This window comes from Vitis vinifera, chromosome 1, assembly GCF_030704535.1.
Source record: "Vitis vinifera cultivar Pinot Noir 40024 chromosome 1, ASM3070453v1".
In the NCBI taxonomy this organism is placed as follows: domain Eukaryota; kingdom Viridiplantae; phylum Streptophyta; class Magnoliopsida; order Vitales; family Vitaceae; genus Vitis; species Vitis vinifera.
In genome coordinates, this window is record NC_081805.1 from 18,932,208 (window position 1) to 19,004,296 (window position 72,089).

Below are 72,089 nucleotides of genomic sequence, written 5' to 3' on the forward strand. Positions count from 1 at the left end.
CTCCATCTGTCTAATGTCAAGCTCCAATGCAGTCTCTAAACCCAAGATGCAAGCCTCATACTCAACTATGTTATTCGTGATAGGATGTCGATCATGGAATGCCAAACGAACAGATCTCGGAATATGATCGCCCTGAGGGGACACCAACAAAACACTTATCCCATACCCTGACTGATTGGCTGAACCATCAAAGTACATGCACCATCCTGATAAGCTGGTCATAGCAACAAACTCCTCATCTGGAAAATCATCATCAACTGGTCTATCCTCAGATGTCGATAGTGAGGCTAGGTGATCGACGACAATACTTCCCTTAATAGACTTCTGAGAAACATACTGGATATCAAACTCCGTCAAAAGTACGAGCCATCTCATCAGTCTACCAGTCAATGCAGGTCTATCAAATAAGTATCTCAATGGATCTAGGCAGGATATCAAATGCACTGAGTACTCTGTCATGTAATGCCTCAATCTCCTGGTTACCCAAACTAGTGCTAAGCATAGGCGCTCAATCATAACATATTTCACTTCATACTCCAGCATCCTCTTACTCAAGTAGTAAATAGCCCGTTCCTTTCCTAAGTCATCAATCTGAGCTAACATACATCCTACGGCCATGTCTGAAACTGACAAATATAGAAGAAGTGGACGTCCTGGCGTAGGAGACACTAAAACAGGAGGAGAAAGCAAATACTCATTGATCTTCTCAAATGCAAACTGACAGTCATCATTCCAAACTGTTGGTTGGTTCTTCCTCAAAAGACGAAAGATAGGCTCCCATATGTCCGTCAATCTGGCTATGAAATGACTGATGTACTGCAATCTACCTAGAAAACTCCTGATCTCTTTCTCAGTCTTCGGCGCAGGCATGTCAAGTATGGCTTTAATTTTATCTGGGTTGACCTCTATGCCCCGATCACTGACCATATGCCCCAACAGTTTCCCAGAAGTCACTCCAAAGGTGCACTTCTTGGGGTTTAGCCTCAGTCTGAATTTCTGAATCCTCTCAAAGAATCTCTCTAGGGCCGCTAGGTGATCTGCTCTACCTTAGGATTTCACAATCATATCATCCACATAAACTTCCACATCCTTATGCATCATGTCATGAAACAAAGTGGTAGCGGCTCTCTGATAAGTGGCTCCTGCATTCTTCAACCCAAATGGCATAACCCTGTAACAGTAGGTACCCCACTCAGTAATAAAGGCTGTCTTCTCCATATCCTCTGGAGCCATCAAAATCTGATTATACCCTGAAAACCCATCCATGAAAGACAACATCGAATGGCCTGCGGTGCCATCAACCAACAAATCAATGTGTGGAAGGGGAAAGTCATCTTTAGGGCTGGCTTTATTAAGATCTCTGAAGTCAACACAAACCCTAACTTTGCCATCCTTTTTAGGAATAGGGACGACATTAGCCAACCACTCTGGATACTCAACTACTGATATGAACCCAACACTAAGTTGTTTCTAAATCTCCTCTTTCACCTGTAGACTCCAACGTGGATGCAACCGTCTCAATTTCTGCTTAACTAGTCTGGCATGTGGTAGGGTAGGTAAATGGTGCTGGACTATAGAGGGATCGAGACCTGGCATGTCCTCATAAGACCATGCAAAGACATCCAAGTATGACCTGAGTAAATGAAGGAGTCTATCTCTCTCATCTGCAGATAGGGGTGAACCAATCTTCAATTCTCTAGACTGATCCTCTGTGCCAAAATTAATAGTTTCAATGTCCCCTGTAGCAGGTGAAACTCTCACATCTATGGGATCAGAGTCATGGTCAAAAGAGTTCCTATCTAAACCGGGCTGTGCAATCTCATCATCTATATCAAATATCTATGAGATGAGTGAGTGGGGTGCAGATATAGAGATACTATCACAAGAGACAGGCAAATACTCAAAAATGCTCAAATCCATAAATGAAGCAATAGAAACATCGTCAGAGCGGGAGACAAATCCCGATAAAACATCAAAAGAAAGAGGTGGGTCCACAAGGTCGGACGCTCCCTCAACTGGGCTAACAATGCCCTCAAACAAACTACTATCATCCTCTAGAAGCTCTGGAACAGGAATAATCTGGGTCCCCTCGAGAACCTCAATGGTAGACACCCCAAACATGTCAAATGGTGAAACAGGCTGAAGCTGAACAATGCTGGTAATCTGGCTCATGGTCGTCATGTCCATCTCATCTTGGTACTCATCATGGGAAACAACTCCATCAATCATCTTAGTAGAATCAACCATCACCCCATCACCAGTGATCTCCTCTGGAAAGCATAGAGACAACATGCTAGCTCGACCTGGAGACGTGGGAGTAATCGTCAAAGGGAAAGAAGAGTCGGGAGCCCCATCACTCAACTGTAGCTGATGAAATAGATGCTGAAGATCGGTCTCTCTATCTGTATGAACCACACTATCAATCTCCTCTAGACGAGGTCGAGTCTCTGATCCTCTGACAAAGTAGTCAGCCAAACTCATCCTATAGGGTCGAATAGGATAATCAAATGGTGTGTGGGATAAACGAGCTCTCACCCTCTCCTTGCGCAGCCGCACCATGTGATGGTAATCGGCCTCAGTAGGGATGAATCCAAGTCCAAATGTCGTATCATGGTCAATGGCAGCTATGAACTCGCTTGGTCCCTGCTGACGTCGTCCTAACCCCATGCCAGGTAGAAAGGTCATACCCCTCATCATATCAAGGACCATTGTGCTACTGTGCTGATCAAATGACATAGCCACAAAGTCTCTACAAAAATCCTCAATCTCGAGAGTCTGTATCTCATCAAAAGTAAACCCAGTCAGAAGTAGGTCGTCCTCACTGTGACTAATCTGAAGTACTGGCTCAGAAGCGGCAAATATATCCCTGGTAGAGCGCACTGTGATGACCTGCCCATCATGAATAAACTTCACATTCTGATGAAGGGAAGAAGGAATAGCTCCAGCTACATGAATCCATGGTCGGCCTAGTAGTAGGTTAAAGAATGTAGGAATCCTCAAAACCTGGAACAAAGTGGAAAATGTGGCTGGACCAATCTGCAAATCAATCATCAAGGTACCCATAACCTCCCTCTTGGTGTTATCATACGCCCTGACTGTCTGAGGAGAAGGACCAAAATCTGAAGGCGTGAAACCAAGGGCTATAGCAGTGGCTAAAGGGCAAACATTCAGGGCTGAGCCGTTGTCCAGTAGGACAGACGGGACTCTACGGCCTGAACATCCAACTGTGATGTATAGAGGGCGCACGTGGTCTAAACCATCAGGTGGCAAGTCATCATCTGAAAATACAATGCAAGTGGCCCTACCAGCCGTCATCATATGAATCAATCCCTCTGGAGTGGTGGTAGTCTCTACTCTGATCTGACTCAAGGCTCGAATCAAAGCATCTCTATGAGTACTGGATGATGCTAATAAACTCCATATGGAAATGCGAGCCTGAGTGCTCTGTAGCTGTCTCAAAACCTCATCATCCTCTCTCCTAACCTCCTCATGAGAGGTTGTACCCTCAAATGGTCTGACTGCTGGTGGTGGTGGCTGAGCTATCCTCCCACTACGAGTCATAATCTGTATCTCTCTCCCTGCTGAATCATCATCCTCTGGCCATAAAGTGAATGGGATAAAAGCATCCTGACATCCGATAACTAAGAGTGTAGGATGAGTCAACTGGAATGGTGCCTCATCCGGGATCAAACTGAATGGTGCAGGAGTTTGAGGGACCACTGAAACCCCATCAACCTCATAACTGTCATGCAAAACAATCGGCTCGGGTAATCCATCATCCCAACTCAACATGTGTATATTGTCATCCTCTATAAGGTCCATGTGATGAATATCTCCTGAAGATGGATGCACTGCGTGTGTAGAATGAGCAGGAAGAGGGTTAGTGGTCACACTTGGCTGCCCCAATTTGACCAAACCCTGATCTATCAAATCCTGAATAGCATGTCTCAAAGCAGTGCAATGGTCCGTGTCATGCCCTGGCCCCTGATGGTAGGAACAATGTAAGTCCATCCTGAAGCGAGGTGGTATGGGTTGGGGTAAAGGCCTGGATGCTAATGGAATCAGTAATCCACCCTCTGTGAGCTTCTGAAAAGCTTGACTCAAAGGCATACCTAACTGAGCAAACTGACGTGGTGGCCTCTACACATAAGTAGTGGTCTGTGGAGCTCGGGGTCGAGTATATGGGGCAGGAGGCCTCTCTGCGACGTGTGCAGCAAAAACAGGCTATGAGTCCGGATGCAGATAAGTAGGAATCATAGGTCTGGAAGGAGTAGGTGGTCTGTAATGCGCATGAGGTGAAGGTGGATAGTAGTACCTAGGAGTCTGCCTAACTGTCTGATAGCATCTAGAAGGTCTCATCCCTGCTGAACTGATAGGACCAACATCTCCTGATCTCTGTCCTCCTGAAGGCCTCTTCCCCTTAGAATCAGTAGGGGAAGACTCAAACCATAATCCTCTAGCAATGCCCTCCTCTATACCATACAAAGCCTGTACCAAAGATCCAAAATCCGTATGGGGAAATCCCATCAATTGTCTAGCAAATCTAGGCAGCAAGCTCCTCGTAATCATGCTAATCTGATCTCTCTCTCTGAAGGACGGTCTATAATCTATGAAATCTTCTCCCTCCAGCGGGAGATAAATGAAGTGACTGACTCCTCCGGACTCTGTCTCAAAGCCTCCAACGCTCTCCTCGAAACATCAATGACAGTGTTAAATGCAAACTGTCTCAAAAACTCCTGGGCTAAGTCATCCAAGTCCTACGGCGTGATACCTCCAATGAAGTGAACCAATGCTGTGCAGCACCACTCAATGACATAGGGAAGAGCATAACCATCTGGGCATCATCCAGTCCATGGGCCCTCATAACAGTACTATAGAGTCTCAAATGGATGCGAGGGCATCCTATGCCTATGTATCTCTCAATCTCAGGCATCCTGAACTTGGCCGGTAGACTGGCCACGGGTGCTCCATCAAAATCCTCCCAAGTAATAGCTCCCTCTGAAGTCCTCATCTGTCTCAACTTCTGCTCAAGTTTATCCATACGAGCATGTGGGTCCTCTGAGATCGGAGTAGGCACTATGGGAGGCAGGAGGTGGTGCAACCTCAGTCTGACTATGTAGAGTAAAAGGTATAGTCTGTGGTACTGGCTGACTGTGCGGAGGTGGTGGTGGTACTGTGGTATCAAACTGGGTATCCTCCTGAACTGGGACCTGTTGGGCCTGCTGCCCATCTATCCTCTGGCCAAGGCTAGCTATAGCCTCCTGGATCGAAGCCATGGCCGCAGCAAACTGGTCAACGGTAACTATCTGAGAATCCATATCCCCCTAATCTGATCTCTGGTCTAACTGGTCTGATGCTCTGGTCAATCTGCCTCCAACTCTAATCCACGAAGGCGAATCCAGACTGGTCACGATAAACTCTCCTACAAATATGGAAATACTGGATAAGGTGCGGTACAAAAGCGACTCTGTATGAATCAAGTGCGTAGAAGCAAAGCCCAAATATACTCAATCCGATACCCTCCTCTGATTACACCAAAAGGAGACTAAGGAAGGGATAACCAAATCCAATCGTGACCAAGGCAGCTCTGAAGGTCCACAGATGCACCCACGTGTAGGAATGAAATCTTAATTGGGTCTAGGCTAACCTACAAGGTTAAGGCGGCTCTATAAGATAAAATGGGTGGGTCAAAGGATCCCTAGCAGAAGCGATCGTACCCTCCGGCGGTACGCAACCCTCTGCATGCCTCCAAGGAGACGGGGTGCTTCCATGCAAGGTGGTCATTACCTCCACACATGCACTTCCTCGCGTTCCCAGGGGGTTTCTTAAAGGTGAAGGCTCTCCCATCTCTCAACACTCAGGGATAATCTAAAGTGCACAATGAAGGATGTGGGTGCATCCGAAAAAAACCTTAGATCTAAAGTGAGATAGTGAACGAAGACAAGCAATCATACGAACATGCAAGAGAAAAGGTTGTCATGCAACAAGCAGTCATGCGAAGCAGATAAATATCAAACAATCAAAGTCCTATCTAACATATGTGAGAGTGAATCATGCTAAGAGCAAAACAATCAAGTGATCATCCAAGGCAATCAAACATGTTAAGATAGCAAAGCAATCAAGCAAGCTAACCAAATCACCTTGCCTAAAAAGGGTACCCTCTAATAGACCAATTAAACGCCACATTTTCCTTAACTAGTGTTCAAGCTTGATCCTCAAGATCCCCAGTGGAGTCGCCAATTTGTGGACCAGCATTTTTCACATGCGCCCCTACTCGATCGGCGAGACTCGCTTTCTATTTGTGAAAAAATAATTTTTGAAAAAAAGTTGGAGTCGCCACTTATTTTATTTTTATTTTTAAAGGGAAAATAAAACAAGAAATAAAACCCTAAAAAATGACTCCATAATTTTTGGAAAAGCGTGTCTTTGAAAAACCCGAGTCTAAGTCCGGGGATCAGCTTACCTATTGGGAAGGTACCTTTGAAAGATAGCACCCCTCTAAGCCCTATAAAGGTCTCTACTGACAAAGTTAAGGGAAGTGTGGCTATTAATCAGTTTAATTATGGATACCTAAGTAGGCTAGGTGATTTCAAATATATAGCATGCCAAACAAGATTTAATCATAATAAAGGAGGGTTAGGATGCGTACCCGGATCACTTCTCGAGCACTAACACAAGACATCAAAGATTAGTTTGGAAATATGACACATAGTATGTATTTTCATCAAGGACGATCAAACAAGCATCAAGGCAATCAATTATGGCATCAAACATGGTCATGTCTCATGAGAACATACGCATTCATAGAATTTTAGGGTTGTGGGGTAGAAAGGGCGTACCTGATTTGCAAGCATCCACATCTCTATGGGAAGCAAGGATATCTCAACAATAAATGCGAAACAAATTCATTTATATCATCAAGAATAATAAAAAATCAACATGTCAAGCAAACAATATTGAAGAGAGTATCATGAATGTCAGGCCCCCACCAAAGCCCTAATTGATTTCGCATGAGTTGGTTCTATGAATTCCATTGTTTGGAATCATGAAGTTTGTTCATGCTTGAGAAAATTGAGAAAAATCAAGAAAATCGATTGAAAATCAAATAAAATAGTGAAAATGCATGCCGGAAGGAAAATGGCAGCAAGAGTGTGTTAGAATATGGATTTTATACCTAGCAAAGACCTAAGATGAATTTTTCAAAGTCGGGAATGTTTAGTTGAACAATGGTTCAAAAATTCTATTTAAAACAGTAAGTCCCCAATCAAAGAAGCGAATATAGGATAAAGTGTGTATAGCAAGGTTGCCATGAAGTGAAGCCGGGAGATTCTGGATAGAAGGGACCAATTCACTACAAAAGTGTTCAACTGTCAAATGCTTCAACTTAAGAGACATCTTGATTTGTAAGCTCGACTGGATTCTCCTCAACATAAGCCAAATACTGAATAGAAGGTTCAGAATTCCAGTTTTCTCCATTGAGAGGTTTTCTGTATTCTGCTAGTTTTCAATTGATTAAGCCTTTCAACTTTTACCTCAATCCGCCATAATAGAGTTCGATTCATGTGGCCTGTGGTCAAATAAACTATTTTCTGCATACTTAAACTTCCTATGTGAAGACTTCATTACTTGGAGAGACATCCTGACTACTTCGAATACATGATTCAAATTATGTTGTTTGCTGAGGAATTCCAATAGAGAGCAAGAATGTTCAGATACCGTTCTTAACTTCTGTCACACACGGAGACTATTTTCTTTCTGTCTTAAACAATCTGCACTGAACTTGGTTTTCATCTTTAATGATGGTGTTTGATCTGTATTTCTATTAAAAGCTCTACCAATTCCATAACAGTTCCAGAATTCTGTATCAATTGGTCTCTTAGCTGGACAAACGAATAAAGTCTGTATGTGCTTCCTATTTATTCATCAAAAGCAAACTAAGGATACCCTTGATGTGATAGGCAGCTAGATCAGTTTCAATCTCCACAAGTACAGAGTCCTTTTGCTGTCCTGAACCCCATTGCTTTAAGGTCAATATGCTTGATAGCATTTGATTTGGCTATAACTCGATTTTCAATTTCTTAGTTTTCTTTTGCTGAAGCCAAAATTCATCTGCTTCTCAAGTATCTCTAGAAATTAATCATGCAATCTTGAAGCTCCAGTTTGTCGTGTGTCTTGCTCTGCCCATTCACGAAGATTTAAAAAAAAAAAAAACAATCTGAGCTACTCAAAGAGTCTGATATCTGTCAAAGTATGTCGAGTTAAAAGTCATGGAAACAAGCCAATTCCCTCCCCCTTCTTCTTACTCTGTTTCTGCCACAAATCAGTCGTAAGTGAAGTATGTCCAGTTCTTCACAATACTAATGACTGGTGGGGCAGGCTGATGTTGAGTGAAGCCTTCTATGGACTAAGGTATTATGTAGAACAATAGACATTACTTCAGAAGACTGGGTGAGATTAAATCATGGCAGTAGCCTGAGTGGAACTTCAATCCCTGATTTTTCCACAATTAATCAGCAAGCTTCAGAATTTTCCTTGTTCTATGAACCGGGATCATCACATAAAAGGCTCAAAGTTGGACGATCAAATGGACTTGGAGACATCAAGTGCTGCAAAAGGGGTGTTTGTTCAGGAAATTCAACAACCCAAGAAGAAGGGAGTTCTCCCTCCTATTTCAGATCATTAAGAACGATGCTTCTCTCCATTGTTGTTCCAATCGAGTGCCATAGTTCAAAGAATACAACTCCTAAGCTATACATGTCAGCCTTCTCATCAATCTTTGACCACCGAACAGTATTCCATCTGTATATATGAATATGTTGATTCAAGCTTAGTCTCATGCACATTTATATCTGCCAAGTTTGCACATTTGTTGCAAATTGACATATCCTGCAGAAACAACTGGCTATTGTCATCTGTATTTGAGCATGGAACAGCAGCGTGTGATTGACCAACTGGAACAATTTCAGATAGGAACTCTCGAGAGGGAGCTTGCTTCTATCCAAACCATTCCCCTTTTGTTTATTATGTGAAACATCATTAGCCGAATCTTAACCAACACTGTCACGTGTTATTGGTGAGCTTGTTGGCATCTTGTTTTGGGCAGAATAATGAGATCCCTCAGTTAATTAGAGATCCATATCAACTAAAACACCAGAATAATGGATTTCCCATGTTTTCTGCTGGACAACGATTGTCAATTCTTTCTCTTGTTCACTTCTAGTGGCAGTGGCTTGACTCTCCAACAAAACCCTTGATGCACCCTGTAGCTTCTCATTTAATTCTGGATTCTTATCAGCATCGCTTTCCGTCATTGATGAGCTTCTAGGATGCTTGTTTTTGACAGGATTCTCTGACTGCTCATAATGAGTTACAAATTCCCCACAATAGAATATTATGATCGTCGGCCTTACAATACTGTTCTTTTAAAATTTTCTGCTCACTGGATAGTCATAGTTCAAACCATCTATATCAAAAGGCTTTCCCAGGCACTCATCTTCGAAACCTTAGATCCAGCAAGTCTACAACCGTCTGAGCATATTCTTCAAAAATCCGATCTCTCAGCATGGCATATGACACTGATAGGATTGAATTTTCAAATTTCCGACTTAAAGGTCTTGGGCGTTAGCTGGAAGTTATGAGGTGGCATACATGAACGGATAATGGACGAAATAATGCTTGAATTTCTTTGAACATTCCATTTCAATAGTTGAAGAGAAACATGTCTTCGAATAACTCTTTTGCACTAAAGATCAACTTGACCAATATTCAGTAAAGTTGAACATTTATCAATAACTGCATCGGACACCTCTCAACACTCTACTGCATTATGGAACAAACTAGTTACCCCGGTTCTTGTCATTGACCATATCCAATCATTAAGGCTCCCCGAATCACTATGCATAGGAGAGCCAGCATGTGCTGAGGACAGCTTCGCATACTCAATAATAAAATTCCTTGCATTCAGATTCATGCATCCCTCTATAGGACTTGTAGAACTATTATTGAAAGTGAACGGCCCAGGTTGCTTTTAGATGATGTTAAGAGAACCTCTTCTCATAGATCCTGTGGAAATATTGTAATCACTGAGACAATATCCATTTCAGTTGGTTGACTTTCTAGTTCCTGTGATTGATGCAGCCTTTGTGCTTGAAGAGCTTGACTGCGATGTTGTCTCTCATAAGGTCCATTTTTTACTGCCCAAAACCCAGATCAGACATGTGATGATGTCGCAACTGTTCAAGAAGCAATTGTTGAATGTGAGTCATGCTGTAACTGTTGTTGTTGCTGCTGCAATTTCATTTGGTGGTGATGAAGCTGCTATTCATGAAGCGCAAACTCTCACTACTATTGTAAGCTTTCCTAGCAAGATACATGCGCAAGTCTTTTTTTTTTTTGGATCGTCTGACATGCAGCTTCCTTCCTTTTCTTTTTTTTTAACGATGGCCTGCAACTTGAACTCGACATGAGGCTTGAATTTGTATGGCAAATTGCCGCAACAAGGCAAAGCTTTTACGAGTTAGATATGAACGAACTTTTCTCTGGATAATGCTAGCAGATCTTCCTAAAACCTCATTCCTACGAGCATCTAGTTCTGTCATCTGACCAGCTTTAAGAAACACTTTTGTTTTACCAATTTGATACCCTTTAAGGTCCACCTTCTCCAAAATCCTCTTAGAAGCAGTAACCTCATCATGGCTCCCCTTCGAGACATCAGGTGCAAGGATGCCAAAACGAAACTCAACAAACGTTCTTCTTGTGGGATATCTAGCACAACTGATCCTAATTGCTTTCAAGACACCCCCACATTATGCATATCTCAAAATCATTGCATTCCACACAACAGGGTCCTTGTGGGGCATTTTATCAAACAGCTTCCGAGCAAAAGCGAAATCTCCCGTCTTGGCACATGCACTGACCATTGCAGTTTGACACATCAAACCTAGCTCACGAATTGATGAAAACATCCATTAGCAAGCAGCCAAACCACCCAATTCCTGCATACATTTAAACTGAACCACTTTGAACAGGTGAGTCATACTCAAACCCACTTTTTCAGAACGGCACCCCGTACAAACGAACTGATCCCATGCACCAATAGCTGAGCAGAGGTACAAACCAAGGAGGTGAAAGTGTAATTATTAGAGACCAAATAACCAACGGAAAGAAGAATTCTGCTATAAAAGTGAAAGCTTCAATGAGGTGCTGAACTTTTGGAATGGGCTCTGATCAAATAGTTGAAGGTGAGGGAGGTTGGGTTCTGAGAGTTGTGACAGGTTGCTGCACTCTTCATCCCTCATACCAGCACTTTTGTCATCCTCCCAAATCATGCCTAAATATATTAAGACTCAAACACTAAACAGTCTTGGCTATGATCACTCTTTCCTCTATCGTCCACTTCCAAAATCCGTGAAAACCTCGGTTCGACTTTCTTCTTTCGAAAAGTTTATCATTGCAAACTGGAAAAATCAGATTCCTTCTCATTGGTATTTTCTTCAAACAAATCTCACGCTCCCCAATCTGTCCTTGATCTACATATCCTTAACAAGTGAACAAACAGCCGACCAGATAGAATTTTGAAGTGTTTGATCTCTTTGCTGAATCTCATGACTATATTCCCAAGCCTTGGAGTCACCCCCATATCAAGAATTGATGGCTATGTGACGGGTAGGAAGAAAGGCAAAACAGATATGGTAGAGAGTAGAGGAAACGATGGGAAAACAGACATGGGAGATTAAAAGAAAATAAAACCACATCTCATGATTTTTCAATAGGCTCAGGTTAGTGGGAACATGCATGGAGTTATATGCTTCCGAAGACATTAATGACATCCAAAATCAAAACAAAGCAAACAGGCAAGTAACCAATCTCAACAAAGCAAATTGTGGCCCTTTTCGTCCACACAAAACTCAACAAAACAATTAAATATTCAGGAATCGAACACACGAAAAAATCAAATATAGGTAAGAATTCCAAAAGCAACGAGGTGCATACCTGGACAGCTTTGGTTGCAATGGCTCGGCTTCTGGCTATCTTTCCTCTTCCTTCTGAAGACAATTCCTAAATAAAAATCCTCTTTTTGCTTGTTCTTTCTTCCTCTTCCTCCCTCTCTAGACTCCAATACCTGCTTCTCACCAAAAAAGAATCTCTTCCCACAATAAAAAAAGCTTCCTCCCCTTTTTTTTCTTCCTCTCTCACGTATATATCTCCGCCTTTCCCTAAAACCTAAATCTCCCTAAAAAAAGGCGAAATCTCCTATTTTCTTTCTTCTTTTCTCCTTATCCTTTTTTAAATCTTCCAATTCAAAAGCAATCTTCCCAACTTCAAATTCCCTTCCAAAACCTTCCAAGGAGAGTCCCACTTTCCTTAAACTCCAATGGTAAGTTTCCTTGCAAAAGCATGAAATTTTAGAAGTTAAACAATTGCATGAATAGATAAATAAGTAAATAAATTAGAAAATGGTAAAAATAATAAATAAATAAATAAGTTAAGGAAAATAATATAAAGAGGAAGATAACCAATAAAAAGTGACTGATAATCATAAAACTAAAACTAAAAATAAAAAAATAATAATAAAAATAAAATAAAATAAAATAAAAATAAACAAATTAACAAAAAATGGGCCCCACGAGCCATGCAAACACGCAAGTCATATAAGTCACGCTAAAAAAAGTCTTAATAGACCCAGTATATCTAAACGGGCCTAAGGTGAGACTAAGTGGGCCTAAGGTGGTGCCTGATGGGCCAAGTGTATCTAAAAGCTATCCTAAAAAAAGCAAGAAAAGCCTAAATCTAAATCAAAACTGCCAAGGATCACAATAAAGGGTCAGATAATCCCTTAACCAAAGTCTCCGAGGTGACTCAGAAAAAGGTAAGTTGTACGAGTAGTAATGGGCCACCAAGGAACTACTGTGGAGCACTGAAAACGAACTTAAAGACATGTGCTAACGGGACAAAATTGAGGGTCTACAAGTATGACTGTGTGTCACAAATCCATATGCATTTTATTTAATTGTTGAATTGTTATAATTATAAAAATTAAAATATGTGGGTTGATCAATTCTGGTGGAATGTTTCTTTTGTGTTCATGTAGACCCTCAATTTTGTCCCTTTAACACATGTCTTTAAAATTCGTTTTCAATGCTCCACAATAGTTCCTTGGTGGCCCATGGCTACTCATACCACTTACCTTTTTCTGAGTCACCTCGGAGATTTTGGTTGAGAGATTATTTGATCCCTTATTGTGACCCTTGGCAGCCCTAACTTAGACTTAGGCTTTTCTTGTTTTTTTTTTAGGATAACTTTTAGATACACTTGGCCCATTAGGCACCTCCCTAGGCCCACTTAGTCTCATCATAGGCCGTTTAGGCACACTTGGCCCATTTGGACATTTTTAGTGTGACTTGTATGACTTGCATGGTTACATGGCTTTTGGGCTCGACTTTTGTTTATTGGTTTATTTTTATTTTATTTTATTTTATTTTATTATTCTATTTTATTTTATTTTATTTTTTTTAGTTTTAGTTTTATGATTATCATTCACTTTTTATTGGTTATTTTCCTCTTTATATTATTTTCCTTAACTTATTTATTTATTTATTTATTATTTTTGTTTATTTATTTATTTATTTTTACCGTTTCCTAATTTATTTACTTGCTTATCTATTCATTCAATTATTTAACTTCAAAAATTTCATGTTTTTGCAAGGAAACTTACTATTGTAGTTTAAGGAAGGTGGGACTCTCCTTGGAAGGTTTTGGAGAGGAATTTGAATTGGGAAGATTGCTTTTGAATTGGAAGATTTAAAAAAGGATAAGGAGAAAAGAAGAGATAAAATAGGAGATTTCGCCTTTTTTAGGGAGATTTAGGCTTTAGGGAAAGGCGGATAGAGAGGAAGGAAAGAAAGAAAGCTTTTTTTTTATTGAGGGAGGATTTTTCTTGGGGACAGAGCATGCATTGGAGTTGGAGGTAAGGGAGAAGAAGAAAGATAGCAAAAAGGGGATTTTTTTTAAGAAGACTTTTAGCACGCTGAGGAGAGGGAAGGAGAAAGGTGATTCATCAACCTGCAGCTGCCTAGAGGTAAGTCCTTCATTGCAAAATATCTACTCCTTTCCAGATTTCTTTTGTTTGATATTACTAAGATTCGTTGGATGCTTTTGGTTTAGTCATCAGAGACGTATTTGCTAGTCTTAGGTTTGTTTAGGCAAGGCCATAGCGTGTTCATGTTTCACTTTTATTGATCTTTGTCAAGATTAGTTTGATACTGCTTTAGTCTTTCCGTGGGATGTCTTCGGTTATGTTTTGATTTCTATTTGAGATATGTTTGATTCCTATTCGAAATACGTTTGATTTCACCCACCTATTTAAACTTGTTGATTCAAAACATGAAACATCGCTTTTATTGGTTTCTTTCGTTTATTTTCTATGTGCCCTATTTTTGGATACCTTCCCCTGTTTCTGGTGTTGTTTATATGTGGTGACTCTACTGGACATCGCTGGAGCATGGTTTTTCTGGACCTGGCCCGTGTGCAGAACCACCAATACATAACACATTGGGACCTTCCCACTGAGTGCTTGCAACAAGAGATCAGTTCACGGCTCTTGCTCTTAGTAGGATCTGGAGGTTCTCTTATTTGGTGATCAGATATTTACAGTGATGTGGATGCTCGCACAGGAACCAATTTCTTTAAGGAATATTTGTTGTGTCTCTTGGGTTTGAAAGCAGTAATTTATGTTACACATCAAGTAGAGTTCTTACCTGTTCCTGATTTCATGCTGGTCATAAAAGATGTAATCTTTTGTTCAGAGCAAGAACCCATGTCATCCATGCTTTCTTCCTCACAGAATTTATACCCTGGTCAGATGGATAAGTTGCTCCAACATCAATATTTCCTAATACTTTGAGCACAACGTCTACTATAACATTTCAAGCACCATCTGTTGCCATTGTCAACCTCTGCTCAACAGTCTCTGAAGTCTACTATGTAGTTCACTGAAGAATTCAGTTTCATAGCGAATGAATGAAGGAAACGAGTCAACGGGTGGACTCAAATTTTCGGCCTCATGTCTTTTATAGTGATGACAGAGTTACACAGATTCAAGTTAAGGGATTGGGATTAAAGGGACCTCTCTCTCAGAATTTCAATCAGATTTCAATGTTCTGCAATTTAGGGTTTCAGAGGAACCATTTCAATGGAAAATTGCCTTCTTCTCGTAGATTGCCTGAATTGTAATTAGCCTTCTTGGATTACAATGAAGTCGACACCATCCCTGCTGATTTCTTCGATGGCCTTACAAGTATTCGGATCCTTGCTTTGAACGACAATCTGTTCAATGTAACTACTGGTTTACATTATTTGAAGGGACAATTAGAAGGTTGTCAGTCACCAAAACAGAAACGTCATAATGGGATCTCACTGGCTAGAACATTGTTGGTAGTTAGTTTAGTTTCTCCTACGATGGCTCCAGAAGGGACAGCACAGACTACTGCTAAAGAACTTCTTGATTCAATTTTGGACATTGTCGTTTGGATATTTGAGAACCATGATACTCACTTGTTATTCTTATAATTTACTTGGCATTAAATCTCTACAAACTAGTGGGTTAGCTGGGTTGCATGACTCGTGAACCGAATGCTAACAACCTCTATTACTATTTCTAAACTGGTCCTTTGTATGAAATGACCAACCTAGATACGAGGCTTATTATTGATTACTACTCAAAAAGTGCTATTTCATAGCTTGTAATTAACTCTTTTAAACACTTTTGAGTAGTAGTTATTACCTTTTAACCCAATTAACATGTTAAGGACCCTTTCAATCACTTTTAATCAATTTGTGTTAAGTTTTGGTGTTTTGATAGCTTTTTGATCACCAAAGCAATATGAGATTGAGGAGAGTTATTTGGAATCCATGGCAAAGCAATGGAAAGCTCATAAACATGAAGAACCAAAGCTTTGAAGTCCTTTGCCATAAGCAAAATCCGGAATGCAAGGAGGGGAAGCAAAGAGAAATCTGCCATGAAGCATTTTTTATGACAGTCATGTCAGCCACTTTTGGAGCACTTCCTGAAGTCCAATTTATGCATGCTATATTTCATTTCAAAGCTCAGGAATTCAAAAATCCAATGCTTCAAACGGTGCACGATTCGGAGTTGAAACGAAGGAGTTATAGCCATTGCAAGCAGATCACTCCAAGCTGAAGGAAGAATTTTGCACAGCGCTGCGAAATCACCCTTTTGTTGCAAAATGATTTCGCAGCCTTTTTGTACAGTGTTGTAGATTTCCCCCTGAAGTTTCCCGTCATGTTGGAAGCTGAACACCGCAAGCTGAAAGACCACTTCGTAGCGTTGCGAAATCAGCCGTTTGTTGCGAAGTTATTTCGTAGCCCTTTTTGTGCATCTGCGAAATCTCGCAGACCTCGTTTTCACCTGCGAAATGGTCCTTAGTGCTTCCCGATATTTGTGTACCGACTCTTTTAGATCTTTTCTTCAGATATTTTTGTATAAATTTCCATTTTCTCCTTGTATTCAGCCACTTATGTAATTCCTTAGCTAGGAAGTATCCAAGGAAGGGTAAATTACCTTCCTATATAAACTCTCTTGTAAACACTAAAAAAGGGACTCTCGGGGAGTTTTAATCATGTAATCCAACGGGATATAGAAAATCATGTAAATAGATAGATATATAAATATATAGAATTTACAGAGCCTTGCTCTATTTTTTTTCCTTCTCTTTCATTTTCATTTTCTTGCTAGCCAAACAAACTCTGAGGATTTTTCCTCAGAGGATGAGAGGCTAGGCTCTTTGTCTCTTGGAGTGAGGAAAGCCGGGTAAGTTTCCACATGCATAATTTGGAAGTTTTGTTGTTTTAGTTTTTAATGAAGAGAAAGTGTGACCCGTTAATGGTTTTTATCTTTTTAGTTAACTTAAAATGCCTTTAAATCACCTGGGCCAACACTTGGTAAGGCAAGTGACCTCCGTCCATGGAGATTCACTAGTTTATTTCTTGCGAGCCTTTGGGAGGTGACTTGAAGGTAGGATTTTCTAGAATAACCAACACTTGGTAAGCTTTTGGACTCCAAGGAGATATCCATTAGTTATCTCTTGCGAGCTTTTGACGGGTAATCCAAGGTTAAAGATCACCTTGAATGGCAAATGCTAGGTGAGAGGTATGAGCCATTGCAAGGTGCATCAGTGAGAGGGATTTAGTGTTTGAACCCATTAATGGGAAGCATCTGTACAACACCGGTTAGAGAATTAACTATATGTTAATTCTCTAATGCGAGGAAAAGAAACAAGTGACCGGAACTCCCTTTTTGTATGAGGAATCTAAGCCTAGTGATCTGAAACTCCAAGAAACACTTTTCTTTGTAAGTAAAATCAGTTACTATTTTTGGTTAGTTTAAATCTAAACATTTTTCATTCAAACATCTTTATGTTTTCTTTTAAAGCTAACCTTGAAATGAAAAGACACCAATTCAGCTTTGAATTAATATCATTTGCAAAGTGAAAACCCATCCCAGTGAACGATCCTAGAGCCACTATGCTATAATAGCTTTGTCTTTGCTACCCTAGTATATGGTGTAATAGGTTATAAATTTTGTTGATTACTCCCTCAATCAAGGAGCACCAGCTGGACATGAATCAGCTGGCACACCGACTGGGCACGAATCAATTATCAGATTGATTTGGTCATGAAAGATGAAGTGCTGCACTCATTAGCTTGGTTTATTGGCACCAATGCTGGCGAGTTTTGAAGCACTCCTTTCAACTTTAAAGAGCCTATGAAACGGTATATTGTAGATGGAGACTTGGAGTCAGTTCTTCATGCATGAAACAATGATGGCAATATTATGCAGCAGTGGCTCAGGACCCAGAACTTGTTCCTATGCTGTGTTTAATGGGTATAAAATTTAACTTACGGGCCAAAATATGCAAAGACAAGAAGGCTACTTGGTTCGAAGACCAGAAAGTAGTCCATAGGTTAAGTAGTGGAAATGTGAAGCATGTCGAGAAGCAGCTGGGTTGTGTTTATACTATTGTTCTCACGAGTTTCTCATGAATCAGTTCTCGTGACCCGTGACAAAGGATCTTCACTCATTAACAGGTTGCAAGTGTGGACGCTGTTGCTTGCCTTTTGAAGAACGATATATTAACTTTAGAGGCACTTGTCAGAGAGATGGGGATGTATTTGCCCACTACAGATAATATAATCCGTGCAAGAGATGGACTGACAGATTGGAGAGCTTTGTGAGGTACACTCATTGGTTGCCTGGCATTAATGAAGGAGAGCAGAGCTGCTTGGAAGACTGTACAGTCGTTGTTTATCCTTGAATCTGGAGAGCGGAAATGCCATCATAATCTATAGGTAGAAAAGATGAAATCAGAGATGCTCAACCTATAATTCCAGCTTCAGAGTATGAGCACCAATTCGAACCGTGGTAAAACTTCTCCCAGGAATGAAAATCTAGAAGAGGCAGAATCTAGACAAGGGGATGGAAATTCTGAGAGGGGTGATCTGGGAAGAGTAATGAAGAGAAAGCTGACATGGATTTAGAGGCACCAAGGAAAGATGTCTTGAGATCTAGAAATTTTGACTTCACTAGTGATCATGTGCTCAATACAGAATTTGTGACACAACTAAAGGATGACTTGCAGGCTGCAGATTTAAGAAACAACGGCACCAGAACTCTAATAGCAGTAATATTCACAATAACCTTGCACCTGTAAATGGCTTACCTCCCAATGATACTTCTGAGATGGAGATATTGTTGGCTGACTCATCTATGGACGGGAAACTCATCAATGATCAATCCAAAACTCAATTGCCTCAGCAATATTCTTCATCCATCCAGAAAACCCAAGCCAACCTTTACCATAATGTTGAGGATCACTTGTGAGTGGAGGTGGACCACTGGAACTTGCTAACATGAAGGTGTCGGATTTGAGCTACATTCAACTATCTGGAAAGTTACCTGGATTCAATTTTCTGTACGCTCTCGAAATCCTCAAGCCCAGCAACAACAGATTTGCTGAGTCTATCCCCAATAACCTGCTGAAAGGAGATCATTTGGTTCTAATTGAATTGGATTTGAGTCAACAATCTTTCAGGGCTGATAAACATGATCGCATCTACAACTTTGAACATCCTTAATCTCTCCTCAAATGGGCTCTCAGGAGAGCTTCCACTACTGACTGGCAGCTGCGCTGTACTGGAACTGTCAAGTAATGAATTTGAGAGAAACTTAACTAAATTGTTGAAATGGGGAAATCTTGAGGAAATGCTCAAAGAGCATGAGAAACAAATCCAACATGTTGTCCACAAGGCTCGTCTTGACAAAAGTGAAGACTAAGATAACATACAATGACAACGGACAAACTAAATCGTTACTTCCCCATGGGAGAAACAGCAAGTAACCCTTGAGTGGTGATTATTGAGCTTCTTGATACGCTGGTCAATTGTTTGGTTGCTGAAAAGGGTGAGCTGAGGGGAGTCAATTGCTGGAAAATATGTTTTGTACAGCTGAAAACTGGTTTCCTCATTCAATTCTGAAGGACAAGGAGCAAGTGAATTGCTTGAAGGGTTCAAATAAGATGCCCATTGTTTAGAGAAGTCATCAGAATCAATTTCCTCAAGATCTCTAAAAGCTGTTAAAGAAAACAAAAACCTGTACCAGATTCTAAGTTGAAGGTAACAACAAGCAGCATTGAGGTTGGATCAGTGGAAACTGCACAGGAGGTGAATGTTTCTGTCAGTTATTGCATAGAAATTGTTAGGACAGTTGAAAATTCAGTGGCACCTACTCCCACACACCTAGGAAATCTCTACATAAGCAGTGCCAATGAAGAGCTCATGATAAGATAAGCAATAAGTTTGAAAGACATCAGGATCTTCACCCCATACTGTAATTGGTGCACGCATGGGCAGCAGGCTTGAGGTTATCACTGGTCTTTAATAAAAAAGAAAAAGGATGTTAGATGGGCAGCAGCTCAAGAAAAAAAAATGAGTTCCTATAAGCTCTAGAAAATTAGAAACTGATTTTCATGATGGTACAACGACAAAAAAGGGAGTTCAACATGAAACTTATAATGGATATGACAGCAGAAGTCAGGGCACAAATCAAATGAGAGTGGGAAACGAAGGAGTTAGGATCGGGAATTTACCTGGTTTTCAAAATTGCAATTCTGAAATGAGGAGGACCAATGCTTCTAGAAGTATTAGGCTTGATATTGAAAAGGACCATCACAACTTGAAATCTGAAAATGTACTTGGAGAAAGCTTTATGAAATACGCTTATGCAAAGAAACACATCCCGATGGTAGCATCTGTATCTGAGCATTGGCCAAGAGCTTGGTCACCATTCATGTTTGACCTTCATATCTTACTTTTCTTATTCCCTACGGGTCTATATTTCTGCTTCAAGCGGTTATCTGGTGCCAGAATATTCATAGTTGTGTATGGTCTCACAAGCATGTATTTTGTTGGTGCCATAGTTCGGCTGATTCTAGTTACTACACCTGTAGCGTGATTTATCAGTGCCATTGCAGTTTCTACCACCATAAAGAATTTGATTCAATTAACAAGTATAAAAGATCAAGGTTGCTCATAATGGTTCTACCAAAGGTACCGCTGGTGTCTTCTAAAGCTTCCAGATACATTCAGTCAACTTGTTTCTGAAACGAAGAACAGACGATATGATGCAAAGACATTTGCTTCCATGTTACGGGCAATGATGGAGAAACTGGAAAGGGATATCAGGGATACAGCGAGTGCCATTCCAAAAGTTTGACAGGTTAGTAAGGGAGAATGTTCCCATACTCGAAGCTGTAGAGAGCCATAATGGAATCTGGAGTTACCTCCCTGGGGATCATGTTGCAGCGGCCAATCTTAGTGAGACTAATCTACAAAGATTTGCTTCAAAATTGCGAGAATAGATCCTGAAAACCGTACTAATCTCAGTATCGCTTTTGTTGATCAAGGAGAAAATTGCAGCAAGCATTTGGGGACTAATACTTGCAGCCAGAAAGTATCTATTGCTCATAGAGGGCAGACTGAAGAGTGCTCAGAAACAACAGTATCAAGAGTGGAGCAAAGGTATAACTAGGCCTCATTTGATCATGGCTCCAAAGGCTGTGTTGCCAAATTGGTAAACAAATTCTCAACATGGGCTCCTAGCATTGCGGCCGTCCCAACTGACAATGTCTTTGATATCAAATACCCACTAAAATCCCCATTCAATAACTGCTTCCAATCAGCAGTAAAGTGAAGAGCTGTGACTAGATTTGCTCCAGAAATTCTCCTCATCAGGGCAGAGAATCACTTTTCATACCAATCAATCCTACTCTGGTGACCTATTATGTATCAATTTGAGTTTATGGATCCAACAGAGACACGGATGGGGAAAGCTAATTACACCAGGGTTCTTACTTCTCAAGAGCTACCCAAGTTTGTTGGAACTCTTTATCCCTTACCGGAAGTCACCAAAACTTTGAACAATAGAGAGCCCTAGAAAGTGCCAAGAGAGAGAGCAGAATGTATTTGGGGATTCAACACCAGCAAGACAGTCTCAAATCTCATTCACAAGCTCCACTCCATCATAGCAACCTTGCTACAAGCATCTTCTCCCCTACTTGCCTCTTTGATTGGGAATTTACTGTTTTAAATTGAATTTCAAAACCATTATTCAACTAAACATTCTCAACTTTGAAAAATTCATCTTTAGACCTTCTCTAGTCACTAAAATCCAGATTTTTAACATACTATTTGCTGCCATTTTCCCTTCCGGCATGCATTTTCACCATTTTCAACTATTTTTCATGGTTTTCTTGATTTTTCAAAAAGCATGAACAAACTCCATAATTCCAAGTCATGGAATTTATGGAATCAACTCATGCGAAATTAATTAGGGCTTTGGTGGGGGCCCGACATTCATGATACCTTCTTCAATATTGTTTGCTTGATATGTTGATTTTTTATTCTTCTTGATGATATACATGAATTCGTTTCGTATTTATTGTTGAGATGCTTTTGATTCCCATAGAGGAGTACTAGCTTGCTATCCAGGTACGCTCTCTTCTCATTTATTTTTTTAGAACTCTATAGACTTGTATGTCATTGATGACCATATCCATATTTGACGTGATTCTTGGATGTCTTAATATATGCCTAATTTGCTTGAATAAAACAAATGTTGTATGATGTATCTCCAAACTAATCTCTTATGTTTTATGATAGCGCTTGGGAAGCCGTCCAGGTACGCATTTTTAACTCTCCTTAATTGTGATTTGACCTAGTTTGATATGCTATGTTTTTGGAATCACCTAGCCTACTTAGGTATCCATGATCAACCATTTAATTGTCACGATTCCCTTAACTTAGTCAGTAGAGACCTCTTTAGGACTTAGAGGGGTGCTACCTCCTAGAGGTACCTTCCCAATAAGTAACCTGATCCCCGGACCTAGACTAAGGTTTCTCAAAGACATGCTTTTTCCAAAACTATGGAGTCACTTTTTAGGGTTTTTCTTTCTTGTTTTATTTTCCCTTTAAAATAAAAATAAAATAGGTGGCGACTCTAACTTTTTCAAAAAAAATCAATTTTTCACAAATAAAAAGCGAGTCTCTCCGATCGAGTGGGGACGCACGTGAAAAATGCGGGTCCACAGTTCACTTGAAACTTAATAATCCCAATTAACCCCTTAGGTGTAAGGCAACCTACTGAGCAATGTGGAATGCTCACTCATTCCTTCTTATATCTTTTTAGATGCAGATGTGACTTCTAAGGATCCATAGATGGGGCATGGAGGGCTTTAGAATGCCCCAAGAGATTTTGGAGCAGCCTAGTGGATTGTAGTGTATTTGTTATGTTGGTTTATTTTGGAATTTGTATTAGCAAACTTTGAAACTATATATTTGTAATGAGACTTTATTCTTATTAATTTGTTCAACTGTGAACTCCTATTTCTAGACTTTAATGATAATTATTATATATTGTTGTTCTTGAGTAGCGGTTGGTATATTGATAAATTGGATTGTTAGTTGGAGGGAGCTCTAGTGTGATTTATGTGTAGAAAAAAAAAATTCAGAGCATTTTGGTTGACTGCTAACGTGAATTAGGAGGAACCCTTAGGGTTAAACTTTTTACCTAAGGTCATGGGCCAATTCCGTGTCGCCCGAAATTTGGTTCATGACAAGTCAAGGGGATGGATTTTTGTGGGGATGAAGGGTGAAGAGATGGGTAGTGAGCATGGTATGAGTTTGGTGAATGGGTTGAAGGTAATGGGTATGGAGATTGGGGAAATAATGGATTTACAAGACCAACTGTTAGTGGTGGGTATGATAGATAGGGATATGAGCGGTGGAGGAGAGGTAGGTGGTGAATATGAATAAGGGAAGATGTTGAAGGTAGTGGGCAAATGGGAAGTGGGCAGTGACGTGAATATAGAGGAAGCTTAGCAGCAAACTGGAAAGGGGTTTGCCACACCCATGCATGGTGATCACATGCGCGTGGGGTCCATGGGTAAGTAGGAATCTGAGATGTGGATGGAAGCTTTGGGGGGGATTTTGGATGAATTGTCTAAAAACTTTCTGTGGCTATACATGTATAGTTCTCATGCACATGGATAGGAAGGGTGGCCAATCACGAGTACATTATGTACAAAACTAGGAGGCGACATTAGCAGGCGATTTTCTAGGTTGTTGAGGATATCCAGCTGCCAAAGGTAAAGCCATTCTTTGTGTTGAAGAATGGGTTTCTAGTTTATAGAACTCCTAAAAATTGTGCTTGGTGATGTTATCAGCTTGAGAGTGAAAAAGGCAAAGTCAATTCATTTAGTGTTGTTTTTGGACAGCCTCAGGTTCAGACTGAGCTGAATAAGTCACAAGAGCAAAGCAAAAGAACATCTAATATCATGTGGACTCTTGAAATCTAGAAGGCTATGCATGAGAACTTACGCTTCATCCAACTTGGCTTTGGACATTAGACATCACCTTCACATAGTAACAAGTCATTCATGACTTTCAGCATATCAGCAGGCATTGCATGGCATGTTCATAGTCTTTGGCACATTCAAACTCCAATTCCTTGAAAATTGAGCCAATTGCAAATCCTCCCAACTATTTAAATATCAAGTAGTAGCCTCAAAACTTAGTGGTCATACAAGTTGATATTTCGTGCATGTGGAAAGGAGGTGGAGGGGGGCGACTTGACAAGATTAGGAATGAGCCTCATCCTTCCTTTTGCTGTTACCTGCTCCATCACAATATGAATCCAACTCGACAAGATTAGGAATGAGCCCCATCACTCCTTCTGTTGTTATTTGCTCCATGATAGTATGAAGAAGCTTGCTGAATGGGTGAGTTGAGAGTTTGAAACCACTTATTGCTTACTCTTCCTAGTGTTTGGGTGGTGGCCAAAACCTCCATGAACAGGGAAAGAGAAACACAAACGAAAAATAGAGTATATCCCAAGAAGAGTAAACAAACCAATAAGCCATTGAACTAGATCCAATTTCATGTTTTAATCAAAAGATCCGAAACAGGTGGAAGAAATAAGGATTAGTAACATGGTTAATCAAATATCAAGCTCAAAGACAAATCCATATATCAGTTACTTATTGGAGAAATCTAAGAATCAGAAAAGAGCCAAAACAAAGCAAGCACGAAATAAACTCAAATTCAACAAAACTTAATACGCAACAAAACAGTTTAACAATACTCAAGTAGCAGGCTGAGATGATGAAGAACGGTGATAATGAGGAGGAATGAATAAGAAATGAGTAATGTAACCATACCTGAAGTGCTCCTTTGCTCCCTAAAGATCAGTAAACTTTCCGCTACTCTTCTTGCTACTCATAGCTCGCCTCCTGTAGGTCTTTTCTTTGCTCCCTTTCGCTGCTCAAATCAAAATACCTAGCTCACCCTTGGGTGCTCCTCAATGGTGATAGGAAAAGCTAAAATAAAATCTCTTAAATTGCAATAAAATAATAGTAATAAAAAAGACAAATGTTCATTGGTCCAAAAAGAGAGGTCGACATTATCCTACAATTTTGGTTCCTAAATAGTCCATGTTGAGAATCCAAATGGATGCAAAGCCTTAACACCCAAAACACAATCTTTCATTTTTTATATAACTGATGAAAATTAAACATGATTTATATTATCATTGGATCACTCATAAAAGTTTATCAAAACACGCCCTATAGAATTAATATTAATATCAACGAATTTCCATTTGTTAAAAAAAAAAAAATCGATGAACTATTGTATTTCAATAAATAAATAAATAAATAAATAAGTATTGACATATTTTCAATTTTTTGTTTTTAAAAATAGAAAATAGTATTAATTTATATATAAATTATAATAATTTTTATACAAACAGTATGAATTTTTTTATATTCTTAAAAATTATTTTAAAAATTTTTCTAGTATTTTTATAAAAATAAAGTTATTTGGTAAGTTATTTTAAAAAATAAAAAAACAAAAAACTTATTTGGATCAATTGTTTTTAAAAATATATATATATTTTGTTTTGATTTTGTAAAAACATTGCAACTTCAATTTATATAATTTAATTTATATTATAATATAAATTAAATTAAATTCAAGCCTTATTAAAAATGAAAATAGTTTTGTAAATATAAATAAATTTAAAATAAATAGTTTTTGGCAAAACATGAATAATAACATTATAATAAAATCATAAATTATATTTTTTATATATAAAAAACTATTTTAGTCTATGTTATAAATATAAGGATATTAACATCTTCCTTTTTTTTTTTTTTTGCTTAAAAATGAATAATGATAATTTAAAATAATAATTTTGAACAATATTTTATTTAAAATGAATAATGAATAAAAGTTTAACTTTTTTGAACATGTAAATTAGCTAAGTTTTTCATTTCATATACACATTTAGTATGAAATTAGGAACATAATATTTAGAATATTTTGATTTAATATGCAATTAATTAGATCGGTTTTTTATTTCAAAATTATTGTTAAAAATTTAAAAATTAATTAAAGAATTTAAATTATTAATTATATCTTACTTAATTTATAATTTATTTTCTTAAAATTTTAAAAATATATTTGTGTGTATAAGAAAAACAATAAAGTTATGACTCATAATATATCAATTTTGATATATTATTTTTTTGTTAATGATTAAATCTATTTTTTAAGTTCCAAATTATTTTTAAAAATTGTTAAAACCCATTAATAAATTCAATACAAGTGTCACTTGATTAATTTGAAGTTCATTTTTATAGTGAGAAAGTTTATAAAAATATAATTATGTGTAAAAAAAAATAATAGAGCCATTATGAAACCATTTTTGTTAATAAATTTTTGGTATTAATAAGTTTATTATTTTGAGCTTCAATTTTTTTTATTTAAATTATTGAACTTATTAATGAATCAAATATATTAAGTTTTGTCCATCTAGTTAAAAGAAATAGAAAATAATGATTTTATGTAAAAGAGAAACAATATAATAATTTTAAACCAATTTTTTTTCATAAAATTTTAGTATTTATTAGGTCATTATTTGAGTTTTAAGTTATTTTTAAAAATTACTAAACTTGTTAATGAATCCAACGCATTAAGTTTTTGTTTAATGTGAAATTCATTTGCCTAGTGATAAAAATCGGAAAATAAGGAATCTATCTAAAAGAGAAACAATAAAGTCGTTTTAAACAAAATTTTGTTCAAAAATTTTTGGTATTAATTTCTTCATTGTTTGAGTTTTAAATTGTTTTTCAAAACAATTATACTCGTTAATGAATCTAACAAATTAACTTTTGTTTAATTTGAAATTCATTTTCCTAGTGAAAAAAACTGAAGAACAAGGATTTTATGTAAAATAGAAACAATATAGTCATTCAAGATCAATTTTGTCCATAAATTTATGGTATTAATCAGTTTACTCTTTGAGTTTTAAATTATTTTTAAAAATTATTAAACTCGTTAATGAATTCGACTGATTAAATTTTACTTAATTTGAAATTTATATATATATATATCTTACTAATGTTATTGAATTCTGTGACTTTTATATATCAAGTATAGTTTGATTTTAAATTTATTTACTTAATAAAATTTTTTAGAGAAGTTAAAAAAAATTCAAAAAAATATATGTAGTTTAAAAGAAAATCGTATTTTAAGATTTCCGGTGTCAATAGTAGTTTATGGAGAGAGAAAGAATAATATCATATTCAGTTTTTTTTGTTTTTCTTTTGTTTTTTAAAATGAGTGAAAATAACCTCTATTTGTTTTCTAAAAACTTTTCTCTATTTCATTTTGTTTTTAAAAATATAAAACCATCTTTAAGTCGCATGGTTAAATAGAATCTTAGTTTTTTTAAGACTGTTTAGAATCTTAATTTTTTTTAATACCGTTTTAAAAAATTATCATGATTTCAAAATATGCGTGAAAAAGAGTAGCAGTTACTATTATTTTATTTCATTTTATTTTTAAACAGAAAATAATTGTGCACAAGTGTATCCACCCGAATCCTTTAGAAGTTGTGCGGGAGTACCAAAATTCCTGGATTCCAAACACAAAGATCAGGGGCTAGAGAAATACATCCAGAAGCCTGGAGAAGCTGCGGTGGTTTGAGGTGGGTTTTTAGTTATATTATAAAGCGCTGTTCTCAGCCTCCAAGGACTAAGCATCTGAGAAAGCCAGAAAGCTCGAAAAATGGATGATGGCATCTCCCGCAACAACAACAACAGCAACCAAATTCTTTGCCCAATCAAACCGATTCGGTGCATCGTTAAGCTTGGTCTGTTTAATCTCACGCGCCCTCCTTCAATTAGTCACTCCTATTTCTCTGTATATAATTTCATCAGATTTCAGTCAATCTGCATCCTATGCTTAGATTTTTTTATTTTTATTTTATCATTACTTCCATATTGCTGATCAAACTCTAACTGAACATCTAGCACTTTCCATGTTTTCCCTTCAACTAGCCGGAAACACTTCTTGATTGGTTTTACGTAGTAGGGCACAAGAATTGTGAGCTCAGTGAGTTTGTATTTTAGTTTCTTAATTGACCCCTTTGGCTTTTTTTTTTTCCTTTGAAGTATGAATTGCCTTTATCAATCATAGAAAGGATAGCTTCGGTTTTAGGTTTTTATAATTAAGTTTATCCGTACATTATATTAATTACAAACCATAAAAGTTATACCCAGGTTTTAATTTTGTTTGTTTGGTGAGAATCTCGATGGAGTTGATGCAGCATGAGTCAACAGATTCTGATATTAAAGTTGAAACGAATTGATTGTAATTTTGCAATTTGCTATCCGGATGTGCGTAGTATGGTTGCAGAGAAAAAGAAGGAAGCAAAAGTTAAACTTAAATCTTTAGTTTTAGTTGTTGGGAAATCAAGGGAGCTTAAACTTCCACTCAATGGCGACTTAATTAAGTCAAGTTTGTCACTTTTCTAAAAACTGAGACAACTTTTTTTAAGGTCCAAAAGGAGGGTAGATGGTTTTGAGCATGATTTTTTAACTGGAATAATTATATAACCTGGAAAAGAGATGAAAAAGTAAATGTAAAAAAATTTCTTGATATATGCAGATTAGTTATACAAGCCTTTTTTTCTGTAGTCCAGGAGGTGCAGCAATTACCTGCAAAAATGAAATAGAGAAGATGAATGAAGAAAGTATTGAGAAAGTTTCATCACAGCTGAGACAGGCAATGATTTCAGGGCTTTCTTCTCTGAAGATTTGTGGGATGGATTGGAGCAAGCGACCTGGAAACTCTGAAGCTTCACCTACTGTGGATGATTTTAGTGATCAATCATTGTTGGACTCTGACAGATTTATTGTTGTTCATGGAGCAGGTCAGTTAGTTTTGGTATGAGCTAGAAAGTCTCTTTTGATCAATAACATTGGAGATGTTGAATTTGAATTTGGGCTATTGGCTTGTGGTTTTTCTTTTCCTCTTTGTATGAGTTAGGACTGATGACTTAACTAATTTTTTAGAAAACATGAACATTGGCATTTTCTATGTGAGATGTTTGCCTTCTATTGGTGCTTTTTGTGTTCCTAAGAAAACAATGGGAGCAATGTAAGCTATTAGCCTCTCTCTGATTTAAGAGCTAATAATCAAGTGATTCTCATGGTTCTTTTTCTTCCTCCTCTTCCCCCCCTGTTTTTCAAATGTCTAATGATTCAATTTATACTTCTGTTACTGGTTCAGGTTCTTTTGGGCACTTTCAGGCTAGCAAATCTGGAGTTCATAAAGGAGGATTGAACCAACCTCTTGTCAAGGCTGGGTTTGTTGCTACACGCATTTCTGTAAGATTTTCTGCTTTGTCCTTTTGTTCTTCCTGACGTTCTTTTCTTTATTTTTTAGGAATATACCAAAATTTTATGCTCCTGTAGATGTTTGGATGTTTCATGGTTTAGGAGAAAAGAATGGGATAAACTAATGGTGATGTTAGAAAGTGGGTCAAATATGGAATTTTGTTTTCATTTATTGGACTCTGAATTCTGGAAAGCAGACACCTGAGTGTATTATTCTACTGGCATTATTTCATCCAGTCAAGGTCTTAGGTTAATTTATTTCAGATGCTATTATTCTTCATCAATCAAGTTTTAGTCTTTTTTCATTTTCTCCAGCCTGTCACGTGGTTCTTACATATAACTGTTGGAATTGGGATCTTATTCTGGCCCATATTCATCTTTTTATTTGTTTCTGCTATTTCAGGTTACAACACTCAATCTTGAAATTGTTAGAGCACTGGCTAGAGGTATTAATCTAGATATTAAATGAAACTATTATTAAAACATTATGTTATATGATTGTACATTGTAGCACTTCTTCCCTGGGCAAGTATGCTTAACAGGGCAAGTTGATCCCTGTCTCTGACAAAGTGCTAGAAATGCTATAAGTTTGGTTTTATTCCTCAAACTACCACTGCCAAATTAATCTAGCTATTAAAGATCAAGATCGACTTGCACAATAAATTGGGAAAATAAACTTGAGGTTCGAACACATGATCTTCCAATATTAAAGATCAAAATCAACTTGCTCAAAAAACATAAGCTTCAAACACCCTCCGACTAAACTTAGCTTTGACACCATGTTGGATAACCAATTTTTCTAAAAGCTTAAGCTATTAGGATTTGAACCCACAATGTATATTATGCTCTCCAACAGTCTAGACATTAAAATACAACTTTTTTTTTTTTTTTTTTTTTTTGATGAATAAAAATTTAGGTATTCTTGCTTTTGAAGATTTTGAACTAACATACCACACGATTTTATGCTCTTTCATGTACAAATTTTTGGAGTGGGTGAGGGTATATATAGAGTCTATTTCTTTGTCCCTTTTAGATTTCATAGATTGGATGGGCTATAAGTGAAGCGGGGGTGTTGGTTTTTAGTCTATCCCTCCTTTTTTTGGCCTTGTATACATTGTGTATGTTTAGGTGTTTTTTTTGATAGATAAAAAGAAAGTCATTAAAAAGGGCCGCCAAAATAGTAGCCCAAGGTATACAAGATGTACACAACTACCACCAACCACCCCCACAAAAAACCAAAGTTACAAAAAAAAAGAAAAAAAGAAGAGAGGAACAAAACCAACCCACCCTCACCAAGGACCCAACCAATCTAGAAAGCTCACAAGAGTTAGAGGAACATCATCTATACACCCCTTTGCTTCCAACGAAAGACAATAAATAAAAGAACTTTTTAGCCTTTGGATTGAGAGCACTTCCCCCTCAAAGGCAATTTTATTTTTTGCCTTCCAAACTATCCAAAACAAGCATAATGGTCCTGCTTTCCACACCTTCCTGTGCTTCTTGTACACAAATGACACATGCTACCCCAATAGGGTTTCTTTAATCGACGATGGTAGGACCCAAGACACCCTAAAAAGGGCAAATAGTAACTCCCACATGACTCTTGTCTTTACACAATGGACAAGGAGATGGTTTATGGATTCTTCCTTTACATGACATAAAAAACATCTATTCGCTAAAGACCACCCCCTTTTCTGGACTTGATCCAAAGCCAAGGTTTTTCCCCAAGTTGCCTCCCAAGTGAAGAAACTGACTCTAGGATGCACCCACACCTTCCATATGTTGCTCCAAGGAAAAGAAATTGAAGTCCTCGGCTCCAAGGCCATATAGAGCGACTTCACAATATTTCCCATTCTTAGTCTCTCCAAAGCACCCTATCTTCCTTGTCTCTATGTACCCTCATCCTATTCAAGCATGAAAGAAACCTCTTCACACTTCCCACTTCCCAATTCCCAATCATTGAGGGGTCTAGAGAAAGACGGGCTCCAACCCCCCTTCCTAGGGACAGAAGAATCCCACACATGCTCCACCCTCACATCCTTAGAACTTGCTAAGACAAATAATGACAGAAAAGAGTCACACAACGGACCATTCCCACATCACTTGTCCTCCCAAAATTTAACCCTTTGTCCATTGCTCTACCACTCACAAGCTCCCACTTCTTCCTTATAGCTTTCCAAACACCGACACCAAACCCCTCCCTCACCTTCCTAGCTGGATTTTTTTTTATTCACGTGTTCTTTTACCAGTCTTCATTGCTGCTGGTTTTTTTTTTTTGTTTCGCGATCTGCCTTATTTCCCAAGAGATCAGTTTTTTTTTTTTGTGGAATATGTCGGAGGTTGCAGAGACGACTACTACAACACAATCGGAGGAGATTGTTTAATCTCAACAACTCGGGGAATTGCAAAACATTTAGGCTACGTATAGGTTGGATGGAAAAAATTACCTTAAATGGTCTGAACTTGTTCGCACTGTGCTGAAAGGGAAAGGGAAGATCAACCATCTTATGGGTTCAGGACCAAAACCAGGAGATCCCCGTTTTGAAGCATGGGATGAAGAAGATTCTATGATTATGGCGTGGCTATGGAATTCTACGACTCCTGAGATTAGCGACACATGTATGTTCTTGGCTACGACTAAGGATATTTGGGACGCAATCTAACAGACGTATTCAAAAGCTAGAGATGCGGCTCAAGTATATGAGGTTAAGGTGAAGGCGATTGCTGCAAAATAGGGAAGTAAAATAGTTACTGAATATGCCAATCAATTGAAAGCTTTGTGGCAAGAACTTGATCATTACTGGGTGATAAAAACCAAATGTCCTGAGGATGCCGCTGTTCTAAAGGATTTCATTGAACAAGATAGAGTCTATGATTTTCTTGTTGGGCTTAACCCAGAATTTGATCAAGTGAGAATCCAGATTCTTGGCAAGCAGGAGGTTCCATGCTTTAATGAGGTGGTGGCACTGATTCGAGGCGAGGAAAGCCGAAGGAGTGTTATGCTTGAACCACAAACCTTGGATGGATCAATCCTAGTTGCAAAAACAGAATATTCAGAGCAAGGAAAGAATGATCTGCCTAAACACTTAGGTAGAGACAATCAGTGGAAGGAGAACATGGACAATCTTTGGTGCACCTGTTGCAAGAAACCAAGACACACAAAAGAGAAGTGTTGGAAGTTGAATGGTAAACCACCAAGTTGTGAATGGGGAAACCGTGGAGGACAGCAAAGGCCTCAAGCACACATGGCAAAGCAGCCCAAAAAACTGAGGAAAATTCAGCAACAGGCGGGTTCAATAATGAAGAAATGGAGAAGCTGAGAAGCTTGTTGGGATCCCTTGATAAACCTACTGGAACTTGTATTTTGGCACACCTTCACTCTTTTTTTTGCATAAATGCCTCACATAGGGTTTATGATGACTCTTGGATAATAGACTCCAGTGCCACAGACCATATGACCTCCAAATCTCAACTTTTCCATACCTATACCCCAAGCCTAAGTAACAAGAAAATTGCAGTGGCCAATGGCTCTTTAGCTACCGTTGCAGGTTTCGGAGACATATACATCACACCTACCCTTATTCTTAAAAATGTCCTCCATGTACCAAAATAGTCGGCCAACCTTGTTTCCATCCAAAAGCTTACCCATGATCTTAAATGTTATGCTATTTTTTTCCCTTCTTATTGTGTTTTTCAGGAACAAGGCTCAGGGAGGAGGATTGGACTTGCTAAGGAAAGGAGCGGTTTTTACCACCTTGAATCATCTCAGAAAACTAGTAATAATTTGTTGTTGTCTTTTCTCAGTTCCTCAAATAAAGATACCATTTGGTTATATCACCTACGTTTAGGTCATCTATCTTTTAGGGTTTTAAAGGTCATGTTTTCTCATTTGTTCCAAGGATTAGATATTTCTGAGTTTCATTGCGAAACTTGTGAATTGGCAAAATATACTCGTGTATCTTTTCTTATTAGCAATAAAAGAAGTTCTCATCCTTTTCATTTGATTCATAGTGACATATGGGGTCTTTCGACTATACCTAATGTTTCTGGGGCTCGTTGGTTTGTATCCTTAATTGATGATTGCACTCGGGTTGCATGGATCTTTCTTCTTAAACAAAAATCTGATGTTAGCATTGTTATACCTAATTTCCACTCAATGGTTCAAAATCAATTTGGGGTTAAAATAAAAAGCTTTAGGACAAACAATGCTAGAGATTATTTCAACTAGATTTTGTCACCCTATTTTCAATCACAGGGCATTCTCCATGACTCATCATGTGTTAACACACCCTAACAAAATAGGGTAGCTAAGAGGAAAAATGGGCATTTACTCAACAAAACCCAAGCCTTACTCTTTCAAGGGAATGTTCCTAAGTCCTATTGGGGGGAATCTGTTTTTACTGTCACATACATGATAAATAGAATTCACTCACGAGTGTTAGACAACAAAAGCCCCGTAGAGATACTTAAGAGTTTCTTTCCACACTTCAGAACCTCAAATGGGCTCTCTCCTAGGGTATTTGGGTGCACTGCATTTGTTCATGTCCACAGCCAACATAGAGACAAGCTAGACCCTTGAGCCATAAAATGTGTCTTCCTTGGTTACTCATCCACTCAAAAAGGATACAAGTGTTACAATCCCTCAGCCATAAAATTTTGCACCTCTACAGATGTCACCTTCATAGAAAATAAACATTTTTTTCCCCAAGTCCTCTCTTTAGAGGGAGATTTCAATGATGGAAGATAGTCCTTGTGAGTCCTTTGAACCTCTTGATCTTCCTCGTGTTTTAACCCATGGTGATGAAGAACCTAAGTCATCTGAGTCAATCACACCTAAGTCACCCAATTTTGCCATTGAATCCGTGTCATCCCTTGTTCTAGCCAGTGTCACTCGCAATTTTCCACAGTTTCCTAAGGTGTATTTAAGGGAAAAGGCAATTCCAGATCAAAAACATGTCCAAGAATCCAACTTAGACCTTGGGAATGAAATCACGGTAAGATCAAACCCACCTTTGCATACACAACCTGGTGAAACTTCCATTGACTCAACAGACAACCTAGACCTAAACCTTCACATTGCTGTTAGAAAAGGCACCAGAGAATGCACTAACCGACCACTCTATCCACTATCACACTATGTGTCTCTTAAGCACCTATCACTAGCCCACAAGAATTTTATTGTGAGTCTAAATACCACTATCATCCCTAACATTGTTTCTAAGACATTGACAAAAAGGGAATGAAAGGATGCTATGAGAGAGGAGATGAGTGCATTAGAAAAGAATAAAACATGGGATATTGTTGAAAGATCGAAAGGGAAAAATATTGTTGATTGCAAGTGGATTTTCACACTGAAATATAAGATTGATGGATCTCTTGAGAGACATAAAGCAAGATTGGTAGCCAAATGGTACACTCAAACTTATGGAGTTGATTATCAGGAGACTTTTGCTCCAGTTGCAAAAATGAATACTGTAAGAATCCTGCTGTCACTGGCTGGCCACTACAATTGGCAACTCCTACAGTATGATGTTAAGAATGCATTTCTTCATGGTGATTTAGATGAAGAGATTTACATGAACATCCCACCGAGATTTGAGGGAAACATAGGTAACAAGGTGTGCAAGCTGAAAAAGGCCCTTTATGGGCTAAAACAATCTCCTACGGCTTAGTTTGGGATATTTGCAAAAGTCATGAAAGAGTCTGGGTACAAAAAAAGCGAAGGTGACCACACTCTCTTCATTATGCACTCGGTTGTAGGGGGAGTAACTGCTCTTCTAGTCCATGTTGACGACATCATAGTGACTGGAAATGATAAGAGATAAAAGCTTGAAGTGAAGCAGAGATTAGCAACACAATTTGAGATAAAGGAACTAGGGAAACTGAAGTACTTCCTCGGTATTGAGGTGGTATATTCTACACCAGGGATCTTCATCTCTCAACAAAAGTATGTGACTGATTTATTGGCAGAAACAGGGAAGATTGGGTGTTAACTAGTCTCTACCCCAATGGATCCAAACCACAAGTTGGGAGAAGTTAAAAAAGAACCAGTGGTGGATAAAAGAATGTACCAGAGGCTGGTTGTTAAGCTCATATACCTTGCTCACAATCGGCCAGACATCGCCTACTCGGTGAGTGTGATCAATCAATTCATGTATGATCCAAGAGAACCTCATCTTCAAGCTGCTTACAGGATGCTGCATTACTTGAAAGGCAACCCCGAGAAAGGAATTTTGTTCAAAAAGAACAATACTCTTACTTTAGAAGCATACACCGACGCTGACTATGCAGGTTCCCTAGTGGATTGAGGATCAACTACAGGGTATTGTACTTTTCTTAGAGGTAATCTGTTAACATGGAGAACTAAAAAACAGAATGTGGTAGCAAGGTCGTTTACAAAATTAGAGTTTAGGGCCATTGCTCAAGGGTTGTGTGAACTACTTTGGCTAAAGATTATTCTAGATGATTTGAGAATCAAGTGGGATGGTCTTATGAAGCTCTATTGTGACAAGAAGTCAGCTATCAATATCGCTCATAACCGTATACAACACGATAGGACAAAACATATTGAGATTGATAGACATTTCATCAAAGAAAAATTGAAGGAATGAGTAGTGTGTACGTTCTATGTTTCATTAGAACATCAATTAGCTGATATTCTAACAAAAGGGTTGAACAGTTCAATGTTTCACGATCTTGTATTCAAGTTGGGAATGGAAGACATCTATTCCTCAGCTTGAGGGAGAGTGTTGAGCTGTAAATAGAATAGGAGAATGATTTTCCTATTATGTTAGTTTTTTTTTTTTGTAAATAGATAGTTTTATTAGTTTCCTATTTCTGTAAATAAATAGTTTTATGATTTAGGAATAAGTTAGTTTCCTATTATGTTTCTTGTTTCCTATTTTTTCTCTTGTAATCTCCTATATAAATTGTGTGTATAGTCAATCTAATAGACATAACTTATTATTTTTCATCCCATATTTCGTATTAGTATTGTCTTTTCCACATGGTCAATTTTCTTTGAAACCTTTCTTCCTCACCATCCCAAACTGCTATAGACTTAGATGGGGCACCCAATGGGAGACCTAGATAAGAGGAAGGAAGCTCACCCACCTTACAACCTAGCTTAGGAACCAACTCCTCAATATTGTTCACCTCTCCCACTAGAATTAGCTCACTTTTATCCAAATTTATTTTCAACCTTGATATGACCTCAGACCACATTAACAACAGGCTTAGATATGTCATCTGCTCCTCAGAGGCTTCACAAAAGACTAAGGTGTCATCTGCAAACAACAAATGAGAAATATTCACCCTTTCTCCACCCTTACCCCTCCCTCGCTTGTTAGCCCTTTAAGAAGTCCCCATTGATTGCTCTTTTTATCAAACAGCTGAGTGCCTCCATAGCCACAACAAATAAGTAAGGTGAGAGGAGATCCCCTTGTCTTAAGCCTCTAGGGCTCTGAAAGAAACTAGTTGGGTTGACCAAAACAGAGAAGCTTGTTGTAGAGATGCACCTTTTCATTCACCCAATCCACCTTTCACTAAAGCCCATCTTATGCAAAACCGAAAGCAAAAAAAGTCCAATCCACATGATCATAATCTTTCTCTATATCAAGCTTGCATAAAATGCCACAACAATTATATTTCAAAATGGAGTCAATGACCTTATTAGCAATAAGTGAAGCATCCAAAATTTGCCTTCCCTCCATAAAAGCATTTTGAGCTTCTCAGATCACTTTTCCAACCACCTTTTTGAGCTTATTGGTTAACACCTTGGCCAACCATTTATACAAATTGCCCACCAAGTTGATTGGTCTAAAATCAATCGAATTATTGATTGTGTCAAAAAGACCCTTATGTCCACGCCCCAATCGTCCTCTCGGAGGAATATGCGCTTCTAAAAGATCTTTCATACTATGCCCAATCCTAAAGTTAGTTCTATACATATGACCAGCAACAAGAAAAATAAATGCAATAGCTAAATGATGATGAGCAATATTAGTCAGCCATAAACTTTGCGTTTGTGGATGGAATCCCCCGAGAAGGGTTAGAATGGTAGTTCTTGCTCCTTGAGAGTCATTAGGATTTGTTTTTAATAGAATCTCCTGTATTCACAGGTTTTCGTCGTTCCCATCACTTCTCAATTAATGGTTAGGTTTGAATTATACAATGGAGCTCCTGTTCTTGAGTTAATCTTCTTAGAACTGCCATTCAAAAACTAAGAGGTTACTCATTGTTATAGTTGGATGTCAAAGACATCTAGTTATTGTTCAAAACAAATTGTTACTATTCATTATCGATCTATTAAAGGCGCTTTAGATGCACGTGGTTCCAAGTTAATGCTAGATAAAAAGGATTTCAGTTTTAGTTTTCCTTGCGATGGTCCCGGACGAGGCGGTACGTGTGATATTTCGGCATACTATAAGTAATGATTATATCATTTGTGATAAATATAAATAAAAAGTAAGGCCATTCCACTCTGCAAGAACTCCGAATCATTCTCTTGAAGCTCATCCTCTTCATCATAAATGATCTGCTTGCCCTGAAAAGACCTGGCCCAATAGGGAAATCCCAATTCATTGGTCCTTTCGATACAATCAAATAGGTGGAGCCACTACGAAGAAGTTTTAGAAGTTACGAAGGAAGCTTCGAGCTCATATTGATCATGGGTTGAGAACGGGAATTGAACTCTATGAGATCTAATCTCCCGTTGTTCCTCAGTAGCTCAGTGGTAGAGCGGTCGACTGTTAATTGACTGGTCGTAGGTTCGAGTATTTTTGATTTTCTAATGGATTTACATCTTTCATTAATGGAAATTTTTTGATGTAGTGAGTAATAGACTCTAGTTGTTCGTTGTTCAAGAATTCTTGTTTAGGCAGTTAATACTTTTTTGTGATTCTAATCTTTTAACATTATAATTAGCTTTGTTAGGGCTAATATTTATCTTTGGAGTTAGAAAGAGTTTTTTCTTGTCTTTTATAATTTTTTTCTATTTTTTTTTTTTCTGATTGTGCTTGTTCCATAAGTCAAATCTTTCACTTTTTTTTTTTGTCAGTGAATAATTTGTTCAATTCATAAATCGAATTTGAAGAAAAGAATAGAAGAAACATCTAACTCCTTCATGCATGCTCCACTTGGCTTAGGGGATATAGTTTAGTTGGTAGAGCTCTGCTCTTGTGATTGGGTCGTTGCGATTACAGGTTGGATGTCTAATTGTCCAGGTAGTAATGATAGTATCTTGTACCTGAACCGGTGGCTCACTTTTTCTAAGTAATGGGGAAGAGGATTGAAACATGCCACTGAAAGATTCTACTGAGACAAAGATGAGCTGTCAAGAACATAGAGGAGGTAGGATGGGTAGTTGGTCAAATCTAGTATGGTAAGCACATTAATAGTTGCATTAATGATTACATTTTAAGTGGTAGTAACAATTATAGTGACAATTACATTTATAGTTACATTTGTGGTCAAAGTAGAACTAGGAGTGAACACGGGAGTTCCAGTAAACAAACTAGCACGAAGGGTAATGATTTAAAAAGTTCTAATGTTCTATATGTAGCTAAAAAATACAGGCATTTGTGGATTCAATGCGAAAATTGTTATGGATTAAATTATAAAAAAAATTTAAAGTAAAAAATGAATATTTGCGAACAATGCGGATATCATTTGAAAATGAGTAGTTCAGATAGAATCAAACTTTTGATTGATCCGGGTACGTGGGATCCTGTGGATGAAGACATGGTCTCTTTGAAGCGAAGAATTCAAAGAAAAGAATGGTTTGGAACAAAGAAATGGGGAAGAACTAAAGTAGTATTTTCATGTATGTGAATACGACTCTATCTTCATTTTTATCTGCAATCAATCTTATCATTTATGATCAACATCTTATGGAGCCCTTCTTGGGTGAATATTTTTCTATGGAAAAATAGAGCATTTTGTCGAAGTCTTTGCTAATGATTTTTATATAATCTTATGGTTGTTCAAGAATCCTTTCATGCATTATGTTAGGTATCAAGGAAAATCCATTCTGGCTTCAAAAGGGGCGCCTCTTCTGATGAATAAATGGAAATATTACTTTGTCAATTTCTGGCAATGTCATTTTTACGTGTGGGCTCAACTAGTAAAGATCCATATAAACCAATTATCCAAGCCCCCCCCCCCCCCCCCCCCTTCCTCTTTTCTTTAGGATTAAAACCAAAAAAGTTGCATTCAAGCTCTTCACAAAACTTCCATGTTTGTGGAGCTCCTTAAAGAAACTCATAACTTCAATCTTTACAAAATCCCATGAAAACTGCCAAAAGGCCATTGGGAAACCATTCGGTCCTAGAGCTTTCTCACCACTAAGGTCCATTAAAGCCATAAACACCTCCTCCTCTAAAAAAGGCTCCTCTAACCTTGTTGACTCCCGCACCCCTAACCTCTCAAACTACAACCCATCTAAATTGGGCCTCCAATTCCCCAAATTAGAGAGCAACAGTTGGAAGGCTTGGATCACCCCATTCTTGATATCAACATCTTGTGTGATCTAAGACCCATTTATCTTGATTCTGGTCAGCGAATTCCTTTTCTTGTGGGCGTTAGCCATCCTATGAAAGAACCTAGTATTTCTGTCCCTTTCTTTCAACCACACTTCCCTTGATTTTTGTCTCCTAAAGATTTCTTCCAACAAGACCCATTTTTTAAACTCCTCCCTAACTTCATTTCTGGCATTCATCTCCTCCAAAGATAAGAGTACAAGACCTGTCCTTAGAATCCTAAAAGGCCATTTGTTCCATAGCCATTGCCTTTTTGAATTGAATTTTTCCAAACACCTCTCTATTCCAGTTTTTCAGGTCCAATTTCAAAGCTTTCAACTTTGCTCCAAATGAAGCTTGCAGACGCACTAAACTTGTACCCCTCCCACCAGCTTTTTAGCAAGTCCTTGTAGCCTTCTTCTTTCAACCACATAAGCTTGAATCTAAAAGAAGACAGACCCCTCCTCACCCTACCCCCATATAGAGGAATAAGGGCATGATTAGATACTGGTTTGGGGAGAGCACATTGCACAACCCCATTGAAATGACACTCCCAACCCTCGGACACAATGAAGTGATCTAGTCTTGACTTAGCTTGATTATTCAACCTCCGCTCCAAGTAAAGGGCCTCCAAGCAATGATAAATCTTTGAACTCTACCTTAATTACCTTAGAGAACCTTCTCATGGTTGCTGATATTTACCCCCTCTGCCACGCTCACTTGAAAATTGGATCATATTAAAGTCGCCAACCACACCCAGGGACCATCTTCTAGAACTTGGAGAGACTAGGATGACCTAGATGACTCTGAATGAGAAGAGGATCATCGATGGAAATGCAAGCTGCAGGAGATGAAGGTGATGTGAGGTGATAGTTTGGGAACCATTAGCTAAAGTAAGAGTAGGTAAGGTAGAGGTAGTAGTAGTAATAGAGGAGAAAATGTGTTTATTACCAGAGATATGATCAGATGCTCCAGAATCTAGATCCATGGGCCAAGAGAAGGAGATTGAGTAAAGCATATAGAGACATTACTGGTCTGGGCAACAGAAGCAACAGAAGCTGATGTGGTTGCTTGATATCAGAGATAGGCATCATAATCACTACCAGTAAGGGTGATACTCTGAGATGTGGAGCTCGTAGCGGAGCCAAGTTGAGATAGCAGAAGATCAGATGACTGAGCAATGTGGGCAGTGCGAGGAGGCCATCCATGTAACTGATAGCAACGATCTCGAGTGTGACCAAGCTTATTACAATAGGTGCACTGAGGACATTGTCCTCGACCTCGATTGCCACTACGTCCTTCTTGAGAGTTAGTCTGAGAGGCTAACATAGATGAATCTGAAGGACCATCAGTTGATAAGGTCTGAGTAGAGGAGAGGCGTAAGAGACGAGCGAACACATCATCCAATGATGGTACTGATGGACTAGCAAGAATTTGATCTCGAACAGATTCAAGATCTGGACGGAGGCTAATGAGGGTTAACACCATAAAGAATTTGTCAGTCTGTATTTGTTGAGCTTCAGCACCATTAGTGAAGGGCATCAAAGTTAAGAACTCCTTCTTAAGAGACGCAATCCGACCAATATAAGCAGACAGATCCATGTCCTGCTGTCTCACATGAACAGTATCAGAAACCACCTTATAAAATCGTTGAATATCATTAGTGTATAATCCTTTAGCCTGAGTCCAAAATTTAAAGCAGGTTTTGTAGGCACGAAGATGATGTAAAATTTTGGGATCAATAGATTGCCATAATATGCTGCATAATTGTGCATCGATTTTCTTCCATTGCACTTTGTCAACATCAAGTATAGCATCCTCAGGTGTAACAAGATGATCCTCATAATCTTGTCCCAGAAACTAGAGTTCCACGGACGCTGACCAGGAGAGATAATTCTCACTACCAATCAATTTTTCCGATGTGATAGTAGGAGATCTAGAGATGATGGATGTAAAAATAGGATTTTTAGTCACCATATCCACTTCACCTGAGATTGAATCACATTTGGATTGAAGAGAGCCCTAAAGGGAGGTCGGATTACAACTGTGGAAGAAGAACCTGGTATGTCGGGACCCAAACAAAGGAGAAAAGTGACTGGAGATGAAGAAGAGGCCTTCCCAAGGCACACATAGGTCTTAGCCAAGGAAGGGAGCTGCCGTCGGAGGCTGAAATGCCAAAAAAATGGTGAAGCAGGGTTCGGAGAGGATTGACGGAGGCTTAGAAGTACAAGACGGCGCCGGACGAGCTTGCTGGTAGAAGCTTGGCACCAGAAAGTGGGCCACGCGTTCTCACGCGCCGACACGTGGGATTCAGGTTGCCGGAGAAAAACGGCGCGTGGATTGGTTTTTTAGCTCCGATGCTTTGAGAAAAGTTGCAGATCTCCTCTTTGCGCTCTTGATGATGTGGTCGGTGTCGGAAAATATTGCCAGAAACAAAAGTTGTTGGAAAAGTCTCAGGAAAATATCGTCGGAAAAATGTTGACGGTGATGAGGGTTTTCTGACCACGATATGGTTGACTGGAAAGCTTTGGGAGATGGAAAAGGTGACCGGAATGAAACACGGTCACTGGACGGATTCCCAGAATTAATTACACGGGTAAACCAGAAAGAATCAAGTTTTCTCCCTTGACTTTGATACCACTTGTAGGACTTTAGACGCTACCAACTCTCTTAAAAGCAATTGCTGTTAGGAAAGGCACATACCTTAGCCTTATAGTGCATTAACCCAAGCGCCCACGGCAAACACAAGGGGAGTTGATGGACGCGGCCAACCCTCCGATCTGCCAACAATCTCCCCTCCAGCGACACCCCTGGGGTTCAAACCCGTGACCTCGGCTCTGATACCATGTTGAAAGAGAGAGAGAGAAGACCTTAATTTGTTGAAAGAGAGAGAGAGAAAACCTTAATTCTCATTCATATGATTAACTTCTTACAATAGAGAAATATATATACAAGGCCAGGTTGAACTAACTACTATATATGTGACCTATATTAAGAAAAGAAAGAAAGATTGTACACTATAAATACATTATATTCAACAACATCAAACTACTGCTAAACTAAAATCCCAAAGTTGGCCTTCTGATAACCAAGTCACCTACTTGTCAGAGTTCATAAAACCTAAGACCCTTTCCTGTTTCATATTATAATTCACTTGATATTATGTTCCAACAATTTTCCAACAGAAAAACTGAATTTGTGATCCCTTCATTTTTTTCCAACAATGGTTTTGGATAGCACTTCTTGGGATGCTTATTTTTTATTTTCACAGGCCAGAGGTTCTTATTTTCACATTAGAACGGTACAATATGCCCCCGAGTTGCTTCAAGCTGATGAACTCATAACTTACTTCAGTTTGACCAAATTTTGTGTTGACTTGGGAGTTTTCAAATTGGGGAACCATGCCTTCTGCTCCAAAATTTATGAACATGTGTTTTTTCACTTCTGTATATGGCTTTTCAGTTTTCTTGAAAACGCTTAAGTCATCTGTTGGAAATTAGGATTAGCTGTCCCCATTGAGTGTTAATTATGGCTAGTCCCACTTTTTATCATTACCATATGTCTGAGAAGTATAAATAATAACCATAACATAGTTTTATGCTGTTCTTGCAGAGGGTATTCCTTCAATTGGGATGTCTCCATTTTCATGTGGATGGTTGACTTCTGAAAGAAATGTGAGCATCCTGAAACTGTGTTTGTTAGATCATATGCATCAATCATGAAGACTTATTCTTTATTTCTTCTTTGTTTCTCTTCATTTCTTTTCTGTGGGGGAGCATGCAGCTCTGCCTTTTCTTTTAATCCAAAACATCAAAAGCTTGAAAGCTTCATTCAAATCCCTGCAGGTAGCCTCAGCTGATGTGTCCATGGTGGCAAAGGCTATTGACTCAGGTTTTGTACCTGTAAGTTTGAATCCTTTAATGTGTAACAAGACTTGGAATTTGGATATTTTATACAAGTTTTTGTTCCTTTGTATATTTTAGGATAACAAATCAAGTGGGTTGGGTCGGGTTGACAGTTAATGCAGGCTCAACCCATACATGGAACTCTTTTGCCCAAGCCTAACCCAATCCGAGGTTCTCAAACCCAACCCAAGGCAATTTTTTAAAACTTGGTTTCAAATCAGGTTAGGCTCAAGTTAGTAAATATATATTCAGATTGGCCAGTTTAATAAGCATTTTATAAACTTCATATCCATTTTCCTGAGTATTTTACAAACTATATTTAATAAATAAAAAACTATTAGTAATATTCATCTCACTAGAATTGTAGATCCTTTGCCAATCAACATATCATGTAAATTTATAACGTTCATTTACTTAATCAATCTAATAGTTAGAACCTATGCCACAATAAGTAAAATGAATCAAAAGCTATAAAATAAAAATAGAACAAAAACAAAATAACACAAAAGGCCATCACATAAGATTAAATGAAATTTTCAACAATTTTCAATTCGGTAATCAAATTAAGAGTAGAAGTCATCTTCATGTTTCAAAATTAAATTTCAATTCTTAATCAATCATTTAAACAACTCATCAAAATTAAAAGAAATAGTGGTTTATTTAATATGTTGTTCAAAGTAACTGAAAAGTTCATTACTAATCTTTCACAAAATAGTAAAAATACATCTAAAAATAAAATCATAAAAAAAAAATAATTGTTCATCATACTAAAATAACCAAAATCTTTATTGAAACATGAATCCTCAATTTTGTATCATTCCCTAACATTTAAAAGAACAAATATCTCTTTATATGGATGAAATGGATATGAGTATGATACTATTAAATAATGTGTATATATATATATATATATATTGGTGGGTGGGGATGGAATTCTCGGGCTTTTCTAGTTTTGTTTTGGCCTCAAACCTTAAAACTCTGAAGGTGCTTCTGAAAAAATGGAATCAAGAGGTGTTTGGTAATGTCTCGGTAAGAAAGGAGGAGGCTTTTTAGTAGATAGGTTTTTGGAATCCGAAGGAAAGGGAAGGTGTTTTATCCTTAGCCGAGGCAAAAGCTAGAAATTCTGCAAGGGAGGAGTTTAAAAAATGGGCTCTAATGGAAGAAGTTTATTGGAGACAAAAATCAAGAGAAATATGCCTAAAGGAAGGGGATAGAAACTCTAAGTTTTTTCATAAGATGGCTAATACTCATAGAAGGAAAAACTTCATTGTCAAGATTAAAGTGAATGGGGAATGGATTATAGGTGACAGAGAGCTGAGAGAGGGAGTAGTGGGGGGTTTTAAATCTCTTTTCTTTGAGGAAGAGGGTTGGAGGCCTAGTATTGAAGGGTTATCTTTTGAGACGTTGGAAGAAGAGGAGGTGACGAGTTTAGAGGGAATTTTCTTGGAGGAGGAGGTGCTGGGAGCATTGTTGGAACTGAATGGTGTCAAAGCTCTAGGCGTGGATGGCTTTTCAATGGTTTTTTGGCATTTTAGTTGGGAATTTGTGAAATTCGATGTGCTGAATTTTTTTAATGAGTTCCATGAACATGGCAGATTTGTTCGAAACCTTAATACGACCTTTCTGGTTTTGATTCCAAAGAAGAAAGGGGCTGTTAATCTCAAGGATTTTAGGTCGATAAGTTTGGTGGGGAGTCTCTATAAGTGGATGACAAAAGTACTGGTCAATAGGTTGAAGAAAGTAATGGAAGGATGATTTCTGACTTTCAAAATGCCTTTGTGGAGAGAAGACAAATTTTAGATGCAGCGTTGATAGCAAATGAGGCAATTGATTTAGTGCTAAAGAAGAAAGGTAATGGTTTAATATGCAAACTTGACATTGAAAAGGCTTAAGACCATGTCAATTGGGATTTCTTGGTAGCAATCCTTGCTAAAATGGGGTTTGGACACAAATGGATAAAGTGGTGTATTTCTTCTCCAAGTTTTTCTATTTTAATAAATGGAACCCCCTCCGGTTTTTTTCAAAGCTTTAAGGGTTTGAGACAAGGGGACCCAATTTCTCTCTGCTTGTTTGTGATCGCTATGAAAGCCCTTAGTAGGTTGATTTTGAAAGCTCAGGAGGGTGGTTTCATTTCGAGATTTACGATTGGGGAAAGAGGGGGTGATGGAGAGGAAATCTCTCATCTCCTTTTTGCTAATGATACTATTATTTTTTGTAAGGCCTCTCAACAACAAGTTACCCACTTGTGTTGGTTGCTTATGTGGTTCGAAGCCATGTCGAGGCTAAAAATCAATTTGGAGGAGAGTGAGGTGATCCCAATAGGGGAGGTGGACTTGTTAGAAGAGTTGGCCTGTGAAATTGGATGTAAGGTGGGAAAGCTACCTTCTTTTTACCTAGGGCTCCCCTTAGGGGCCTCTCATAAGTTTGTGGTAGTGTGGGATGGTGTGGAAGAACGTTTTCAGAGGAGGCTTTCGTTATGGAAGAGACACTATCTTTCAAAAGGGGGAAGACTCACTCTACTTCGGAGCACTCTACCTAGCTTGCCAATCTATTTTATGTCCTTGTTCACTATCCCTAGATTGGTAAAATTGAGGTTGGAGAAGATTTAGAAGGATTTTTTTAGGGGGAGGAGGGGCTTTAGAGAAGAAAGTACATCTAGTCAAGTGGTCAATTGTTTGTAAGGCAAAGTCAAAAGGAGGACTTGGGGTTTAGTCTCTTTTGTTGTTCAACAAGGCTCTCTTTTGTAAATGGTGTTGGCGTTTTGCAAGTGAAGGGGATTCTTTATGGAAGAAAATCATAAAGGGAAAGCTTAGGGAGGAGGAAGAGGGGTGAAGGTCAAGAGTGGTGAAAGATTCCTTTGGTGTTAGGGTATGGAAAGAGATTTAGAAGCATTGGGAGCTTTTTAAGTCTATAATTTCCTTTGCGGTGGGTAACGGGAGGAGGATAAAGTTTTGGAAAGATAGGTGGTGTAGTGAGGAGCCTTTATGCGAGATTTTTCCATCCTTATTTGCCTTATCTGATTCCAAAGAAGCTTGGCTAGTTGATCTATGGGAGCATAGAGGAGAAGGTGGCAATTGGAATTTCCGTTTTGTTAGAAACCTAAATGATTGGGAGTTGGGTGCCATGGAGCACTTCCTTTCTTTACTTCAAGGACATTCAGTGAAAAGGAACAAGAGGATAAAGTGGTTTGGAAGGGTGGGAGCAAAGGGGTCTTCTCTGTTAAGGGCCTTTATTTTGTGTTAGAGACTGGTGGTACAACCCCTTTCCCTTTAAAAATAGTGTGGAACCCTTGGATTCCTTCAAAGGTGAGTTTCTTAACTTGGGAGGCTTGTTGGGGAAATATTTTGGCTTTGCATCAGCTTCAAGGAAGGGGATGGACCTTGCTCAACAGATGTGCTTTATGCAAAGTGGAGTTAGAGATCATGGATCATATCCTTCTTCATTGTGTCAAGGAAAGATTATTATGGCAGCTAGTGTTCTCCATTTTTGGTGTTTGGTGGGTTATTTCTGAGATAGGGAAACCCTCCTAGGGTGGAATGTGACTTTTATTGAGAAAAGGCACATTAAGGCTCGGAGAGCAGCCCCTACTTGCATTTTTTGGACACTTTGGAAGGAAAGAAATAGGAGATTTTTTGATAGTGGGGAATTATCAGATCAAAGGCTAAAAAGTTTATTCCTAAACAATTTTTCTATGTGGGTTAGGGTGTATATAGGTGGGGGAAATATGAATTTGATTGATTTCATAGAGTGGTTGGGCATGGGGTGAGGGAGGGAGTATTTTTTTGTACCCTCCTTTCTACTTTTTGCTTGTTTTACTTGTATATGACCTGTATACTCTTAAGCTCTTTTTGCACTTTTTTTTTAATACATTCTCTTATCAAAAAAAAAAAATTTACATACATATTTATTTATATTTTAAATTTTTTATAAATATATAATTAGGTTCAAGCTAGGCTTGGGTTGTGCAAGCCCCTAACCTAAGTCCCATCTAAATTTAATTTGGGTTGGCATTTTGTTGCTTGAGCTTGACCCGGTTTTCAGATTAAGTTCTCAAACTCCTAAAAAATTTGGTTGGGTTGGGTTGAGTGCACCCAAGTTGCAATCCTAATATATTTTCCCTTCTATGCAAGGCAAGTGTTCAAATTGATATATGTTACGATGAACTACAAATTGAAGTCTTTTGTCTCTATATCTTTCATATTTTTATCCCTGAAGTTGTATATATTTTCTGTTTACTGAAATAGTATGAAATTTAAGGACACTTTCCGACAGTCACTCCTAGCTTTGAACTCATTTTTCTTTTTCCCATGTCTCTTGCTTTTCAAGTGGAAAGTCATCTAAGATATAGAACAGCCTGGAAAGTATTTCTCTATATATACTTACGAAAATCTGGTACTTGGATAAATAATAGAGCTATTCTTTACTATTAAAACAATTTTACATAAGGAATGCTGCAAACTGAAGATGATATGATTTTCAAGTTGAAGATGGAAACAGCCTGTATATTAGATTGATCTTTTACTCCCAAGGAAAGAATAAACCTTGTCTGGGCAAAAATTTTCTGAGCTTTATAAATAGCTAAACAGCATGCTTGATTAAGTTCAGTGTAGATAGCATTCCAGCAGCCCTGCACCTGTTAGAGTGGATTCCAGTTTTAAAAGAATCCATTGGCTGAATGTTGAGTTATCATAACCTTTTTTATGCTCACTGGTTGTAGAAGGAACTCTCTTAGAACAAGAACCAGATATCTTTGGAAGGCCTAGTGATAGAATAGACCATTTGTTAGTTGGTATGAACCACTAACTAGGTATATTTCTTGCATGAACTTCCAGATAAGAGATTGCTTGTGTTTGAAACAAAGACATTATGTTCTGAATCTTCTGATTCAATTTATGGTAGAATTCAAGGATTCATCTCTAAAATTTTCCTTGAATATGCAATGAAATATATATAGGACATTGAGAAATGAAGTTGGTTTTTAACATTTTATTTTCTATAGCATTAACATTTAATGATATAGAGAACTGTATATAAAATGGGTAAAAATGTTGATTTTTATCACCCTTTCTAGGTTCTGCATGGAGATGCGGTCCTAGATGAAGCTCAGGTATGATTTATCCTGTTAAAGTTTAGTCAGGTGTCATTGTTAATTTGCATTGGCTTGAACTTAAATCACCTTATTTATTTGGTCAGGACTGCACCATATTGAGTGGAGATGTAATCATTCGTCATCTTGCAGCACAACTAAAGCCTGAATATGTTGTTTTTCTTGTATCCACTATCTATGGAATAGATCTTGTTCATGATTTTGTATGTTGGATGCAGGCATGTGAATTACTGCCCGAATTTAAATGTTCATTAGTGAGCATATTAAGCTCAATGTAGCAAACATGCATGCTGCATATCATCAAATTTAAGTATTAAATTTAGAAAACTCATTTGACATACAACTTAATGTCCTAGATGATGAAATAATGAACTTTATGTAAGTGCTGATATAATTTTTCTAGTGTAAAATTTCTTTATGTACCACTAGATCTGGATGGTTCTCAGATGGGTTAAAAGTATTACATCCATTTCATTTTTTTCCTACCTGGTCAAAATAATATTTGTCGGAAAATAATTGATTCCAACGATTTGACAGCCTGGTACTTGTCTCTTAACCAACACTCCAAAGTGCTGATGGAGACAATCTCTAATTCCTCTCAATTTAAAGCCTTGTTTGGGATAGCATTTAACTTGCATTTAGGAATAGAAGAAGTAGAACTAAAAGTACTTGTTATTGCATTGGATTGAATTTCATGCTTCAAAATTAGATTTTAAAAATGCTTCTACAAAATATAAATGTTTTTTAAAAATTTAATTATGTAAAAATTTGCTTCCAGCATCATGTTTGAGGAAAAACATGAGTTTCCCCACTTGTCCAACAGTTAGATGAATCATGTTAGGAATTGCGAGCCCTATGTTTGAGAGTTCCATCCAAACAGTCATAAAAATTGCATTTGCCTTCAAATGTTACATTTAGAGTTTGAGAAACTTTCTTGAACAAGGCTTCACTTACAATGGAAGAAAACAAAGTGAAAAATAAACGGCCAAAGGAGTTGGAGGTAATTTTGCTTCTAAGAAACCATATTTATTAGAAGTAGATTTGCAGAAATATAACTATTTCCCTTGTATGATTACATCAATGTCTTAAAAACTCAAACCTTTTTTCCAAAATTTGCTATCTTAGAAAAATCCCATATTCCAAGCCTAAAATCTGACACTTCAATTTAAACTACCTTCCCTATCTGTTACATGTGAAAGGTCATTCTATTTATGTTATGTTGTTATCCAATATTATCTGGATTAAGACAGATGTTCTTGGGGTATATGACCGTCCGCCAACAGAACCTAATGCAGTACTTTTAAAGGAAATTGGTGAGTGCATGGGGCACTGATGATACTATTGTGCATTTGGATTTGATTTGTCAGATTGGACCTGCATAACTGATTTTTTTTTTTTTACTATAACAGCTGTGAGCGAAGATGGGAGCTGGTCTGTAGTTAAACCAACACTGAAGGAGATGAATAAGCAAGGTTAGTGAAGAACACCAGAGCTTTTATTTATCACAATTTATTTGTGGCATATTTGGCCATTTGAAAACTATAGCTTTGTACATCTGGCCCTTTACTTCTTGTTTTATTTTGAATCAGTACATTTGTTTGATTTTCTATGCATCAAACTCAACCCATGAAATTTAATTGTTCATACCTCTTGTGCCATAGCCATGATTCATCTTATGAACTTACACTGAAAACACTGAGGTTAAGATCAGAAAATTCTAGAGGAAACATTTCATTTTCAATCATTGTTACAAATAATGATAATTTCTAGTTCCCTTTATCATATATCATGCATCTTCCTTCATTAAAAATAGCATAGAATCCCTTCTTGATTAGTTGTCCCAAACTTGTCAAATTTTGAGCCAAGCTCGGTAAATACATAGTATCATGAAGAGTTTTCTTACCAAACAGGATGTCAACAGTAACAACTCCCTTACCGTGAACTTGGACTTTTTTGTTATCCTCCATGCAAACGTGAGATCTCATAGATTCATCAAGTTTTAACAAGATCATTTTGTCTCCTGCTGTATGGTTACTACATCCACTGTCAAGTACTAAACACTTTTGTAGTGGCAGTGGGGCAAGAAATATACAATTTTTTACATTCAACTTTCATCATCAACCTTTTCTTCATGAAAACTTGCATTATTTTTAGATTTATACCAACATTCTATTTTTGTATGCCCATATTTTTGCAAATGGAGCAACACGGAACATTTGGATTCTAATTTTTATGCCAGTAATCTTTTTCAACATGACCTTTCCTTTTACAATTATAGCAAGTGAGGAGACTGCCATTACCTCCGTTGAAGTTCTTCTCACCAGCTCTCATTGAATTGCGTTTGGTTTTCACTTTGCTCATTATTTTCCAAGCCATGATTTTTCCCTCTGCAATGATGCTTCCGTCTTGATGAATTCTGTGTTGTCTTCCTCCATTGGTGCCCTTTTTAAAATCAGCCCTGGATTGGAAAGCTTACTCATCTCGGGTTTCAAGAAACCTGTTCAATATTTCTTCATGCATTTTAAAGAACCATAATTGTACTAAATCTTGGATTTCTCAATTGCAGAAACTACGCCATTAAACTTGGGATTTAAACAACTCAACACTTTTTCCACTTTTTGACCTGACAAATTTTCACCCAAAGACCTTATCTAATTTATAAGAGAAGTAACTCTAGAAAGATAATCTTCTATTGACTTAGATTTTTTTGTCAGCAAGGTTACATAGAGTTTTCAATCTTAAGTTGATTACCTGATCTGATCCTCTATATTTATTTGTCAGCAATTCCAATATTCTTTTGTGGTACTTGCACCCATAATTCTTGGAAAATTGTATCAACCCTGGCCTGCTGAAGGTAAAAATAGAGCCCAAATGTATTTCCCTTCAATGTTTTTCTTCAGGCAGTGATTAGCTTATCTTCCGTATCATATTCCATATAACCATTCTACTAATAGCCATAAGCTGAGAGATAAATAGGGTTTTGTTTGATAACTGTTTTTTAAAACAATTTTATGTTTTTTAGAACAAAAAATAGAAAACATATTTGACAACCAGAAAAGAAAAAACAGTGTTTTCATGGAACTTCTTTTAATTATTTTAAGTTGTTTTCATTTGTATTTTTAGAGTTTTTTTTTTAAATAATTATTCAAGTATGGAGAATGACTAAAAATAAAGCATTACATGTAAAAAGTAAAAAGTATTTTTAAAACATTTTTAAAAACATAAAAAACAAGTTAAAGAATATTTCAAGTTCTAAAGAATTTTTTTTCTCTACAAAACATTAAAGAACAATTTTGAAAAACCGTTCTCAAAAATTGTTTTTCAGAACTGTTTTCAAAAACATCTCCCAAAACAAAGCCTAGAGTTCTCATTTTAATGTTGTAGCACTAATAAATTTCACCTTTGAAAACGGGAATAGTTGGCTTAGCTATAGTCACCAATGGCAGTCATTGTTTTTTGAACGTTACCTTTTATAGAGAAACTACTTCAGTTCCAAGATTTGCTTCAATCCAATAAGAGGAACTACTTCAATTCAAAGTTTTGCTTCAATCCAATAAGAGGAACCTGTGGCTGTTGTCTTTTCTGAATAATAAACAAAAGGATGATTATATGTAGGATAGACACCTAGAAGACTTTTTATGAATTTTACTTCTGTTGCAGAACACCCAGCAGTCCTTTAAATAGAAATATTCAAGCAACTAATATATTCAAAGATCAAGAAAAGACAACCTTATCTCAACAAAATTTATTTGAGAAAGTATAAAATTGGAAATCCGCTCTCCTAAATTTGAATTTGAATGTTCTTTTAAGACATTGCAACTTGAATTACTTATCCAAGAAACCTTAAAATGCCTACTTGGATGTTATTGAATCTTTAGCTCAAAATAAGAGGGTAGGGATATGGATGGTGCTCATGCCATCCTAGAAGTAGAACTGCTATAATTACTGCCATTCTGGCATATTTTAAGGGCACTCCCATGTGTGTGTGTGTGTGTGTGAGAGAGAGAACTCAATTCAACAGTCTATATTCACTGTTTCCTTTTTAAAGATGAATCAGCATCAGCATTGGGATTAAATTATTTTCTGCTGCTTTAGACTGTAACACCTTATTTCAGTTGTAATATGATATGGTCAACAGTTGAGATAACCGTAGCAGCCCATGATACAACTGGAGGAATGGTAACCAAGATATGGGAAGCTGCAATGATTGCTAAACTTGGAATTGATGTCTACATTGTGAAGGTTGGTGCTCAGAAAGTAAATCTGCTTCTATTGTTTCATCTTAGAGTTGATAGCACATTTTTGCTGGATGCAGGCAGCCACAGACGACTCTCTTAGGGCCCTGAGAGGGGAACTTAAAGGCAACAACGTTCCTGAGGAGTGGCTGGGGACTGTCATCAGATTGTTGAGATAGAAAATCTGGCCGGCTGGATGTGCTTCTGTGTGTCATGCTCCTTTCTTAGTTATTATGATGAGCTCCTGTTTGATCCTGGAAAAGGATGAAATTGGTTGTTATTTTTATTGTATGAAGGATCTCAGACATACGATACTCCTGAAGTGGTTTGCCCCAGAAATTCAAGGGACCTTTGCTGGGATTGCCGATGCATTTCTTCCTTTTAACTGCTCTTCCCATCCCCCTTAACGGTCATCTCGTAAACAAGGGTCTAACCTACAAGTGACCATTTTTCTTGGTATTTTATTTGATGATAAAGTCTTGAGGAATGTAGTTTAACCATGCTCTTTAACCTGCGAGAAGCTGAAGCACACTATTACTCTCACAATCAGCTCCATTCCTTTTTTGGTCTCACTTTCAACTGTTACACCTTTTTCTTTATCTATTTCAAGAAGCTGGTCATCATAACACTAAAATGCACTTGTCCTTGGTGTGGGTTTAAATTACTGGGTTTTTTCTTTTTACCAAATTATTTGAAGAAAAATACCATTTAATTTAGAAATATTTGAGTCAAATAGATGATTTAATTTCTATTTTTGGAAAAATAATTTCTATTTATTGAAAATAGTAACTATAACCTCAATTTTACATTTTTTTTTTCTTGATCCTTTTGTTTTCCTAAAAGCATTTGGATGTAAAATAAGGATAAAATAAAAATTGATGAAAGATATTTTTATCCAAAAAAACTTATATTTTATGATATAAATATTTTATCCTTCTTAATCAAACGATCCTTTAATTTATCATTGTAGCTTAATATGCTTATGGCATCAGGTGATATTGTGTCAGTTCCCTTCCAAAAGCTGCTCTCTCAAGTAGCTGATCCTAAAGCTGTCGTATTTTGTTTGCAGTTGGCTGCGATCCCCATTCCTAACATGGAAGACAGTACATCTTGTTTGACCATCCGAAACCATTTCTTCTGAGAAAAACCTGCTGGAACAATGAAACAAGACAATATGAAAACCAATAAAATAGAAACTAAACTGTACATTGCAAGATTGCTGGCAACTTCGCAACAGCCCAAAGATACAGTCATGCTGGCTGATTTAAATTCCCCACGACACATAATAGGCATTGTTCAAAAATTAATTTAACACAACAAAAATATTAAATTAAAAAGCCTAATAATGACACTTTCTTATAGGTGTCTCCCACCCAGGCAATCCCTCGTTCTCAAATTAACATTGAGAACAAGAAGAAAATGCTATCATCTCTTTTCTTGGTCTAGAATTTGAGACTTTCACGCATTCCCTTGAAGGAAAGTTACCTTGGGCCAATGTCCTTTCATGGGCACTGATCTGCTCTTCTCCCAGGGAAACAACACAGTGGAAACCAGATCTTTCTCCTCGGCAAATCCACCCTCGATTTGTACAGTGTCCAAAGAAACAAAGCTAATAGGCATTTCAAAAACTATAACCATGCAAATAAGTAAAAAATAAATGGGCTTGATGAAGGATAAAGAAGTTGATCACTAAACCAAATTGTAGACCCTCCATTTTGTCCTAGTACCATATATTATCCTATTTGTCTTCATTTCTCATGGTGATTTATTGTCACTCATTTGGTATTATTTTTTGAGCCACCTTCAGAGATTTGTTGTCGAGGGATTTTTATGGATCCCAATTGAGACCTTACTCACACCTTAGTTTAGTTCACTTAGCTGGTTTTTTAGGTTCAGATCACTTAGTTGCATTTTGGGTTTAGTTTACTTACTGGTATTTTAGTTTAGTTCACTTAGTTGCACCTTAGCCCTAGCTCACTTAGTTGCACTTCTGTTCAACTCACTTAGTTGCATTTTATATTTAGCTCATTTAGCTACACTTTAATTTAGCTCACTTAGTTGCACTTTAGTTTTGCTAACTTATAAGTTGCACTTTAGTTCAACTCACTTAGTTGCACTTTAGTTTAACCCCACTTAGATGCATTTTAGATTTTGCTCACTTAGATGCACTTTAGTTTAGCTCACTTAGATGCACGTTAATTGAGTTCACTTAGTTGTACTTTAATTTAGCTCACTTAGATGCGCTTTAGTTTAGCTCACTTAGATGTGCTTTAGTTTAACACACTTAGATGCGCTTTAGTTTAACCCACTTTGATGCGCTTTAGTTTAGCTCACTTAGATGTTCTTTAGTTTATCTCACTTAAATGCACTTTAATTTAGCTCACTTAGTTGCATTTTAGGAAATTTCTTGGTTGCATCTTAGTTTAGATTCACTTTAGGATAGTTCGTCTAGATGTATATTTAGGTACAATTTAAGTTAGTTCATCTAGGTGCATTTTAGGATAGTTTATCTAGATATATTTTAGGATTTTGTTTTGTATTTTTTTTTTAAGGTGAACTTTTGGATAGTATCTCGTCACCGTGCATGACATGTGCATGAAGTTGTTTGGGAAATCAAATTTGGAGATTGAAGAGGATTTTCTAAGGTGTACACAACTTGGAGAGTTGGAGATTGGCATTTAAGATTTTAGATAAGAAAGGAAGCCTTATTGGAAGATGGCTTTTGGAATTTTAGGAAGGTTAGAACTCTAGGGGAGTTCATGCCATATAGATTAGGAAGATACTCATGGCTTGAAGGGAATTTTACAAGGGAAGGAGATTAATGCATTACCATAGGAGATGAGATTTTCTTTTTAGGATGACTCACACGCATGGACCATCAAGATTTTTGGAGATTTAAAAAAAGAAGTGGCTGCCATTAAGGAGAGAGGAAAGACTCACGGATCAGAGAAGGGAGAGGGTAGGACTCTCTTTGAGTTACGAATTGGAGATATTGAAAGAGGTTCGAGTTTTCCCATTATATGCTGAATAGACTTCAGTATTTTGAATATAGCTTTCATTACAAATATCAAAATAAGTTGATTCTTAAGGTTATGAAAACTAATAGAAAGAGCTATAACTCATCTGTTGATATATAACTTTTCCTAAATCAATTGTTATCAAGGATTAAATTTAGTAACAGTGTTCAAGTGAGCTTTCCCGGCATATGTTGAATAGGCTTCAGTATTTCGAGCATACCTCTCGCTACAAATATTGAAATAAGTTGATTCTTAAAGGTATGAAAACCTAACAGAAATGACTACACTTCATTTGTTTAAAACTTTTCCTAAATCAATTGTTATCGAGGAGTAAATTTCCTAACAAAAATAAGATCATAACTACTAAGAGATTTTGGGAGAGGTAAGATGCCATTGGAGATACCCACGACCACAAGGAGAATTTTTTTGGAGAGTTAGACTGCCATTAGGGACTTGGAGAAAGGGGGTCATGCCATAGAGTGGCTGCATAAAAGATTTTTGGAGACTCACACACGCATAGGAGAAAAGGTGAAGTTTTGAGAGCTTTTTGGAGGAAGAAAGAGACATCCACGACTTGGCCATTGAGAGAGGGACTTAGGATACCACCAATTGAGCTTGAAGAATAAAGGAAGCATCTTGAGAAGAAAAGTCAAATTCTTAAAGATCAAGAAGGCAAGACTTGACATAGGGAAACAAGAAGAGAAACAAGTTTGATCCTTTTTGGGAGAAAGGTATGCTTTCTTTAATTTTCTTGATATCTTGATCATGATTATCTTTCTATTCTCTTCCTCTTATGCTTGAATATTGAAATTATATATGCTTTGTGGTTGATAATGAAGACCACTTTGATTGTTGTTAATTGGATATTGTTGATGACATACTGATGGAAAGCCGATGAATGGTTGATTGATCTTATGTTCATTGATGCCTATTAAAATTGAGATTAGGATTATTTTCTTTTAGAATCATTCTCATTTAATTCAAGTCATTGGAGAAATCATGATAATTTTCTTTGCATGAATCTAACATTGTTTTAGTTCATTTCTATTTCGATTTCTCTCTTTAAGTAAATTGATGTCTGTGTTTCATTGATTCTACCATTATTTGTTGCATTACTGACCACTGAATTGAAAAATTGGAATTAAATTGTTTAGGGGTTTTCTTAAAAATATTTTGATATTTATATGAAATTCTTAACCTTTTAAACCTATCAATTAAACTTAATTTGGGATTAAAGTCATTTTGAAATTGAGAGATTTAAATTAGTCTTTACACAAGTCTCGTTTTAACCTTATTTTGGACACCTGAACTAATTTTGTAAAAATAAATCATTTCTTAATTTCCTTAATTTTGTTTGATATTTTTCTTTAATTAATACTTCTTAAAAATTTTAGGACCCTATTTTTTTGAAAAGTGATTCCTCAAGTAGGAGAAAAATAATCCTTTTTTCATCGCTTGTTGTATTAACCCCATTTTGTAGTCAAGGAATGTTTGGATTGATTTAAAAATTCTCCTTGTGTGATTAAATCATGTTGTTATTTTTCTTGTAAAGTAAAAATATTGAAGGTATTGTAAAATTGTTTTCTTGATTTTATTATGCTTCTAGATTAGTAAAAAAAAATAAAAATTCTTTTTCCTATGTTGCTAAAATTTGCCTTGTTTTTGACCAATTTTTTGTGATTAAATTTTCTATTAAATGGGATATGATTTGATTATTTGGCCTTTTTAGATTGTATTTTAGACACATAGGAGATGTTGTCCAATTTTTTTTCATGGTGAAATTCCATCTCTATATATTTTTTAGGATTTATTTTGCAAGTGTCTTTGTTATGACCAGTGTTGATTATTCTATAAAGTGATCATAATGTGATTTTAATCTGGAATTGATTGACACCTAGTTAAATGTTTTGGCCTTTTTGTTGGGACATTGGCTCTTGTTTATATGTTGAAAATTTTGTTCCAATTTATGTTTGACCATAGAAGTTTTTTTAGATAGTAACTTGCTTTCCATTAAAGATCAAGGGTTGTTGTTTGTCCATCTAGGAAGTCACAGGTACGTCTACAAAGGTTTGACTTGCAATATATACAGCCTATTTGAGGTATAAAAGGTTCAATATCATTTTTAGATTTAAAATGCTTAATTATTATTATGATTATTTTTGAAAAGAAGTAAGGGTCGCTCAAGTGGTTAATCCCACTCAAAATGGTCATTCCACTCAAGCGGTAGGAACCGCTCAAGCATTTCAAGTCCGCTCAAGTGGTCATGACAATCTTGTTGAGTTTAGAAATGTATTTTGGATGAATTTCACTCAAACTCTAATTTGGAAACTTGAGATACTGAAATCCTTATGGCTTTTGCCTATAAATTCCTTCCTTGTAACCCTTTGAAGGTTCGAGATTGGAGATTAGAGATTAGAAAGATCATAGAGATTTTAGAGATTGCTAGGAGACCTTTTATTATTTAGAGGTACTCTTTGAGGAGAAAGACGCATTTGTCACACCATTTCCATTCTCTCATTCAAGTATTCAATTATTTGAATTGTTGGTTGAAGATTGTATTCCCTTTAAAGGGACCGAAGGATCTACTAGGGAGCAATAGGTGGTTGTTGTGTCGTAGACGTGGATTAAGTTGTAGGTACTGGAGAGTAAGCATTTAGAATAAAGTGGCCAGGTAAATCAATGTGACCTGATTTCAAATAGTGGATTTAGATTAGTAGGTCTTAGACCTCATGTTTTTTTATCTCCATAGTTTGTGGGGGTTTTCCACATAAAAATCTTGTGCCTCATTGTCTATATCTTTTATATTTTGTTTGAATTGCCTAGAACATGTTAAATTGATTATTTCCAATATCTTATAGGGCAATCTTAAAAATTTTATATTTATTCATGCCTACTTCTATTATGATTGAAGATATTGACTATATTGAATGAGGTGGTTATATTGGTGGTTATGGTTGTTATAACTATAACCAATTATTGTTATCCTTAACTTCTCTTAGGGTATCTTTTGATTAATTTGTTGGGATGTTATTAACTTTGTTAGGTTGGTTATTTTGGATGATCTTATTATTCCTAACATATCTCAATAGACATTTTAGATATTGATAATTATATTATCCCTGACAAATTGCAGGGTATTCCTAAAAGTTAAAAATCATATTTTTATATGCCTAAAGATTTTAGGTATAACCATTTATTTATTTAGGTCATCTTTGATATCTCTTAGGATAAAAAGTTGGTTATAATTAACCAATATTATTTTAAATATTTAAAATCACCCATTCACTTCCCCTCTAGGCATTCCCTATTGGGCTTTCAGTAATTATTCAAGTGGTATTTAGAGTAATACCCATTTTTTCAATTGGTGTTAGAGCAGGATAAAAAATTGATTCTTTATCCTATTGATTAAAAATTCAATTTTTATTGTTTATATTATTTTAAAATCAATTTTTTATTAATCATATAGGATAAAAATCAAATTTTTATTAATCTTGTAAGTTTGATATGGAACATTAAAAAAGTGGTGCTCTATTGAATAATCCACCCTATTTTGATGGGAATAACTATTCCCATTGGAAAACATGAAAGATGTTTTTCCTCACCATGCAAGGTGAAACGGTGTGGAACTCAGTTGAATATGGTTGGGGACCACTATTAATCCTTGATGCTCAAGGAAGATTAATAGGAGAACTTAAACTTAAACATGAATGGGATAAAGCCAACAATGAACATAGTGAAGCCAATGCTAAGGCTTTATTTAGTATTTTTAATGGAGTTTGTCCAGATGAGCTTCATAGGATAGCAAATTGAAAATGTGCAAATGAAGCATGGGATATTCTTCAAGTCACTCATGGACCTCACATTGTACTAAAAATACAATGTTTAAGATGGAATATACTCCACTAGTTGAGTTCTACTAATTAATAGTCTTTGAAAATAAATAAAATGGGGAAATAAAAGATTGAGAAATTTATTTTTTTTGAACACAACTCACACGGACCTCACATTTTGAAGAGCCAACCTCATAGGTGATTCAAATTTTGAAGATAGTGTTTCTACAACTTTTGAAGATGTAGGTATGATCCTAATGACATGTTAGCTTTTGTTGCATCTATGAAACATGAGAATGATTTTGATTGTGATAGTGATAGTGATGATAATGAGTTTACTGATGAACAAAGGGCTGAATTCTTTGGTAATTTTTTTGTTGAGCATGAAAGATTAATTAAGAGTTATATGAAAAATCATGAAGTTCTTGATGCTCATAAAAATAAGATTGATGTGCTTAATGCTGAAAAGACTAATCTTCTTGAGAAGATTAGATTTCTTGAATTTGAGCATCATTCTTTCCTTGAGAAGAATAATGCTCACACTCAAGAAATCAAGAATAATAAGCCTTCTTCATCTGTGAATGAAAATTTCCACCCTAGAACTAAAGTGCTTAATGAAATTCTTGATAAATGCAAAACCCATGGTGATAAAAGAAGTTTGGGGTATATCAACAAAGATGAAACTCACATGGAAAAATTGTGTTTTTCAAAGGTAAGGATGATACCCCAACCAAGTAGAATCTCTTAAAAAGACATCACTATGCACACACTGTAAGAAAGTTGGACATTCTCAATTTAGATGCTACACGAGGTTTCTTGAAAGTTTTGAAACTCAAATGAATAGACATATGAATTATTTTAATTCCCTTAAAAATAACATCTTGAATAATGGGAAAGGGAATAAAACCAATCAGAAACCTAGAAGTCAATCTAGTTCCTCCAAGTCACCACCTAGGACTAAGCAAGTTTAGTTGAGAAATGATAAGTCCAAATGTCAATTCGTATTAAATTCTCTTGAAGCTAAATCTTCTAGTAAATAGTACCTTGATAGTGGGTGCTTTAGACACATGACAAAAGAAAAATACTCTTTCACTTCTCTAGAAAACTATGAGGGTGGGGTTTTTACATTTGGAGATGGAAACCTAGCTAAAGTAAAAGACAAGGGTAGTATAGTTATCTCTGGTTGTCCCAACTAGATGAAGTTCTTTATGTTGAAGGACTTAAAGCAAACCTTTTAAGCATTAGTCAAATGTGCGATAAAGACCATAAAGTGAATTTTCACTAGGACTTATGTGAGGTTCTTAATAAAGATGGAAAGGTAGTCATCATAGGACATAGGACAATTGATAATTGTTATGCCATAAAACCTAACTTTAGAACACCTCTTATGTGCAATAGGCCTAAGCTTGATTCTATTGAGCTTTGGCATAAAAGACTAGGTCACATAAACTACATGGACTTGTGCACTTAGTGAATACTGAAAAAGTTAGAGGTATCCCTAAACTTAGTGGAGAACCTAAACCCATTTGTGGTGAGTGCATGAAAGGAAAACAAACTAAGAGCCCACACAACAAGGTTAAGGAGATAAAAGACCACTAGACCTTTAAATCTTTTTCATGGATCTTATGGGTCTAATGCGAACTGAAAGCATAGGTGGCAAGAGATATGCCCTTGTGGTTAAAGATGATTTTTCAAGATACTCCTTTGTGAGTATTCTTAGGGAGAAATATGAGGCCATAGAACATTTGAAGTCTTTATTTAATAGAATACAAGTGGAAATTGGTCGTCCAAGTGTAAGGATTAGGAGTGATAGGGGGAGAGAGTTTGACAATGTGGATGTTAACGTCTTTTTGCGAGTAAAAAGGAATTAAACATGAGTTTTCAACTCCAAGAAATTCTCAACAGAATGGAGTAGCTAAAAAAGAAAGAATAGAGTGCTACAAGAGATGGCTAGGATGATGATTCACATGCATACTATCCTTATGCAATTTTGGGTAGAAGCCGTTAATACTGTGTGTTATACTATCAATAAAATTTTTCTTAGATCGAGAACAAAGAAGACATCTTATGAATTATGGACTAGGAGAAAACCTAACATTAAGTATTTTAGGAATTTTGGTAGTGAGTGCTATATAATAAAAAATAAGGAGACCCTTGGAAAGTTTGATACCAAATCTCATTTAGGTATCTTCCTAGGATATTCTATTTCTAGTAAAGCTTATAGGGTTTATAATCAAAATTCACAAGTCATCAAGGAATCTTCTAATGTAGTTATAAATGATATTGGGTATGATCAGGAAATAATTTATAATCAAATTTTATCCTAGGAATCAGTTGGGGATAACTCTAAAGACTTGGAGACTACTAAAGATAACCCTAATGATATCCTTGAAAGAGACATTGACACTAACAATGATGAAATTATATCGTTAAAAGACACTCTTGAAGAAATAAGGGATAAGCATAGATCCAGAATACCTAAGAACCAACCAATCTCAAATGTTATAGGTAATGTAAATGAACGTGTGGTTACTAGGAGACAATCAAGATTAAATAAAGTGGGTTTTGTATGCTATACCCATTTGGAGCCAAAGAAAGTGGAGGAAGCTTTAAGAGATGAATCTTGGACTACGACACTCTAGGAAGAGTTAAATCAATTCACTAGGAATGATGTGTAGTATTTAGTCCTTAGGCTTAAAGATAAACATGTCATAGGTAAAAAATGGATTTTCAAGAACAAACAAGATGAAAATGGGGTCATTGTGAGAAACAAAGCAAGACTAATAGCCTAAGGATATTAAAAAATAGAAGGGATTGATTATAAAGAGACATTTGCACCCGTAGCTAGATTAGAATCAATTCAGATACTTTTGACAATAGCATGCTCCTTGAGGATTAAGCTTTACCAAATTGATATCAAGAGTGTTTTTCTAAATGAGATTCTAAGTGAAGAAGTTTATGTTGAGCAACCTAAGGGTTTCGAGGATCCAAATTTCCCTAATCATATCTATAGGTTGAAGAAATTTTTTTATGGATTAAAGCAAGCTCCTAGAGCATGGTATGAGAGGCTCACAACCTATCTTTTAGAGAAAAAGTTTGAAAGAGGGGGAGTTGATAGAACCTTGTTTGTAAATAGGTCCAATGATGAGTTGTTAGTAGCTCAGATTTATGTTGATGATATTGTTTTTGGAGCTACATCTAGTGAACTTACCCATAGTTTTTCCAAAAAGATGAAGATTGAATTCGAGATGAGCATGATGGGTGAATTAACTTTCTTCCTAGGCTTGCAGATTATGCAACTAAAAGATGGAATATTTCTTTCTCAATCCAAATATGCTAGGGAAGTTGTGAAGAAATTTGGTTTAGAATCCTCTAAACACTTTAAGACACCAATGAGCACTACCACTAAGCTTAGCAAGGAAGCATCTGGAAAAGATGTTGCACAAAAGCTTTATAGAAGTAAGATAGGAAGCTTACTTTACCTCACTACGAGTCGTATTGACATATCTTTTAGTGTTGGAGCTTGTGCTAGATAAAAATCAAACCCTAAAGAGTCACACTTAACAACTATGAAAAAAATTATTCATTATATAAATGAGACTTTTGATTATGGTTTGTGGTATCCTTACGAGTCTTCTCTTATGATTGTTGGATATTCCGATGCTGACTAGGCCGAAAACATTGAGGATAGAAAAACCACATATGGTACTTGTTTTTTTATTGGTGATAGTCTTGCAACTTGGCTTAGTAAGAAACAAAACTCTATATCCTTATCTACTACTGAAGATGAGTATATTGCTACTAGGAGCTATTGTACGCACCTCCTATGGATGAAGCAAATGCTTAAAGACTATGGAATTGAGCAAGAAACCATGAACATACATTGTGACAACTCTAATGCTATAAATATCTTAAAGAATCTTGTTCTTCATTCCCATACTAAGCACATTGAAATCCCTCATCATTTCATTAGGGATCTTGTTGAAAAACAAGTTGTTTCTTTAGAGTTTGTCCCCACTGAACAACAATCTGCAAATATTATTACCAAACCCCTAGATTCTCTTAGGTTTGAGTACCTTAGGAAATTCCTGGGCATATTCTTAATCGATTGATCATCATGGGTATAGGCTTCAAAGTTGTTGAGCTTAGTGTTTACATCTTTTTGTTTCCTTTGGCCTTATTTTGTTTTGGATATGTGATTTTTGTTTATTTACTTGATTTATTAGCATGATTCGTAATGTTTCAAGTTTGTGATTTAGAGAAATATACTATATCTACTAGATTTGATGTGGGTGGATTCATAGATATTTGTTAATCATTATTGATGTATTTGATTCCTGATAATTAAATGTCTTTGTATGTGAGAAATTCAATATTGGTTACATCTTGTACTTGATTAAGGGGGAGACTTCTTAAGTTGAACTAATAAAGTATACTTTGATTGCTTTGGAAGGATCCATTGTCATTCTTAAATCTTATAATCCATATACCTTTTTTGACTATGATCATTATTTGTTTCCCGAAGTGATTTAATACAAAATATTAAATCTTTGATTAAGCATGACTCTTATACCCTTGTTCAAGATTTATGCTCTTAAAGGTATGTTGCTCATGTGCAACATTTGGAAACACCTCTAAAGTGGAAACAAAGGCAACCATGAATGAAAACAAAAAGAAAAAGAAAAAGAAAAAAAGACAAAGATATCATATTAAGGAGTCAAGTTGTACTGTATGTAGATCAATGAGGTTGTGTTAAACAAAATCCGATGATCTTAGTTCAAATTGATTGGATGTGTTCTTTAATTTGACTAAAGACATCACTGGATTTCTTCTAAGTGATCAATTTCAAAATATTGAACTAGTAAGTCGTATTCCCTTGAAAATCAATACTTATGTTTCTATGTTGGCTCTCTAATACATTGATGGTTATGCATTAGGTTTTCGAAACTGAGATTATGATTAACTCACCTTTGATCTTAAATTCTCATTCTTGTTTGGATTGATGTGTACTATCTGAAGTCACTTCCTTTATTACTAATTGAGCTAATGTTGAAAGTTTATGAACTTAATTGTCTGCTCTTTTTAGTTTAAATTTGTTTCAATTGGTGCCAACCCTTTTTTATATGTTAGCGAGTTTAGTTTTCTATCCCCTATTAGAATTCATTTTAGGCTTTGGTCACTCAAGCGCTAATATGCATCCAACGGTTCATCTCAGTGTGTCTTTTGTATTTCAAATGTTTTCCTATTCTCTCAAGTGCTCTACGACTTCGTTTCTTTGTCATTTGAGGTCATTTGTTTTAGTTTAGTTTTCTAATAATTCAAAAAGCCTAGTGGTCATTCATTTTAGTTTAGTTTTCTAAATATTGCTTTTTGAATTGTCTATCTCTCTACGACTTCGCGCTAATAATGCCTAGTGGTCATTCATTTTAGTTTAGTTTTCTAATGATGTTTTGTCATAAAATTGCTAAAGAGGGGGATTGTTAGGACTTTGAGTCTTGTTTATATGTTGACAATTTTGTTTCAATTTATATTTGGCCATAGAAGTCTTTTTAGATAGTGACTTGCTCTTCATTGAAGATCAAGGGTTGTTCATCTAATTGAGAAGTCACAGGTGTGTCTAAAAGGTTTAGCTTGTGGCATATAAGGCCTATTTGAGGTATAAGAGGTTCGGTATCATTTTTGGACTTAAAATGTTTTAAAATGTTTTTTTTTAAAAAGAAGTAGGGGCTGCTCAAGTGGTTAATCCCACTCAAGCGGTTAATCCCATTCAAGTGATTAATCTCACTTAAGTGGTCAACCCGTTCAAGCAGTAGGAATTGCTCAAACGGAGCGCTCAAGTAGTAGGAATTGCTCAAGTGGAACTGCAGACCCTCTATTTTGTCCTCCTAGCACATATCCTATTAGGTGTTTGTTTGGTACTTTACAACAATTCCCTAGTGGCCCATTACTACTCATATAACTTATATTTTCCAAGCCACCTTGGAGACTTTAGTTGAGGGGTTTATCTGACTCCTCATTGTGACCTTGGCTGTCATTCTAGTTTAGATTTGGTTTCACTAAGGTGCACTTTAGGTTAGACCCACTAAGGCTCATCAGGCCCATTTAGGTCCATTTGACCCATTAGGCACCACCTAGGTCATTTAGGCCTACTTAGGCACGCTTGGCCCATTAGACATTCTTAACATGACTTGCATGGTTGCATGACTTGCATGGTTCATTTTATTTATTTATTCATATTTTTTATTATTATCAATCACTTATTTTTATTCATTTATTTTTATCAGTCACTTATTTTTATTTATTTGTTTGTTTATTATTTTTATTTATTTATTATCTTGCTATTTATTTATTATCATTTTATCATTCTCTAAAATTTTTATTCATTTATTTGATTCAATAATTTGATGTTTTTTAGGGAAATTTACCAACGGATAAGGAAAAATTGATTCTTATAAGACTTTGAGAAGAAAAGAAACTCTTTTGGGCGTTATTGGAGATCACCTTTGGAGAGTTAAATATGGTGATTAAGAGGTTTTTTTTTTTAAGAAAGTGGGACTCTCCTTGGAAGATGTTTTGGGAGAGTTTGAGATTCTAAGTGTTTGTTTTAGTAAGGAATATGTGGATATTGGGAGTTTAAGGAAAATTGGACTCCTTGAGAATAATGGGAGAGTCCACGATCACATGCATTTTTTAAGAGAAAAGAAAAGAAAAGAAAGAAAAATAGGACACTTTATTATGGGAGAATGGATTCACGGATAGAGGGGATTCTTTTGGAGATCGGATCATTAATAGAATTATGTGGGCTGCCATATAAAAAAAAAAAAAAAAAAAAAAGAACCACCATCGGGAAAGGAGAAGGTAGGAGTTTTAGAGAAAGGTTCAGAACACCTCTTGGTGGAGATTTAGTGGTTTTTTGTGAGGAATTCTCCAAAGCATTTGGCAGGTGCCTTTGAGGAATTCTCCACAGGTAGTTGCATCTCGGGGAGGAAGGGCCACCGCAGTCCACGCTCCAAAGACACCACAATTCACATAGTCCACCTTTGAAGGGGCACGCACATAATGGGCGCATGCCTTGAGGACAAAAACTGCATGATTTGGCAAAGGGAATACCCATCTAGTCTTTTTCGAAATGCTGCCACTTTGAGGACCCACCACGCACAGTCTACAAAGCACATAGCACACATATAAGGAGAAAGATCTAAGCCGCCATTCATACTATAGGGCACGCCCCATGGGACTCTCCTTGAAGCGGCACCATTTATAAGGCAATCTTCAACATGCACCGAGGCCAGACATAAGAGGACGATCAAAATTTTCTCAAAGAGAGGATGATCAGTTTTTTCCAAAGAGAGGATGATCAACATTTCTTTCAAAGAGAAGACGATCAGAATTTTTTTCAGGGGATGATGGTCAGAATTTTTTTAGATTGGATGATGATAAGAATTTTTCGAGAGGACAATTACCATTTTTTAGAGTGGAAGATGATTAGAATTTTTAAAAGGGACCATAATAAGAATTTTTCTAGAGTGGACGCACTACCAGAATTGGAGGAACCAACACTCCATCCACAACCTATCTCCATCTTCACGCACAACCATTATTAATTAAGTTTCTACTGCAACGGACAACGTGATTGCCAATTCTTTAAGAGAGGATGTCACTTTGGAAGGGAAACTTCTCTTTTAGAAAGTAGTTCACGGTCTTTGGAGGCAAGAGAAGATATTCACGGGATTTTTTTTAGAGGATTCTCTATGTGTGAAAATGGATAGATTCATGCCTTAAAAGAGGAACAATTGTTTATTAGAGGAGACAACAACCATAATTGGGGAGAATTTCCATCAAGCAATATGGAAAAGGTGATCATGCAACCACATATGGAAGGATGAGTCTACTTTCTAAACACTAGACACGCCAAAAAAGTAATAGATCTCCATGCATTTTCTAGGGGGGAATCACACGCTGCTAATGGGTTTTTTTTTTTTTTTCCACATATTTTGAAGAAAGGAAACAATGTGCACAAGAAGGAAGATTAGGGATGCACAAGTGAGGAGGAAGGGAGAACACCACAGACCGTTGAGATTTTTTAGGAACAGACTACAAATTGGAAAGAAGGAAACAACACGCTGGAGGAGGGATTCCTCTATAACATAGACGGTTCAGTGAGATTGGAAGCACAACACGCACTCCCATTGATAACGAGAACATGCACCGGATTGAGAGGCACCACGACAGTCGCATAAGGAGAGCACAACACTCACAAATTTTTTTGAAGAAAAAAAGCAACATGCATCACTATATTTTAGGGGATGTTCAACCGCACCATTACTTTTTCTTAGGGGCCCACATGTTCTCTACCACACATAAAGACTGCCATTGGAAGGAATCTACACCATAGAGCGACATTCTAACACAGTTAGCAGCAAGTGCTTTTACAAAAAAAAAAAAAAAAAAAAAAAACATCCACACAGCTACATATTGGGTTGGGATACATCCATGCATCATCAATTGGGGCTTTTGAACACGCTCCAAGTCGGTTCATCAATTTCTAACAACACACATCTCCAGTAGCATGCCAGTTTGGAGAAGAAAATAGTCCGCGCACCTATTCGAAAAGGTAAGTGAGTTTCTTTGTTCTTTAGTTTTTGATTTCTTTTTTATTTATTAGTTTATTAGTTGTTGTTTTTTCTAGATTGAAAATTAGAGTTTTGTTTGTTAGTTTTTTTTTATTCAATTTAGTTCGCGTGTCTTTAAAATTCTAGTCAATTAATTTATTTGGTTTTATGTCATTATCATATTGTTTTTATTTAATTTTAATTTTCGGGTTCATCCTAATTAATTCTTGTGATGCTTTAGGATTCTAATCGATTAATTTATTTGATTCTATGTCATTATCATCATGTTTTAATGTTATTTTATTCTCTTTTATTTCATCTTAGTTGTTTCATGTGGTGTTTTGGATTTTTAGGTGATTAATTCATTTGATTCTATATCATTATCGCTATGTTTGTTAATTTTGGTTTTTTTTTATTGATCATATTTGATTTGCGAGTCTTTAGAATTTTAATTAATTAATTTACCTGATCCTCTGTCATTATATTCATGTTTTAAGTGTGTTAAGCTCTAGTTCTTGACTGATCCTTATTTAGTTAAGGTGTTTTAGAATTGTAAGCACTTGTAGTACTATATTTTACATTACTTTAATCATGGGTTTGTGTGTTCGAGTGATCTAATTTAATTATTGATTATATCCTTAGTTTTTGCGCTTGATTAATCCTTGTTAGTTCTTGATTGATATCTGATTAACTTTATTTGATTTAAGGTGGTTTAGTTATTTGCTTTGATGTTTGTTCATTAAATTTAATTATTGGAGGCCATCGGAAACTCATGAAGATTGGCACCTACCCTCACCATATTGGTTTGGCTGGTTGTCAAAAATTTTACTTTGAAATTTTGTCTTCCTCTAGGTTGCCTTTGCTTGATCCTTGTGTATTGTCGTTGGCAAATAATGTCTTTCCTTTTAAAAAGAAACCTTTTCTCAGAATGTTCCTTGTTAAAATGCATCTCAAAAACTGATTTAGAGCCCTTAGAATCAAAATCTCAGTTTCTTAAATAATATGCAACCATGTCTTGATCGGTTTGCATATTTCTTAGTTTTCAATAAAAATTATGATTTTGAGTAAGACAGAAATCCAAGCTTGTGGCCCTAAATAAATGGGATAATTCTAGGCTAGATTTGTGTATATCAATTGGGGAATTGGTGGAACCCCTACATAAAATCATTTTTTCAAAACTCTTCCTTGCTGCCAGTTTTCACTCAACCACTAGCCCTATAGATTTAAAATTCGTGTCAGCAACTTTAGAATATTTTTAAAAAAATTTCCAAAACTTATATGATTTTCCCTACTTCTTGAACTTGAATTTAAAATTTTGTTTGAGTTAGAAAGCAATTCTGGAATAGAAGATATAAATGAGTTTTTAGGAGGGATCTGTTTTCACCTAGTTTTGGACACCCAAAATATTTTTGTAAAAATAAAATAACATATGACTTTTTAAATTTGATTTGATATTTTTACTTAATTTTAAACTTCCTGAAATTGATTTTAGACATATAAAATATTAAAAAAATATGCCTTTTGACAGAGATATGATTTTTCAAAATCATACCTATGGTACACGATGGATTCTGGACATTTGATTATTAACTGAAGTGTTTTAAAAATATTTTTGAGTACTATTTGACCCTAGATTCATTTTTTATGTGATATAGACACTTTTGAACAATGTGTGAGATTTTTTTGTATGATTTTATGTGATCTCTTATTATTTTAAAAAAAAATCATTTATGCATGTCACTATTTTTTTACCTAATCTAGACTTTGTAGAACTTTTGGGTGTCTTTGCTACAATCCGTCTTTTGAATGAGTGTTCGGTTTTTGGTATGTTGTTCTAGAAGTGTAGATGTTGTTTTCTGAAATTTTTCGTAATTAAATTCCACTCCAAGACTTTTTTTTAGAAATTATTTTTTAAAGCTCCCTTTTCTAATTGCATGTTGACGATCTTGTGCTTTGCTTGAATTTATTATTTATTTTTGGAGTCATTTGACTTATCTTGGCTCAATTTTGGCTTTCATACTTTATATTATACATAATAAAGATGTTATATAATTTATACTTTTCCTAACCACTCTAGCATTTTTGGAGGAATCTTATAAATTATGCATGCTATCCAGGTATGCTCTTTATCACCTACTTTTCAGAATTTTATGAACATGCATGTTGTTGTGAGCCATATCTATGTTTGATGTAATCCTTGGGTGCTTAGATGTATGTTCGATTTGCTCTGATTAAATACATGTCATGTGCTATATTTTTGTGTTAACTTTAATGTCTTATGATAGCGCTTAAGAGGCAGTCCAGGTACACATCTTAACCTTCCTTTGCGATTGTGATTTGATTTATTTTTTGGCATGCTAGTTTTGAAATCACCTTAGCCTACCTAGGTACCTTCAATTAATTGATTAATTGCCATTTCTCCCTCGACTTAGCTAGTAGAGACCTCTTTAGGGCTTAGAGGGGCAACCTCTTAGAGGTACCTTCCCAATAGGTAACCTGATCCCCAGACCAAGGCTCAGGGTTTTCAAGACTTGCTTTTCCAAAACTATGGAGTCACTTCTTTAGGGTTTTTTTTTCTTATTTTATTTTCCATTTTAAAATAAAATAAAATAATTGTTGACTCCAATTTTTCCAAAACTAATTTTTCATTAATAAAAATGAGTTTTGCCATTGAGTGGGGAAGCATGTGAAAAATGCGGGTCCACAGGAACGCTTAAGTGGTTTAAGTCCACTTAAGTGGTCATGACAATCCTGTTGAGTTTAGAAACGTATTTTGGATGAATTTCACTTATTAAACTTTAATTTGGAAACTTGAGATATCAAAATCCTTATGGCTTTTGCCTATAAATACCTCCCTTGTAACCCTTTGAGGGTTAGAGATCGGAGAGTAGAAAGATCATAGAGATTTTAGAGATTGTTGGGAGACCTCTTATTCTTTAGAGGTACTCTTTGAGGAGAAAACCTAATTTGTCACACCATTCCTGTTCTCTTATTCAAGGATTCATTCTTTGAATTGTTGCTTGAAGACTATAATCCCTTCGGAGGGACCGAATGATCTATTAGGGAGCAATAGGTAGTTGTTGCATCACAGATGTGGATCAAGTTATAGGTACTGGAGTGTAATTCTTTAGGGTAAAACGACCAGGTAAATCTATGTGACTTGATTTGAATAATGGATTTAGATTGGTCGGTCTTAGACCTGATGGTTTTCTTTATCTCCATAGTTTGTTAGGGTTTTTTCATGTAAAAATCTTGTACCTCATTGTCTATATCTTTTATATTCTATTTGAATTGCCTAGAACAAGTTAAATTGATTATCCTTAATCTCTTGTAGGGTAATCCTAAAAGGTTCATATTTATTTATTCCTGCTTATATTGTGATTGAAGATATTGAATATATTGAATTGGTTGGTTATATTGGTGGTTATGATTTTTATACCTATAACTAATTATTGTTATCCCTAACTTCTCTCAAGATATCTTTTTGATTGATTTGTTGGTTATTGAGTTTGTTAGGTTGGTTATTTTGGATGTTCTTATCATTCTTAACATGT

The 72,089-nt window shown here is 36.6% G+C and overlaps 1 protein-coding gene across 1 annotated transcript; it reads left to right on the forward strand.

The window, feature by feature from the left end:
- The first annotated feature begins 27,465 nt into the window (after window positions 1–27,465).
- Window positions 27,466–53,576, forward strand: LOC100247979 (isopentenyl phosphate kinase). Its single transcript, XM_002263727.4, has 12 exons — window positions 27,466–27,784; window positions 28,616–28,846; window positions 29,206–29,303; window positions 29,716–29,758; window positions 43,442–43,503; window positions 43,675–43,731; window positions 48,806–48,841; window positions 48,928–49,005; window positions 50,088–50,154; window positions 50,251–50,313; window positions 52,980–53,083; window positions 53,157–53,576. Exons 1-12 carry the CDS (start codon window positions 27,700–27,702, stop codon window positions 53,253–53,255), a joined length of 1,023 nt encoding a protein of 340 aa, XP_002263763.1. The 5' UTR covers window positions 27,466–27,699; the 3' UTR covers window positions 53,256–53,576.
- The last annotated feature ends 18,513 nt before the right edge of the window (window positions 53,577–72,089 follow it).

Excerpts from the sequence above, each read along its gene's own strand:
- LOC100247979 (XM_002263727.4), top strand. The coding sequence starts at position 27,700 with ATGGATGATGGCATCTCCCGCAACAACAACAACAGCAACCAAATTCTT. Across the intron at positions 27,785-28,615 it reads TCGGTGCATCGTTAAGCTTG|GAGGTGCAGCAATTACCTGC; the intron begins GTCTGTTTAATC and ends TCTGTAGTCCAG. Across the intron at positions 43,504-43,674 it reads GGTTGACTTCTGAAAGAAAT|GTAGCCTCAGCTGATGTGTC; the intron begins GTGAGCATCCTG and ends AAATCCCTGCAG.